Source organism: Eleutherodactylus coqui, chromosome 2 (genome assembly GCF_035609145.1).
Source record: "Eleutherodactylus coqui strain aEleCoq1 chromosome 2, aEleCoq1.hap1, whole genome shotgun sequence".
NCBI classification, from domain to species: domain Eukaryota; kingdom Metazoa; phylum Chordata; class Amphibia; order Anura; family Eleutherodactylidae; genus Eleutherodactylus; species Eleutherodactylus coqui.
Window position 1 is genome coordinate 60,796,279 of NC_089838.1, and position 72,089 is coordinate 60,868,367.

Sequence of the window (72,089 nt, forward strand, 5' to 3'; positions counted from 1 at the left end):
TCAGGTAAGCGCTCCGGTAAGCTTTCTTTAGGTCCCTGCATCGGGGTTGTCTCGCGCCGAACGGGGGGGGGGGGGGGGGGTTGAAAAAAGAAAAACCCGTTTCGGCGCGGGACAACCCCTTTAATGCCTTGCTTGTCTATTTCTCATTGCATATTTTTGAAACATAAATATTTTCTGCTTTACTCAATGTTGCACATCTAATTTTATAGGTATACGTGATTCTTTCTCTATCTAATTACTGTCTAACATTTGGTACTTGAGCACTTAAGCAGACAAAATTCTTGTTAAGATATGTGATGTTTTACCTTTTATATATCTCTAGGCAAATTTGCCTTTTTTTCTATTTAAATTTGTGAGGATCTGACATTATGATATGATATAGTGTTCTACTAGTTTGACTGTTGTGGATACCCTCAAAGTCAACATTGTTAAAATGAAGTACTCCCATGGTTTTCATTTCCAGTGAAGAAAAGGAGACCATTTTGAATTTAAAAAAACATAGATGTATGAAGCAAAAATGAAAACAGATATTAAAGGTGCATTCCGACCACAGACATTTATTGACTGTCCATAGGAGATGTCATAAATGTCTAATAGATGCAGCTTCCACATCTGGACCTCAAACCATCTGGGATCAATAGTCTCATGGCTCTTAGTTGGTATTCCAAAATGTCAGGTATGGACTGAGAAAGGAAAAACAAGAAAAAAGTAAGCAAACCACTCTCTGCAGATGTTTCTTAGGCCTCGTTCAGATAAGTGTGGTTTACACGCTGCTATGGCAGCATGTAAACCACGCTTCTATAGCAACCAATAGGTTGCTATGGAAGTGATCACATGGAGCTTTTTTATCAGCACAGAATCTGCACTGTGAAAAGATAGGACAGCGTGTGCCGACTCGCCTGTCAGCTCCGTGCTGCAGCACTGTCCATGGTGTTGACCACAGGCTCCTATGGGAGCCACGGTAGCATTTTGCTCGCAGCACGGACATGTGAAGGGGCTGCTCCATGGAGCACAGAGTAGCCCCTTCACTTCAGAATTCCTGCATGCCAGCAGAGTGGTTTACAAGCTGCTGTAGCAGCATGTAAACCGCGCTCGTCTGAATGAGGCCTTAGACTCCAACAGACTACAAAGAAGAAAGCCACATGCATACACACTGCTCTCTTTCTTTCCATCCTTCTAGTCTATCGCTGGCCATTGTAAATGGCCAAACAGGGTCAGAGAACCCCCATTGTCCAAATAAGCGTGGTCCTGGATAGTTAAGACGTATCTATATTCTTTTAGATATGTCTATGATCAGAATACCCTTTAAATGAGCTCAGTGTTCCCTTGAACAGATCAGGCTGGTCAATTTGCAATTTTTGTGTTAAGTATCATTCTTCTTAATGGTAAACAGTAGGACATTTTATCATTTCACCATGTACACTTTGAGCGCACATTTATTCCTGCATTGAAGAGTAGAAATAAAATCTGCTCCGAATTCTAAAAAGCAAAATCCTCCAAAACCAAAGTAAATTATGTAAAGAAAGGCTGTTGTGCAATGCCAGATAGTATTACCATGGATAAAAAAGGGATTTGTTTTTGTTACAGAAAGGTACAATGAGGCCTCATTTTGTTCAGCAGCATCTGCTATTTCTCCCTATGGATCTCTTGCAAATAACCAGAGATTGGGAAGGAATATATATTCTGCCTTATGAAAAGGTTCGCAGGTATCCACAAAACTTTATTGCAAGATTCAGTGACATCTCTGCAAATAACTGTCCAGATTTATAGCAATTTACTAAATTTATTGTTTTCAAAATGATATAGTTCATGGATCAAAATAAGGTTATGTCTGAAATGTAAATTATACGCTGCTCTGCTTTTCCAAAATATAACTTTAGAACGCCGTTTCAGAAGTCTGTGTGATGTATTTTTGTAAGCAAAACATGTTCTTTTTCAAAGAAAGGATTAAGTTCCCCCAGATCAAGAAAATATTAATATTCTTGAATTAAATATGTTTATATTTAAAATGGTAAGAGGTGTAACCTACAGAAACAACAGAAGACAACCTCTAGCACTGTAATGTTGCAGAATAAAGCAAGCATTAAAGATATTTTATTATTTACTAAGAAGGAAAAAACGCAGGCTGTTAGAAAATCCCTGCACTTATTCTAGAGGCACAGCGACCAATTCATCTGAAAATTACAGACTGTTGTATGCAATAATAATTGTGTGCCACTGTAAAATATGAGATACTGCAGTGATGGTATAAGACAGTTAACAGGAAATACATTTATTATATAGCTTAAATATTAAGGCAGTTGTTAAAATGACTGTTTGAATTGTAAGTTTGCAACAATTATCAGTAGGCAGTTAGTCCAGAGTGGGCCACGGAAAAGTAGCCTGCCTCTTAACTAGACACCACACTCTTATGAAAGCTATCTAAGAGAAAATCTATCTTAGGCCGCTGTATTTTTGCTGCTTAATCCACAGCGGGCGTCCAAACCGTGTATGTGCAGTAAATACCGTACATAGCATGCTATGGGAAATTGATTCTTCCTGCACATTAGCGGAAAGCAATTGTGGTCAAAAAAGCCATTTTGACCCAACAGGTGTTTCTGGATTGGGTCATGAGAAAGAATAGTTTTACTTTTTACAATAATATCTAGTTTTATTCCAAAATGCTTAATTTTTACGAGGGGTAATAGGAAACAAAACACTCCACAATTTGTTATGAAATATATCTTGAGTATGACAATACCCAGCATGTGGTCATAAAGGGCCATTTGGTCACACAGCAGAGCTCAAAAGGAAACAAACACCATTTGGTTTTTAGAAAGCAGATTTTGCTGGAATGATTTCAGGTGCAATAGGACAACTGGAGAGCACCTGAGGCACCAGTACAGTTGAAATTTTGATGTGTCATAATTTTGAAAACTTCACACTATAAGGTATTTATCTAGGAGTGTAGTATGCATTTTGATTCCACATGTGTTTACTTGAAATTAGTATATAGTATATGTGGCAGAATGAAAATTGCAATTTTTACCAAAGATTTTATTGCCCAATATGCTGTGCTTAGAGTTGCCACCCATGCAGTAAATTATCAGCCCCGCTAGTAATAACATCAAAAGGTCATTTATTGAATTATTTGCAGTTTAACACTGTGAAAGGCTTTGATAAATTTCCCACGCAGAGGGTGGCTAGGAAAACATTGGAGTAAACTAAACATAAAATCCACACACCTTGTCGAAGCATACCATGCGGGTCAAAAACTTTTAATCTTTCTTCTTCCCTCCCCTTCTCCCGGACTTCCCCTCTTCACGCTTGCAATATGTGTTGTGTGCGCTATAACTTCCTTCTCTCTCCTCCCCCCTTGAACCCCACCTACCCGCCAAATCCCCTCCAACTGTTCTTTCTCTGTTTTTTTTTTGTTTTCTTTTCCACCCCATTAAATGTTTGGTGAAATCTAGTGATTATTCCTGGTCTGGCACATCAGGTGCTAAGTCAATTTAGGCCAGGTATATCTAAGTAATCGGCCCATAACTGCCAGGTTTTGAGGAATAATTCCATGTTATCTTCCCTCATGGTCGACAGTTTTTCATACAGCATCATTCTCGATACTCTTGCAATAACTGGGTTAAGTGAGAGAGTGGGTAGCAGCCATTGGGAGGCAATATAGATTCTAGTGGCCATGCAGATATGCTGTGAAAGCTTATGTTGTTGGCTATTAAAGCCCAGGGGTTTGTCCGCTAGAAGACAAGTCGACGGAGAAAGGGGGAATGTTTTACCCAGAACTTTAGATATAAGCCTAGTCACCTGTCTCCAGAGAGACTCCACCAGCGGACACCTCCACCATGTATGGGCCACTGAACCCAAGCTATCACATCCCCTAAAGTAGTTTGGAGAGGTGCCTGGGGAATATTTATGGATTGTTGAAGGGACAAGGTAGGACCTATGTAGAATTTTAAGCGAGGATTCAGCAAGTGTTACTTGATGGCTGCCTTTTGAGATGAATGTACAGCAGTACTGCCAACGAGGTAAGGAGAGAGAGATATTAAGATCTGTCTCCCAACGCTGCATAAATGGAAGATTAGTTCCTGATGGAGGCTGGTACATGCTGGCATATAATAAGGATATCATACCTGTTCGCAGTGGGGACCAGATACAGGTTCTTTTGAATGCTGTAGGGGTGAAGGTGGTGGTAGCGGGGCCCAACAAAGAGTGGAGGAAACTGTAAATTTGCTCCACTTCAAACCAAAGGCTCTTTGGGACAGAATACCTATCTGACAACTGTTGCAATGTGAGGAGTCTGCCATGTGGCATAAAATGGTAGAGAAGGGTAATGTACCTGGTGCGTCACCACGGGAAGCTGTCATGCTGTAGACTCAAAACGAACGCTTGGTTAGGGATAACAGGTAGCAATAGGGGGAGAGGTGACATCATGGAATGCTTAAATCTATTCCTCCTCCAAATCAGAAATAAGTGAATAAGTGGTAGGTTAGTGGTGAGAGATGTTAGATATTTGCTAATTCTAGCTTTCTGTCCCAGAAAACTGTTCCAAGGTCCACCGGAGCTAGGAGAAAGGCCTCTAGATCCACCCACAATGGTCTGCTTGAACCCGCTAATAAAGAGGGAATTTGCGACAGCTGAGCTGCCAGAAAATACTTTCTCAGGTTGGGGATTGATAGTCCTCCGACTCTTTTATGATGATGCATAACTTTTTGTTTGATTCTGGGTTTTTTATTTGCCCACATAAAATGGAAAATAAATTTTTGTATTTCCTTCAGATCACCTGTGGGGACATCAATGGGCAAACATCAGAAAAGATATAGAAGGCGTGGTATGAAAGATCACCTGTGGGGACATCAATGGGCAAACACCCGAAAAGATATAGAAGGCGTGGTAAAATTATCATTTTAACCGAGTTAATACGATCTATCCACGAGAGGGCAGGATGATCCCATTTCCTCATTTCCACCTTTAGGGAAGTGAATAATGGGGGGTAATTCCATTTATATAGCGCGTCTATAGAGGAAGTAAGCTTAATACCCAGGTAGGTAATATATTGTGGACAGGCTTTGAATCCGAAGTTTATCTCTATAAGCTTCTGTGTAGCTGAGAGAATATTGTAGAAGAGGGCTTCCGTTTTGTCCATATTTACTATTAGACCGGAGACTTCAGCGAATGAGTCTAGATTTGCTATTAGATTTGACAGTGAGGTGAGGAGTCTGGTTAGACTAAGGAGAATGCTGTCTGCGAAAAGACTGGCTTTATATTCCTGCCCTCCTACTGTAACACCAGATATGTTTGGATTCTTTCTAATGGTCTGAGCCAGGGGTTCCATTGCAAGTGCAAAAAGGGCCAGGGACAGGGGGCAGCCCTGCCTTGTTCCTCTTTGAATAATTATTTTGTTGGCTGAGGAACAGGGGAGTTTTAATTCTGCTGAAGGGGTGGAGTAAAGTGAGCATAGCGCTGTGACGAAGCCTCCCTGAATGCCCGCCTTTTCTAAAACTGCGAAAAGATAATCCCAGGAGAGGCTGTCCAAAGCCTTCTCAATGTCCAGGTCAGCGGTTATTAGTGGGGTTTTATGTGTTTTTGAGACATGTATAAGGTTGAGGATTTTTCTTATGTTGTCTGGAGCCTGTCGGGAGGGGATAAATCCAACCTGATCTTTATAAATCAGGGAGGGGCGAAAGTTATCCAAACGGTTAGCTAAGATGCTTGTTAGGATTTTGCAGTCTAGGTTTAAAAGCGAAATTGGTCTATAATTTTTGGGCGATCTTTGTTTAACTTGGAGATAACCGTTATGTGGGCATTCAAAAATTCCCCGGGGACAGTTTTTTCCGATAAAATATCATTATAGAGGTGAGTTAAAGGGCAAGAGAGGGACGCAATGAATTTTTTATAATATAAGGCCATCAGTCCATCTGGGCCAGGGGCTTTAAATTGTTTTAGATGCTTAATAGTCTCCTGCACATCCTCCTCTGTGATATGTTGACTTAAGAGTTCGCTTTGTTGTGCCGTGAGCTGTGGGAGAGAGATATCTCTTAAAAAATCTTGGGGGGCAGTGGAGGATCTTTGAGGTTTATATTTGTATAGCTTACTATAAAAATCATAGAAAGTGTGGGCAATTTTGTCCGGATTCGAAGTGCAGGCCCCATTCTCTGCTCTGATGAACATTAATTCTTTCCTTTGTTCTAAGACGAGCAGACAGTAGTTTGTCAGGCTTGTTCGCAAGTTTGAAATAGATGGACTGGGTCCACTGAAGAGCCTTCTCTGCCTGTGAAGTATACAGAAGATCAATCTGTAATTTTGTGTCTTTTATGTTTTTAATCAATGATAAGTTAGGGCGTTGTTGATTAGCTATCTCCAGCAGGCTGAGGCGACTCTCCAGGGCTACCAAAGCTTGAGATTTTTCCTTCTTTTTAATGGAGGCTATCTGGGAGATTTGACCTCTCATGAAGGCCTTGTGCGCCAGCCAGAGCCACATGGGTTGTGTGTCTTCATTATTATTTGTTGCTAAAAATATTACTAATTGTTCCGAAATCTGGGTAAAGGTTGTGGGGTCTTTTAATAGAGATTCGTTAAGTCTCCATCTCCTAGGAGGGGGCTGAGGGGAATGGTCCACGAAATGGGTCAGGACAATATCATGGTCTGACCAGACACAAGGTATATGTCTCACTTGCACAAGAGCGGGAAGTAGCTGAGTGGAAACCAGTGCCCAATCAATACATGAATAGGATTTGTGAGGGGCTGAGACGAAGGTGTACCCCCTTCTTGACCCATGGACCTCCCTCCAGCTATCTGCCAACCCTAGCTCCTTCAATGTAGTGTTTATCGAGGCTCTTTGATTTGGGCTAATTTTGTCTGAGCATTGGGATGAGCGATCCAAGGAGGGTGAAAGGGCCTTATTAAAGTCTCCCATCCAGTAAATGGAGGCCTTGGGCAAAGTCTTGAGCTTGTTGGCAATTTGGGAAAATAGCCTGTATGGATTGTTAACAGGAGCGTAAGAGTTCACCAACACCACCCTTTAGTCATATAAAAAAAAACTGAAGCATAATAAATCTATCATAAGGATCTTTACTGATTGTGAGGGGGAATGAATTATGTAATAGGATGGATACTTCCTGGTGTTTTTTGGCAGCCACAGAGGAATAAATTCGTGAGTATTGGGAATGAAGATATTTGGGGGCAGACGAGGAAGAGAAATTAGTCTCCTGGAGGCAAATAACATCGGGCCTGGTTTTGAGTGGTGAAAGCTTTCTTCCTTTTGAGTGGGGAGTTGAATCCTTTAACATTATGTGATATTATACCGACCATTGTGGAGGGGGAGTGAAAGCTGAGTAAATCTGAATTTCTGCCGGGGGGGATTGTGGGAAGTCAGAGTCCTGAGTTGTGTAATTACTATGTGTGGAAACAGGCATAAACCAAAAAAGTGAAATGTGAAGTAACATGAAAGCAATCATATTGTCAAACAGTATTGGGTCTCGAAACCCAAGAATTCCCAAACTGAGTGCGTCCCTAAATATATAGAAGAGACGCACTCGGAGTCTGGAAGGGAGTGGGCATCAAGTTTCGCCGCCCCGTCCCAGAGCATGACATAAGCATGTAATAACAGAAATGGTTTTTCCAGACAACTTGGTGTTGTAATTATGAGGTTTTGTGCTCAGCTGTGGGAGACTCAATTGATGCCTGTACTGCATCTGCGAATATTCTGTGGGCCCTTGGACATCGTCCAAAAGAGGTCACTTAATGCACACATGGGCTAGGGGTCGGTGGCGGCAATGGTGTCAGGTGTCCCACGGAACCCTGTATAGTGTCCATGTGTAGCTTTTTCCATGGCTGCACAAACTAGCCTCAGCTCCTTCCCTCCTTGGTGCCTCGTGTCCCATAGTTAAAGCAGAAGAGCGAAAAGAAGGCATCTAGGGCCCCCATAGAAGGTAACTGCAAAAACCTCAAACTTTCAGAAGTGTGAAAAAATAGAGTCAAAAGATACATAGTCTCAGACGGTTGGATCTCGGCGTTCTGCTGGCGTCAGGTTGCGGCTCGGATTTCCCACCGGCGTCCAGGAGCGTGTTGGCCGCTGCGATCTGGAAGACCGACCATTTTCTGCTTCAAAGGGGATTCGTTCCTCCTCTAGCATGCGTTTTCCCTCATCCAACGATCTGATAGAAAACGATCTTTGGTTGATGCGGACGAGCAGGGCGAATAGGAAATTCCATCGGTATCTTATGTTTGCTCGCTGCAGTGCCATGGTGATGGGTCTCAGGTTTCGTCATTTTGCTAGAGTGAAGGGAGCGATGTCGGCATATATCTGGACAGATGGGTGCACCCCCGGTAGTGAATCTAAAACTTGGGCGGCAGACAGAATCTGATCTCTCATTTCAGAGTAGTGGAGTTTTAATACCGTATCTCTTGGGAGATCAGGATTGACAGGTTTAGAGAGGGCACGGTGTATTCTGTCTATTCGAAGAGAGTCTTGTGTTACCTGGGGAAGGAGTGCAGAGAACAAGTTAATGGTGGCTTCTTTCAAGTTAAGGATGGTTTCAGGGAGGCCACAGATACGAGTATTTGCTCTTCTGCTCCTGTTCTCGAGATCTTCGCATTTTAATTCAAGGGCCTCCACCCGCCCAGCATAGTCATCCCATTTAGCTAGCTCGTGGTCTAGTGCATCAATGATATCTGTTTTCTGTTCAAGCTCGTTCGTACGTTGGCCTAGATCATTTAGCTGTTTAGAGATATCATGCACAGCAGTCTTAAGTTCCTCTTGAAACATTTTTTTATATGGCTGAGGAGCGTGGCTTCTGAGGCAGATAGATCAGTGTTCTGAGACGCTACAGCAGGCTCAGTGATCTGCCTATTGGTGGGGTGTTCCCCTTCATCAGGGTTATGAGAGGGTAACTCCATTTGTGTGAGGGAGTTGTATTGGTTACGCAAGAAGAGTTCTGGTAAGGTACTCTGGGTAGCTGAGGGTTGCAGTCTGTTTTGTCTGTTGTCTGTTGCTTCTCTTAGATCCTTAGAATACTATAATTGTCTTGTACGTTAGTTTCCCACACAGCTGCCAGGATGTAAAGTGATTCTCACTGTGTGGGGTAGTAGCCCTCCAGCATGCAGTGCTTAACGAGCCATCAGTCCTTATAATGTGCTCAGCTCACAGGGCCTTTGCTTCTTCTTCCTTGTCCCTTGCCTGAGTCCTCAGTGGGGTAGGTCTGTTGTTATAGAAGCTCAGAGGGCCTAGCTGAAGGTCTCCTTATCTCTGGAGAACCCTTGCCTGAGCTTTCCACAGACAGGGGACACTGTGATGGATGATGCAGCTCCCTCCCTTCTTACCCCTTATCATGTGGGGCCTGCAATTGCTGCTGATGGTAGTGAGCTGTCCCAGGGGTGTCACTGCTGTGCAACTTCCTTCTCTGCCGGTTTGCTCTATTTATTTCTAAAATCAATTTCCCCTTTGAGGAAACTGAACTGCACAGCCTTCTGCAGCTGGGGCCGAGTGTCTATTTTTTTGTTTTTTAAACCCCTTTTACTTGATTTTCAGGGAAGGGCTTATATTTAAAGCCCTTCCCTGAAATCAATTGCCGGCAGCAGAATCCTCTACCGCAGCTGTCGTGTGACAGCTGCGGTAGAGAATTGAAGAATTCCTCTGCTGCATCTGTCACAGATGTGGCAGATGTAGCAGCAGGGAACTCTTTATACTAGTGGGGATGAAGGAAACATCTGCTGCATGCGGCAGATGTGTTCTTTATCCCCGCAGGGGACACAGCAGTGCGGGACAGCGGTATTTAAAGGGTTAATAGCCGCGATCGGCCTAACGGCTGATCGCGGCTATTGCCCGCGGGTGTCAGCTGTAATAAACAGCTGACGCCCAAGCTGTATAAAGAGAGGTCGCCCCGCGACCTCTCTTCATACATACCCTGACGCTCCAGGACGTAAATGTACGTCCTGGAGCAGAAAGGAGTTAATCCTTCTATTTATATCAGTCATTTTTGAGGAAACAAAGTCACTTTTATGTTCAAGTGATGTAACGCTTTCAGTCATAGATTACATAAATAAGTTTATTTCTTCCAGAACTTTTGTATGGTTCTCTTTTGTATGAGAGAGTTGATTTTCTAGATTTTATCTTGTTGGTAATTTCTGAGTGATCTGTGTATTATTCAGAGGGAGTGAAAATGAGCTAAATGTACCCTGTGATGTCTATATGGGAACAGTAACATCAGTAATGAAGGACAGGATACTGAGGTGTGATGTAGTAACACTTTGAATAGAGGTTCGCTCTGTGAGCCATATTTTTCTATTCCTTAGGTGACTGTTTCCAGTCTATAAGAGAAAGGCATGTTTGTTCTGTAGTCTGCAGGAGATGCCAAGGTAGCTGTATTATCTGTTTGTGAAGATCTCGCTATCTGGGAAATGAATGGAGATGCTGAGTCATTCGGGACACTAGTCATCATCATGCTTAAGTCTGAGCTCCCACTGGTTTCCTCAGGCTGTGAGCTAAAGAATCATCTAATAGAAGTATTATGCAATGTTCCAATAGATCTCTTATACTTCTTCCATATGGTCACATTTATTTTAGGTAATTTAGGTGAGTTTTCACTTAGTTGAACTGGTATGTGGTCCTGGAGCACAAGGATCTCACCTGCTCACAACACCAGGCTGAGGCTACACCACCCTAGCATTTCCTTAACTGATCCGTTTGACACATAGTCTGCCACAAAAAACATTCTCTGTTTCATGAAGGCAGATTTATGAAAGCTGTCTTTTCTTATACTGCTTAGGTAAAATGAAATCTCTGCTGTGATTAGTTGCTATGGGTAGCAAAGACAGACTTTCTTTTAGACAACTCTCATAAGAGTGTAGTGTCAAGTTCAGTGGCGGGCTACTTTTTCATTGCCAACCCTGTACTAGAAATAGAGCTAAGCCTAAATAATAGAGTACCTAAATACATCCAACGCATCATTTCCATCCCTCTCCCTTTGATGTAGAGTAGTAAAGAAAATAAAACAAAAACAATAGAACAATCCTAGTGGAGTAATGAAGAAAAGAAGTGGAGGCTCGGAACCTGGTTGCAAAACTACAAGGGGAAAAAGTCTAATAAATTTAGAAGGTGCAGCCCACTCTAAAAAGAAGTTATTGAATGCTGTCTGCTCTATTTTTGTACATTTAAGCGCTTTTTATTGTACCTCATCACCCTTACAATGATATGATGGGTTAAAAAATGCTGTTGAACGCTGTAAATGTGTTCAAAAAACGCAGCTCAAAATTCAGGTAAAACGCTGTGTTTTTGAAGATGGCGTTTTGCTAACGCATATATGAGAGAGGCCTAAGAGCGTAAGCTGTAGTTGCGTTCAATTGTCCATGGAAAAAAACGTGTAAATAGCCTGTTTGGTTATTATCGCTCTGTATTCAAATCAATATAGAGTCTACTGGACACACAGACAGCACAACAACATGGATTACACCCCTAATAATTTGCCCTAAGCATTGCTTAAAGGGGTTCTGTCATTAAAAAACAAAAAATTATATACTTACTAGAGATGAGCGAGCATACTCGTCCGAGCTTGATGCTCATTCGAGTATTAGGGTGCTCGAGATGCTCGTTACTCGAGACGAGCACCACGCGGTACTCGTCTCGATTAAACGAGCACCGACGAGCACTGATTTTAAATCCCCACCTGCTGAATACTACAGAAAGCAGTTCAGTAGAACTGCCGGCCAGACGCGGCTGAACTCCGGCTGCAGCGGAAAGGTGAGTATACATTTTTTTTTTTTTACACATTTTAGGATGATTTTCAGGTAAGGGCTTATATTTTTAAGCCCTTCCCGAAAATTCATCCCGCGCTCGCCGGCAGCCCATTGCTTTCAATGGAGCCGGCTGTATTGCCGGCTCCATTGAATTCAATGGGCTAACATCGTTCTTCTCTGCCACAGCTGTTACAGCTGTGGCAGAGGAGAACGATCTTTATGCTGACAGTGCGGGGGGGGGGTTCCTCACTCTTGCCACTATTGTGGCTTAAAGGGGTTGTCCCGCGGCAGCAAGTGGGTCTATACACTTCTGTATGGCCATAATAATGCACTTTGTAATATACATTGTGCATTAATTATGAGCCATACAGAAGTTATAAAAAGTTTTTTACTTACCTGCTCCGTTGCTGGCGTCCTCGTCTCCATGGTGCCGACTAATTTTCGCCCTCCGATGGCCAAATTAGCCGCGCTTGCGCAGTCCGGGTCTTCTGCAGTCTTCTATGGAGCCGCTCGTGCCAGAGAGCGGCTCCGTGTAGCTCCGCCCCGTCACGTGCCGATTCCAGCCAATCAGGAGGCTGGAATCGGCAATGGACCGCACAGAAGAGCTGCGGTCCACAGAGACAGAGGATCCCGGCGGCCATCTTCAGCGGTAAGTATTGAAGTCACCGGAGCGCGGGGATTAAGGTAAGCGCTCCGGTAAGCTTTCTTTACTTCCCTGCATCGGGGTTGTCTCGCGCCGAACGGGGGGGGGGGGTTGGAAAAAAAAAAAACCCGTTTCGGCGCGGGACAACCCCTTTAACCCCTTCATGACATGGCCTATTTTGGCGTTGAGGACCAAGCAATTTTTTGGTATTTTTCCATCTCCATTTTTCAAAAGCCATAACTTTTTTATTTTTCCGTGGACGCGGCCGTATAACGGCTTGTTTTTTGCGTGGCGAACTGTAGTTTTTATCGATGCCAATTTTGGGTACATAGACTATATTGTAAAATTTTTTTTTTTTTTTTAATGATAGCAGAGAGAGAAAACGCATCAATTCTGCCATAGATTTTTTTATTTTTTTTTTACACCGTTAATCATGCAGCATAAATGAGACTTTCCATTTTTTCTGCAGACCGGTACGGTTACAACGATACCAAAATTCTAACATTTTTTTTAGGTTTTCCCACTTTTCTGCAATAAAAACCCATTTTTTTGGAAATCTTTTTTCTATTGTAAATTGCTGCATTCAAAGTCACGTAACTTTTTTATTTTTTGATGTACAGAGCTCTATGAGGGCTTATTTTTTGCGAGACGAGCTGTAGATTTTATTGGTACCATTTTGGCGTACATACGACTTTTTTGATCACTTTTATTGCGTTTTTAGTGAGGCAAAATGCTAAAAATGAGCATTTTGCCTCAGTTTTTTAGCTTTTTTTTTAGCGTTTTTTTCGGTGCACAGTCAAAAGCATGTGCAACTTATTGTACGCATCGTTACGGACGCGACAATACCAAACATGTGGGGTTTTATTTTTTTTTTACCTTTTTTTATGCTAATCTGAGAAAAAGCATAAAAAATGGTTTTTTTACTCTTTTTTTTTTTTACATTTTTTTAATTCATTTTTTAAATCTTTCTTTTTTTTACACTGTTTGTGTCCCTCTGAGGGACTTTAATCACTGCCCTGATGATCGCTGTCATAAGGCATGGCAGAGCTACTGCTCTCCCATGCCTTATCGCTCATACAGCGATCTCAGGCATAGGCAATACAGGACGCCAGTGTCTGGCGTCCTGTTGCCATGGTGACAGGCCGGGCTCTCGCGATGACATCGCGAGTTCCGGCCGGAGACACAGAGGGAGCCGCGCTCCCGCTGTGAACTCTTCCCCTGCCGCGATCTACTTAGATCGCGGCAGGGAAGGGGTTAAAAGTGGCGGCCGCATCTCCGATGTCCCCCCGCTGCTGCAGCCAGACGCCGGCTGTGACTGACAGCCGGCTCCCGCTGCGGGATAGCGCTGGATCATATGTGATCCCGCGCTATCTCCAGGACGTAAGTTTACGCCCTGTTGCGGGAAGTACCCCGCTCCCAGGACGTAAACTTACGCCCTGCAGCGGGAATGGGTTAATAGTGAGACCTCGGAGCCCGAAATGCAGCCCTGCATGTTGCTCCTCGCCTGCCCTATCTATTTCTGTGTTTTTTACATGACTTTGGTGATTTGCTAAGATTTTCACAAATGAAAACCTTAGCGGAGCACCAGTCATATACAAAAATGCTCGAGTCGCCCATTGACTTCAATGGGGTTCGTTACTCGAAACGAACTCTCGAGCATCACTGAAAGTTCGACTCGAGTAACGAGCACTCAAGCATTTTGGTGCTCGCTCATCTCTAATACTTACCTATTGCTCCCCAGGCAGCCTGCTTACCTCTTCTTCTTCTCCCAAATCTTCTCCTGGAGCCGTTTGTCACTTCGGTCATGTGACCTCCAGCCACGCGATTTTCCTCCGTCCGGTCATGTAGCGTACATTGCGCTACCTTCTGCGTCCTTCAGGTCAATGTACGCATACGTCACTAGTGCCTTGTCAGGAAGCGCGGAATGAAGGCAGCCACGCGAGACAACGGCGCGACTGCGCATGTGCGAGGCTGCGGCGCTTGCCAGGGAGCACTTTACATGTGCACGGGCACACTCGCGGCCAATAGAAATGTATCCCTGACATTGTTGTCAGGCAGAATACATTTCTAGATGGAAGCCCTCACTGACTGACTCGCCAAAAATTATCCAACTTCCCGATGTCGTAGAAACATGAAATTTGGCACAAGCATAGAATATGTCCAAAATAGGAAAAGTAAATGGGTCCCAACTCGATTATTCAATTCTAGCGCAAAAGAATTAGTGTCCAAATTTTACGTACGTAATCTAATTCTCTCACTTTCCGATGTCACAGAAACTTGAAATTTGGCACGAGCATTGATTATGTCATAAATAGGAAAAGTTAATTGGTCCCAACTCAATTATTCAATTCTAAGCGCAAAAGATTTAGCGTCTACATTTTACGTACGTAATCTAATACTCTCACTTCCTTATGCCATAGAAGCATGAAATTTGGCACAAGCATTGATTATGTCATAAATAGAAAAAGCTAATGGGTCCCAACTCGATTATTCAATTCTAGCGCAAAAGAATTAGCGTCCAAATTTTACATACGGAATCTAATTCTCTCACTTGAAATTTGGCACGAGCATTGATCATGTCATAAATAGGAAAAGTTAATAGGTCCCAACTCGATTATTCAATTCTAAGCTCAAAAGAATTAGCGGCCAAATTTTACGTACGTAATCTGATTCTCTCACTTCCCAATGTCATAGAAATTTGAAATTTGGCACGGGCATTGATTATGTCATAAATAAGAAAAGTTAATAGGTCCCAAATCGATTATTCAATTCTAAGCGCCAAAGAATTAGCGTCCAAATTTTACATACAGAATCTAATTCTCTCACTTCCCGGTGGCATAGAAACTTGAAATTTGGCACAGGCATTGATTATGTCATATATAGGAAAAGTTAATGGGTCCCAACTCGATTATTCAATTCTAAGCACAAAAGAATTAGCGTCCAAATTTTACGTACATAATCCAATTCTCTCACTTCCCGATATGGTGAACATATTTTTTTCCTCGGTATCTCTAAAGTAACGACGACTTCATATATGTGCATGTGTATATATATATATATATGCGCATGTGCGTATATATATATATATATATATATGCTATCTGTATCTGTCTATCTGTCTGTGTTTATCCGTCTGCGTCTATCCATCTGTATTTATCCTTCTATCCGTCTGTATTTATCTGTCTATACGTCTGTATTTGTCTGTCTATACGTCTGCGTCTACCCGTCTGTGTTTATCCGTCTATCTGTCTGTATTTATCCCTCTATCCATTTGTATTTATCCGTCTATCCGTCTCCGCCTATCTGTCTGCGTCTATTCGTCTGCGTTTATCCGTCTGTATTTATCCATCTATCTATCTGTATTTATCCGTCTGTGTCCATCCATCTGTAATTATCCGTCTATCCGTCAGTGTCTAAATGTCTGTATTTATCCATCTATCCGTCTGTAATTATCCGTCTGTATTTATCCATCTATCTATCTGTATTTATCCGTCTATCCATCCTCTATTTGTGTCTATCCGTCTGCGTCTATCCATCTGTATTTATCCGTCTATCCATCTGCGTCTATCCGTCTGTATTTATCTGTCTATCCGTCTGTGTTTATCCGTCTATCCATCTGTATTTATCCATCTATCCGTCTGTATTTATCTGTCTGTCCGTCTGCATCTATCCGTCTGTGTTTATCCATCTATCCGTCTGCATCTATCCGTCTGTATTTATCTGTCTATCCGTCTGTGTTTATCCATCTATCCGTCTGCATCTATCCTTCTATCCGTCTGTATTTATCCGTCTTTCCGTCTGTATTTATCCATCTTTCCGTCTGCGTCTATCCGTCTGCGTCTATCCGTCTGTATTTATCCATCTCTATTTATCCATCTGCGTCCATCCGTCTGTAATTATCCGTCTATCCGTCTGCGTCTAAACGTCTATATTTATCCATCTGTATTTATCCATCTATCCGTCTGTAATTATCCATCTGTATTTATCCGTCTATCCATCTGTATTTATCTGTCTGCGTCCATCCATCTGTATTTATCCGTCTATCCATCTGTATTTATCCGTCTATCCGTCTGTATTTATCTGTCTCTCCGTCTGCGTCTCTCCGTCTGCGTCTCTCCGTCTGCGTCTCTCCGTCTGCATTTATCCATCTGTGTCTATCCGTCTATCCATCTGTGTCTATCCGTCTGTATTTATCCGTCTGTATTGATCCGTCTATCCGTCTGCGTCTATCCATCTGTATTTATCCATCTATCCGTCTATCCGTCTGTATTTATCAGTCTGTCAGTCTGCGTCTATCTGTCTGTGTTTACCCGTCTATCCGTCTGTTTTTATCCGTCTATCCGTCTGCGTTTATCCGTCTATCTGTCTGTATTTATCAGTCTGTCCGTCTGCGTCTATTCGTCTGCGTCTATCCATCTGTGTTTATCCGTCTATCCGTCTGCGTTTATCTGTCTATCCGTCTATTCGTCTGCGTCTGTCCGTCTGCGTCTATCCGTCTGCGTTTATCCATCTGTGTTTATCCGTCTATCCATCTGCATCTAAACGTCTGTATTTATCCATCTACCCGTCTGTAATTATCCGTCTGTATTTATCCATCTATCCGTCTGTGTTTATCCGTCTGTGTTTATCCGTCTGTTTTTATCCGTCTGTATTTATCAGTCTATCCGTCTGCGGTAATCCGTCTGCGTCTATCCGTCTGCGGTAATCCGTCTGCGTCTATCCGTCTGTGTCTATCCGTCTGTGTCTATCCGTCTGTGTTTATCTGTCTATCCGTCTGCGTCTATCCGTCTGCGTTTATCCGTCTGCGTTTATCCGTCTGTGTTTATCTGTCTGTATTTATCCGTCTATCCATCTGTATTTATCCGTTCTTCCGTCTGTGTCTATCCTTCTTCGTCTATCCGTCTGTATTTACCCGTCTATTCGTCTGCGTCTATCCGTCTGTATTTATCCATCTATCCATCTGTATTCATCTGTCTGCGTCCACCCGTCTGTAATTATCCGTCTATCAGTCTGCGTCTAAACGTCTGTATTTATCTATCTATCCGTCTGTAATTATCCGTCTGTATTTATCGATCTGTATTTATCCATCTATCCATCTGTATTCATCCGTCTGCGTCCACCCGTCTGTAATTATCCGTCTATCAGTCTGCGTCTAAACGTCTGTATTTATCTATCTATCCGTCTGTAATTATCCGTCTGTAATTATCCGTCTGTAATTATCCGTCTGTATTTATCCGTCTATAATTATTGGACTGCATTTATCCGTCTGCATTTATCCGTCTGTGTCTGCCCGATTATCCATCCGCGTCTATTCATCTATATGTTTACGTGTATATACACACCTATCTATCTATCTATCTATGTATCTATCTATCTATCTATCTATCTATCTATCTATCTGTATTTGTCTGTGTGTGTGTTTATGGCGGTTTTAGGCGAATGTAATTTTCTTCCCTTATGCGGCCATGATTGTCATGGCCGTAGATTGGGACAAAACTAAGCCTAAGATTTCTGTGGTTTCGTTTTCACCAGCAGTATTCTCTCCCGTTAATACTTGACCGAGAAAATATAGGACCTCCCCTATGAATACTATATGTGTGAAAGATCGGGCGACCGCCGTATTCCCACCATTTATTTTGTTTCTTACAGTTGCTCCTACAGCGGTGTGTGTGTGTTTGTATATGTATGTGTATATATTTTACACACATACACACATCGCAATGCATTGTTCTTACAAGGCGCACTGCACTGGCAGACACACTCACATATTTGAGATGCGAGATATTGGTCTGAGTTTCTCGGGCTGATATAGTGCTCACTTGTGTAAAATCAGCCACAGAGAATGAATTTAACATCACCAAAGACATAAAGCTATACATTGCCGTCTATTGTCAACATGCTATTATCCTGTCCCCCAAGTGCCAATGCATAATGCATCCCAAGTGGCAGCGTGCCCACCCATATCACGTCTTGTATCCAAGCTAGAGGCGATACAACAGAGTCCTAGAACGTCCATGCCCGGCTGTTTCACATTTTGTATCCAAGCTAGAGGTAGTACAACAGGGTACTAGAATCTCCATGCCCGCCTGTATCACATCTTGTATCCAAGCTAGAGGCGGTACAACAGGGTACTAGAGTCTCCCTGCCTGCCCATATCACATCTTGTATCCAATATAGAGGCGGTACAACAGGGCACTGGAGCCTCCATGCCCACCCGTATCACATCTTGTATCCAAGCTAGAGGCGATACAACAGGGTCCTAGAACGTCCATGCCCGGACGTTTCACATTTTGTATCCAAGCTAGAGGTAGTACAACAGGGTACTAGAATCTTCATGCCCGCCTGTATCACATCTTGTATCCAAGCTAGAGGCGATACAACAGGGTACTAGAGTCTCCCTGCCTGCCCATATCACATCTTGTATCCAATATAGAGGCGGTACAACAGGGCACTGGAGCCTCCATGCCCACCCGTATCACATCTTGTATCCAAGCTAGAGGCGATACAACACGGTCCTAGAACGTCCATGCCCGGACGTTTCACATTTTGTATCCAAGCTAGAGGTAGTACAACAGGGTACTAGAATCTCCATGCCCGCCAGTATCACATCTTGTATCCAAGCTAGAGGCGGTACAACAGGGTACTAGAGTATCCCTGCCTGCCCATATCACATCTTGTATCCAATATAGAGGCGGTACAACAGGGCACTGGAGCCTCCATGCCCACCTGTATCACATCTTGTATCCAAGCTAGAGGCGGTATGACAGGGTACCAGAGCCTTCATACCTGCCTGTATCACATCTTGTATGCAAGCTAAAGGTGGTACAATGGGATACTAGAGCCTTCATGCCTGTCTGTATCACATCTTGTATCCAAGCTAGAGGTGGTACAACGGGATACTAGAGCCTTCATGCCTGCCTGTATCACATCTTGTATCCAAGCTAGAGGTGGGACAACAGGGTACTAGAGCCTCCATGCCTGCCTGTATCACATCTTGTATCCAAGCTAGAGGTGGCGCAACAGGGTACTAGAGCCTCCATGCCTGCCGGTAACACATCTTGTATCCAAGCTAGAAGCGGTACAATGGGGTACTAGTGCCTCCATGCCCCCCGTATCATGTCTTGTATCCAAGCTAGAGGCGGTAAAACAGGGTACTAGAGCCTCCATGCTCCCCGTATCACATCTTGTATCCAAGCTAGAGGTGGTACAGCAGGGTACTAGAGCCTCCATGCTATCTGTATCGCATCTTGTATCCAAGCTAGAGGTGGTATAACAGAACATACATGTATACATACAATAAGACCAGCTTTACACAGATGTAAGTGCAGTTGCACTTTTTTGTCTCTCTGAGGGCAGCCGCACACGGGTGTAAGCACATGTACGCTCACTATCGTGGAACGTACATGTCCTATGCAGTGTGTAGATATATTATTATACATATTATATGTGTGTGTATATGTATATATATATATATATATATATATATATATATATGCATCTTGATACATATACGCATAGATAAATGTATATATACATACACTCATACAATACACTGCATGGGTAATATTCCTGTTTTTACCATGTGCAGTGACTAGTGTGAAGGGCTACCATGAGTGATTTTTATGAGTGACTGCTGTGAGTGGCTACAGTGAGTGGCTACTGTGAGATTGCAAGGAAGATCTGGAGGCCCTTGGGAAACTTTGGGTGTTCAGAGACAGAGGCAGGGAGAGACGCGCAGATTTTGGTAGACTGCAGGCAGGACTGCACAGCTCTATTCACTGCACTGAATGGGCAGAATTGTATCGCCTCTAGCTTGGATGCCAGATTTAATACGGACAGGTATGTAGGCATACAGGTTCCATATAGTATCCTGGGGCATAACACCCCATATTTGCTGTAACTGAGCCTATAGATTGTGCAAACTCGTAGGTTGTCAAAGTTGACGTCCCAGATAAAGCCAGATGTGTCCTGTTGGCAATAAATCTGGCGAACGGCAGTCCATGGGAGCGTGGCAATGTTATGGAGACATTCCTGTGAAACCCTTGTGTGTGCGGCTGAGCATTATCCTGCTGGAAAATGCCTCTTGGAAGCCGCCATGAGAGGCAACACATGTGGCAGCAGTATGTCCTGCAGACCAAATGTCCTTCAGCCAAGTGCCTGGAAATAGTTCAGACAGACACAGGGACCTGTAACGATGGTGTCACCTGTGTCTGTTGGCAGGCAACAAAACAGTTGCAGCCGTTCCTGCTTGTCAGACGACTAAATGATCCTCTCTACTGGTGGTCTTTCCAGGACATCCTGATCCTTTTTGCCTTTTGTGCATGCCCTCAAACATCCACTGGTCCTATCACCTCCTAACATTATGGTCAGATTGGCCCAGGTAGAGGGCAATTAGTCAATATGACCATCCAGCTTCTCGTACTCTAATAACGCGCCCCAACTCAAACTCTATTAACTCGGCAAAATCACTTAGATTGTGTCTTATAGTCATCTAGTGGTCAACAAATTCTACACACGAGTAGCCTCTGAGAGCCTTTTTATAGGCCAAGGGTGGAACCACTTTTAGGGCCTCAGGTGACAAGACCACTCATCTAATCCCACCACAGTTCTAGTCATCTGCATCTGCCTGAGATGTAACTGCATGCTGACTATAAAGAGTAATGACAACTTCTTCTAGGTGCTTGATTATTTTTATTTGACAAAGAGTGTATTTACTAAAACAGCCATATCAGAAAAGCTGACAGGCCCTCTTGAAGTACGAAAGAAGGGAAGTGCACTGTTCAGTGTATTTTATGTTCACTTATTTTGTCAGTCTTCCATTCAAGTTTATTTTTAGTGAAGAGAAAGCTTCATGTATAAAATATTGTTGTGTATTATAGTTGATCGTATTATCTGTGATTTTGTGCTGCATTTTTACAGCTCATGTCCGCTGAAATGCAGAATCACTATTTTAATCACTATTTTAGAGAGAGCTTGAGGGATATCATAGATTAAATGAATATGGAGAATATAATATTGCACATCCTTGTTCTCAGCATCAGTGGGTTTCAGCCAAAATAATTAAACTTGGAAAAGGCGTGTTAGGAATAGGGAGACAAATTTCCCTTCACCTGTGGCTTCATTCCTTGGCTATTTGATATGCTTTGAATCCCTTGTGTGATTAACAAAGAAAACATTATTACAAGAGTCTTTTTTTGAGATATTAAGATTAGTTTCTTTTATCTAGATACAATCCTTCTGAAAAGTGAAGGAATCATTCCTCTTACCGTTTACACTATCTGTTTTCAGAGAGCACACCTTCTCATCTCAAAAGCTTTCGGATGTTAATATCATATAGTGTTATGTGACCTTTTTTCAACATACTTATTTGCATATTTAAAAGGTTTTTCCAGGCAGCGTCAGCTGTCAGTGCCGAGCTACACCTGGGTTGGAGTGGTAGCCGGTGCTCCAGTTTGGTACCATATGCAAGAGGCAATAAACCCTAAAGTGGGACCTTAAAATATAACTTTTACTATTATATACTGAAAATGATCACACTATTATAAATTTTAAAATAGCATGGGGGCTATTATCACTACATAAGAGAACACTGCATGGGGGTTATTATCATTATGCAAGGGGGCATTATATGGGAGCTATTATCGCTTCATAAAGGAACGCTGCATGGGGACTGTTATCACTATATAAGGGGGCATTATATGGGGGCTATTATCACTATATAATAGAACACGACTTGTGGGCTATTATCACTATATAAGGGGGGCATTATATGGGAGCTATTATTACTACATAAGAGAACACTGCATGGGGGTTATTATCACTATATAAGGGGGCATTATATGGGGGCTATTAATGCTTCATAAAGGAACACTGCATGGGGACTGTTATCACTATATAAGGGGGCATTATATGGCGCCAATTATCACTACATAAAGGAACACTGCATGGGAGCTATTATCACTACATAAGAGAACACTGCTTGGGGGTTATTATCACTATATAAGGGATCACTGCATGAGGGTTATTATCACTATATAAGGGGGCACTGCTTGGGGGTTATTATCACTATATAAGGGGGCACTGCTTGGGGGTTATTATCACTATATAAGGGGGAACTGCATGGGGGTTATTATCACTATATAAGTGGGAACTACTTGGGGGTAACTATCACTATATAAGGGAGAACTGCAGATAACTAGTACTATATAAGGAGGCACTATAGGGGGATATTACTATATAAGGGGCCACTGCAAGGGGGTTATTGTCAAATCTGAGTTGAGCGTAATGCACATCCCACCCAGGACAAATTCAAATAGAAGGGAAATGCCCACAAACAGACACCAAAACAGACCGAACAGTAAATGAGACTTGCAAGCAGACATCCGGCAATGACTGACAAACACCAAAACACCTACCTAAGATACTTAGGCTCATGAGCCCACCAGAAGGGTCCTCGTTGTCTTGTGAGTCCCTACTCTAACAAGACAACTCAAACCCCAGGGAGCGGGACACTCGTACTAGTAGGGATCGCTCTACGCTGGAACATAGGGGACTGGCTAACCATAAATGATAAACAGCATACAAGCTGAACTGGACACTGTTCACATCAACAGACTAGGGAATCCAATCCAGAACACCATACATGCAGCAACACCAAACAAAACATGCATGACTCCATACATCAGGATACTGAGAGGGAATGAGAAGAAGGACAAATGTCAAACATCTTCTAACAAAAGGGGTTAGTATTTATGTGCTGCAGACCGGTGGTGATTGGCTGATCATCCCACACCTGTGGAAGTGTACGCCTGGAACCCATAGAGCTACAGGTCCCAGAAGCGCAACGTGACAATAAGGGAGAACTGCATCGGGCTTTTATTGCTTTATAAGGGGGTACTGCAGGAGGCTATCATCACTCCATTGGGGGGGTATTATTACTGTATAAGGGTGCACTGCATAGGGAACTATTATCACTATATAAGGGAGAACTGCAGAGGGCTATTATCACTATATAAGAAGCCACTGCAGGAGGCTATCATCACTCTGTAATGGGACACTATAGGGGGGATATTATTACTATGTACGTGGTACTGTAATAGTCTATTATTACTATATAAGGGGGAACTCCAATGGTTATTACTATATAAGGGGACACTTACCGTGGGAATAATTATCCTAAAAAGGCACACAGAGAATATTATTAATGTCTATTGGGAAAAAGAGGGCACTATTTATAGGAGACACACAGGGCCATTATTGCTTTTAAGAGAGCCATAGTGTCAGTATTACTACTATTGATGGGGATAAAATGGAGATTATTACTGTGTAGGAGCACAAACAAAGCAGTATTATTGTGTAGGCTACTAAGCATTGCACTACTACTGTTTGGGGCACAAAAGGTGGCACTTTTATTGTGTGGTCTTTAATGATATCTGTGGCACAATATGGGGCGCTATCTAGCACTGTTGATTTGTGGGGTACTATGTGGATCAATTTTCTGGGAGTAATTCTAGTTAGGAGGCTATCACTTCTAAAGTATAGCGTTTGTGGGTACCAAGCCACAAAGCAGGTAGAGTATTGTAGAGTAGGGAAATGAAATGTACATAATTGGGAGTAGCAGTAGGTTAAAGGCATTTGAGGTGCTGAAAAAGTGAGGAGCCAAATATGTCTGTGTTGCAAACTTTGGAGAAACAGTCATCATTATGCTCTGTTCTACATAGAAAAGATAGAAAAAGTGAAGGACTTGAGTCAGAATGGACGTCACCTGTGATCACTGGTTGTAATACTACTGTAATTACTTATGTACCTATGTAGAGCTGCTATCTACAACTATATGATCACTGTATGGGGTGAATATAAATCTTTACACAGTGGTTTTTATACAGCTACAGTATGAAAATAATATTCACTCACTATGTAGTGGTCATGGTGTTACGGTATTATTTGAGCCTTGTGTAATAGTAACATTGGTGTTTGTATAGTGTGTTCTGTTATGTAACAGTATGTTATTTAGTTAATGTATAGCGGTAACATTGTTATATGATAACTATATATGCATGTCATTTTTTTTTGGGGGGGGGGGTGTTTAACATATATCTTTTACGACCCTAGCAGCACCCCTGAACTATGGTACAAAACTATTCCTTGCCTTTTAACAACTTTTCAATGGCCTTTACTCTGTTAATGCAACATAGCCAGATGAGAACATTGTTCTTTCGCTTTACAAGTCACTGTTTAGACCACACATGGAATATTGTGTACAGTTTTGGTCACTAGTACTCAAGGAGAACATATCGGGACATATCAGAGATTGAGCGGGTTCAAAGTTCATAAATGGCAACCTAATAACGATGTATAAATATATCAGGGGACAATAGAGAGATCTCTCCCATCATCTATTTATTCCCAGGACTGTGACTGTAACAAGGGGGCAACCTCTACGTCTAGAGGAAAGAAGTTTTTTTATACCAATATAGGGGGGGAGTTCTTTACTGTAAGAGCAGTAAGACTATGGAACTCTCTGCCTGAGGACATAGTGATGACAAACTCGCTAAAAGGGTTAAAGAGGCCTGGGTGCAACAAATTTACATGTTATAGTCACTAAATTACTTCAGAAGGATCGTTCTTCCAGGGATTTAATCTGACTGCATTATTTAGAGTTGTGGAAGATTTTTTTCCCCCCTAAAACAAGAAAAATTGGTTTCTACTAGAGATGAGCGAGCACCAAAATGCTCGGGTGCTCGTTGCTCGAGTCGAACTTTTCGTAATGCTCTAGAGTTCGCCTCGAGTAACGAACCCCATTGAAGTCAATGGGGGACTTGAGCATTTTTGTATATGACCGATTCTCCGGATAGGTTTTCACTTGTGAAAAACCAGAAAACATCCGAAATCCATGGAAACACCACATAAACGGATTGGGCAGGGGCAGCATGCAGGGCTGCATCTCAGGCTCCCAGGTCCCACTATTAAGCCACAGTAGGGGCAAGAGTCTGCCCCCCCCCTAACAATTTTTACTTTGGACAAACCGTCATTAGCAAGGCACACTTTAGCAAAGCACCACACTACCTGCAACCAAGCACAATCACTGCCTGGGGGTCACACCGCAGCCTCTTCTCTTGGGTTACATGCTGCCCAACCCCCCCGCATGGCCCTGCGTCCACAGTGCACGCAAAAGTTTCCCTGCCCAGCCTTCAGCTGCCCTCATGCCACACGCTGGCTTCATAGCTACACCACCCTCATGTCTATTTCCAAGTGCGTCTGCGATGAGGAGGAACCGGCAGCACACACTGCAGAGGGTTGGCAGGGCCAGGCAGCGACCCTCTTTGAAAGTGTGGGCGATAGCCCACAATGCTGTTGAGAATTGATGAGAAATTGACGTTCGATCTTCACGTGAGCAGGCCCAGGGTCAAGCTCGTTCCCAGCCTCCATCTTGTGTGACCCAAGGTGCCGCGAGTTACATAGCAATGGGGAATCCATGTGCCCACACACGATTCATTCTGTGTTGGTGTCGGATAGCTCAATCGACACCGCAAGGGGAAAGCCATCTGCACTCTGCCCCGTATCCAAGTCAGTCAGTGTCTTTGTGCCAGACATGTAAATCACCGCAATGGGAAGTCTGTGTGCACTCACAGCATAGGTGGGTCCAAGGAACCCAAAGACATTAAACATGAAGAAATCAGAGTGCCCCAGCAAGGCAGACTTTCACTGCGCCGAGGACATAGGCCTCAGCCCACACTCTCAGCAATCGCGGGCATGAAGCGGACTTCGATGCTAGTTCAGCTGCGAAGGTCTCAGTAAATCAGTTACGTTTTCTTTCACCACTCCAATGACTGGATTAGCCAGGAAAAAGTTCCACAGGCCCAACCTGGCGCAGTTGCAGTTCCCCCGGGACATAGGCCTCAGCCCACACCCTCAGCAATCGTGGGCATGAAACGGACTTTGATGCTAGTATAGAATTGAACGTCTCATTAATGCAGTAATGCTCCTCTTCTTTGGCCCAAACCAGTGTATCAGATAACTGTGGTAACACGAGAGAAAATACATGATGCCCAGTGCTGACCCCCTGACCGCAAGCAGGAGGAGGAGGTGGCCTCACAAGGCCAAGAAACCATGACCAGGACCCACTGTAGCCTGTGTGGGAAGTATGTGAGCAAGCCCTTGGTCCAGCTCGGTCCCAGCAAACACACTGTGGTACCCAAGGTGCCGCGAGTTACATAGCAATGGGCAATCCGGGTCCCCTCACACTATTCATTCTGTGTTGGTGTCGGATAGCTCAATCGACACGCAAGGGTAAAGCCATCTGCACTCTGCACCCTACCCAAGTCAGTCAGTGACTTTGTGCCAGACAGGTAAAACACTGCTATGGGAAGTCTGTGTGCACCCACAGCATAGGTGGGTCCTAGGCAACCCAGGACATGAACCATGAAGAAATCAGAGTGCCCAAACAGGGCAGACTTTCACTGCGCCGAGGACATAGGCCTCTGCACAAACCCTCAGCAATCGTGGGCATAGAGCGGAATCCGATGCTAGTACAGCTGTGAACGTCTCATTAAGGCAGTAATGCTCCTCTTGTGTGGCCCAAACGAGCTTCTCAGATAACTGTGGTAACACGAGAGAAAATACATATTGGCCTCGGCCCACAATTCATGCCCTCGTCAGTGAGTGTTTTTGGGCCAGATAGGTAAAACACCGCGATGGGAAGTCTGTGTGCACCCATACTATAAACAGACCCCTGTAACATTCCAGAAGAAAAAGTATAAGCAGACCCCAGTACCATTTCTGTAGTAGAAGTATAGGCAGACCCCTGTAACATTTTGGTAGCAGGAGTATAGGCAGACCCCTGTTACATTTTGGTAGCAGGAGTATAGGCAGACCTCTGTAACATTTTGGTAGCAGAAGTATAGGCAGACCCCAGTACCATTTCTGTAGAAGTATAGGCAGACCCCTGTAACATGTATGTAGCAGCAGTATAGGCAGACCCCTGTAACATTTATGTAGCAGCAGTATAGGCAGACCCCAGTATCATTTCTGTAGCAGCAGTATAGGCAGACCCCAGCACCATTTCTGTAGTAGAAGCATAGGCAGACACCAATAATATTTATGCAGCAGTAGTATAGGCATACCCCAGTATCATTTCTGTAGCTGCAGTATAGGCAGACCCCAGCACCATTTCTGTAGTAGAAGTATAGGCAGATCCCAGTAACATTTCTGTAGTAGAGGTATAGGCAGACCCCAGTAACATTTATGTGGCAGTAGAATAGGCAGACCCTTGTAACATTTATGGAGCAGCAATATAGGCAGACCCCTGTAACATTTACGTGGCAGAAGTATAGGCAGACCCCTATAACATTTACAGAGCAGCAGTATAGGCAGACCCCTGTAACATTCACGTGGCAGAAGTATAGGCAGACCCCAGTAACATTCTTGTAGCAGAAGTATAGGCAGACCCTTGTAACATTTAAGTGGCAGCAATATCGGCAGACCCCTGTAACATTTATGTAGCAGCAGTATAGGCAGACTCCTGTAACATTTACGTGGCAGAAGTATAGGCAAACCCCTGTAACATTTATGGAGCAGCAGTATAGGCAGACCCCTGTAACATTTACGTGGCAGAAGTATAGGCAGACCCTAGTAACAGTTATGTAGCAGCAGTATATGCAGACCCCAGCACCATTTCTGTAGTAGAAGTATAGGCAGACCCCAGTAACATTTCTGTAGTAGAAGTATAGGCAGACCCCTGTAACATTTTTGTAGCAACAGTATAGGCAGACCCCTGTAACATTTAGGTGGCAGAAGTATTGGCAGACCCCAGTAACATTCTTGTAGCAGAAGTATAGGCAGACCCCTGTAACATTTAAGTGGCAGCAGTATAGGCAGACCCCTGTAACATTTTTGTAGCAGCAGTATAGGCAGACCCCTGTAACATTTACGTGGCAGAAGTATAGGCAGACCCCAGTAACATTCTTGTAGCAGAAGTATAGGCAGACCCCTGTAACATTTAAGTGGCAGCAGTATCGACAGACCCCTGTAACATTTATGTAGCAGCAGTATAGGCAGACTCCTGTAACATTTACGTGGCAGAAGTATATGCACACCCCAGCACCATTTCTGTAGTAGAAGTATAGGCAGACCCCAGTAACATTTCTGTAGTAGTATAGGCAGACCCCTGTAACATTTATGTAGCAGCAGTATAGGCAGACTCCTGTAACATTTACGTGGCAGAAGTATAGGCAAACCCCTGTAACATTTATGGAGCAGCAGTATAGGCAGACCCCTGTAACATTTACGTGGCAGAAGTATAGGCAGACCCTAGTAACAGTTATGTAGCAGCAGTATAAGCAGACCCCAGCACCATTTCTGTAGTAGAAGTATAGGCAGACCCCAGTAACATTTCTGTAGTAGAAGTATAGGCAGACCCCTGTAACATTTTTGTAGCAACAGTATAGGCAGACCCCTGTAACATTTAGGTGGCAGAAGTATTGGCAGACCCCACTAACATTCTTGTAGCAGAAGTATAGGCAGACCCCTGTAACATTTAAGTGGCAGCAGTATAGGCAGACCCCTGTAACATTTTTGTAGCAGCAGTATAGGCAGACCCCTGTAACATTTACGTGGCAGAAGTATAGGCAGGCAGTAAAATTTCTGTAACAAGAGTATAGGCCAACCTCTGAAACATTGGGGTACCATGAGTGTAGGCGAAGGCCGAAAAAATTAGTTGGATAAGAGTGTAGGCGTAGGCCCGAAAAATTAGTGTACCAAGAGTACAAGTTTACCTCTGAAAAATTGCTCAACTGAGAGGGCAGGTGAAACCCATAAATAGTTTTTGAAAGATACAGCTCGCTGTTGCTTAATTTGTAACAGAGCCTGGAGGCAGCCTTGTTAAAAAAATTTGCTCATATTAAAGTATCAATACTCTTGAAACTTTGAAAAATTGTAAAAAAAATTGTTAGATGAGCCTTTTGGGCCGCAGAAAAATTGGCAGTTCAGCGTGATGACATGTTGTTTCTGGAGGAGGAGTAGCAGGAGGAGGACTAATATCGGAGACAGATTGACAAAGCTAAATGCCCCGTTTTTCCGAGAAATCCAGGCTTTGTTCATCTTTACGAGTGTATGTTGGCACTGGCAGTTGACAGGCGGGTACTCGTATCCGTGATGATTCCCCCAGCTGCACTAAACACCCTTTCTGACAAGACGCTAGCGGAAGGGCAAGCCAGCACCTCCAGGGCATACAGCGCAAGTTCGTGCCACGTGTCCAGCTTTGACACCCAATAGTTGTATGGAGCAGAGACATCACGAAGGACGATGGTACGATCGGCTACGTCCTCCCTCACCATCTTTTTACAGTGCTCCCTCTGACTCATCCTTGACTGGGGAGTGGTGACGCAGTCTTGCTGGGGAGCCATAAAGCTGGCAAAGGCCTTGGAGAGTGTTTCCCTGCCTGCGCTGAACATGCTGCCTGATCTCCGCGCCTCCCCTGCTACTTGGCCCTCGGAACTGCGCCTTCTGCCGCCAGCGCTGTCAGATGGGAAGTTTAGCATCACTTTGTCCACCAGGGCCCTGTGGTATTGCATCACTCTCGTACCCCTTTCCTCTTCGGGAATGAGAGTGGAAAGGTTCTCCTTGTACCGTGCGTCGAGAAGGGTGTGCACCCAGTAATCCATGTTGGCCAGAATGCGTCTAACGTGAGGGTCACGAGAAAGGCATCCTAACATGAAGTCAGCCATGTGTGCCAGGGTGCCAGTACACAAGACATGGCTGTCCTCGCTAGGAAGATGACTTTCAGGATCCTCCTCCTCCTCCTCTTCCCCAGCCCATACACGCTGAACAGATGAGAGGCAAGCAGCATGGGTACCCTCTGCAGTGTGCCCAGCTGTCTCTTCCCCCTCCTCCTGCTCCTCCTCCTGCTCCTCCCCCTCCTCCTCCTCCAAAACGCGCTGAGATATAGACATGAGGGTAGTCTGGCTATCAAGCGATATACTGTCATCCCCCATCTCCTGTTCCAACCGCAAAGCGTCGGCCTTTATGCCTTGCAGCGAACTTCTCAGCAGGCATAGAAGCAGGATGGTAATGCTAATGATTGCAGCTTCGCCGCTCACCATCTCGGTAGACTCCTCAAAGTTTCTGAGGACCTGGCAGATGTCTGCCATTCAGGCCCACTCCTCGGTAAAGAATTGGGGAGGCTGACTACCACTACGCCGCCCATGTTGGAGTTGGTATTCCACTATTGCTCTACGCTGCTCATAGAGCCTGGCCAACATGTGCAGCGTAGAATTCCACCGTGTGGGCACGTTGCACAGCAGTCGGTGCTGTGGCAGATTAAACCGATGTTGCAGGGTCCTCAGGGTGGCAGCGTCCGTGGTGGACTTGCGGAAATGTGCGCAGATGCGTCGCACCTTGCCGAGCAGGTCAGATAAGTGCGGGTAGTTTTTGAGAAACCGCTGAACCACCAGATTGAAGACGTTGGCCAGGCATGGCATGTGTGTGAGGCTGCTAAGCTGCAGAGCCGCCACCAGGTTACGGCTGTTGTCATACAGGACCATGGCCCGTTAGAGGCTCAGCGGCAAAAGCCAGAGGTCGGTCTGCTCTGTCAGACCCTGCAACAGTTCGGGGGCCATGTGCCTCTTGTCACCTAGGCTGAGTAGTTTCAACACGGCCTGCTGACGCTTGCCCACCGCTGTGCTGCCGCGCCACGTCACTCCGACTGCTGGCGACGTGCTGCTCACATTTCTTAATTGAGTAAAATCACAGAGGTGAGGGAAAAAAAAACAAAGACATTATTCACTACGGCGATTGTGCCGGTGGCGATTGTGCCTGCCTTATGGCGATCGTGCCTATGGCGACCGTATCTGTATTGCAGACCTTCAGGTATTGTATTTTTGGCTTTTTCTGTGAATAATGTCTTTGTTTTTTTTCCCTCACCTCTCTGATTTTATGTAATTTATAGTGAGTTAGCGTAGGTACTGACGGAAGTGGTGTGGCCTCGGCGCGGCCCGTCAGCCTATGCGTTTTGGCCAAAATGCAGTACCAACACCCGCATTTTATTAGTATGCATTAGTACTTTTGTATGTAGTTTGCTAGTTGGTGGGGGAGCCCAAGATGTCAGCCAGTGTGGCCCACTTTAGAGATACAGGGCAACCCGCTGTTATATCAGCCAGGGTTGATATCCTGTATGGTGGGTCACCATCCATCTATGGCTGGCATCTTTGATATCGTTCACATGTGCAGGCTATTAGTATATGCAGTCACTCCTCCCCAATCTGGGCTGGGTTGAGTGGGTGACTGCATATTAGCCTGCCAAGAACAAGCTGCTCCTCCACATTATTGTCTGGCTGACTGCATACCTCCAGGGCTTACGGCCATTGCGCCTGCCCTACGGCAATTGTGCCTGCCTTATGGCGATCGTGCCTATAGCGACCGTGTCTGCATTGCAGACCTTCAGGTATTGTATTTTTGGCTTTTTCTGTGAATCATTTCTTAATTGAGAGGTAGAGATTGCGTAGGAGGAGGGGGAGGGTTTAGAGGAGGTGGCATAGACCGCCGCAGATACCAACACCGAGGTAGGACCTGCTATTCTTGGTGTGGGTAGGACGTGTGCGGTCCCAGGCTCTGACTCGGTCCCAGCCTCCACCAAATTCACCCAATGTGCCGTCAGGGAGATATAGTGGCCCTGCCCACCAGTAGTTGTCCAGGTGTCCATGGTTAAGTGCACCTTCCCAGTAACCACGTTGGTGAGGGCACGATTGATGTTGCGGGAGACGTGCTCGTGTAGGGCTGGGATGGCACACCGGGAAAAATAGTGGCGACTGGGGACCGAGTAGCGTGGGACCGCCGCCGCCATCATGTTTTTGAAAGCCTCCGTTTCCACAAGCCTGTACGGCAACATCTCCAGGCTGATTAATTTGGCAATGTGCACGTTTAAAGCTTGAGCGTGCGGGTGCGTGGCGGTGTATTTGCTCTTTTGCTCCAACACTTGCGCTAGCGACAGCTGAACTCTGCGCTGAGAAACATTGCTGGATAGGGTCGAGGACAGCGGAGGTGAAAGTGTGGGTGCAGGACAGGAGGTGCTCGTGCCTGTGTCCTGAGAGGGGGGTTGGATCTGAGTGGCAGGTTGGGGCACAGGGGAAGAGGCAGTGGTGTGAACCAGAGGCGATGAACGGCCTTCGTCCCACCTTGTGGGGTGCTTGGCCATCATATGCCTGCGCATACTGGTGGTGGTGAGGCTGGTAGTGGTGGTTCCCCGGCTGATCTTGGTGCGACACAGGTTGCACACCACTGTTTGTCGGTCGTCCGCGCTCTCACTGAAAAACCTCCACACCTTTGAACACCTAGGCCTCTGCAGGGTGGCTTGGCACAATGGGGTGCTTTGGGAAACAGTTGGGGGATTCTTCGCTCTGGCCCTGCCTCTACCCCGTGGCCACCCCACTGCCTCTTCCAACCCGTCCTGCTGCTGCACTTGCCTCCCTCTCTGAAGACCTGGCCCCATCGTCCAGCTGCTCTTCCTCCGAATCCTCTGTGCGCTCCTCCCTCGCATTTACTGCCCATACTACTACCTCACTGATAGACAACTGTGTCTCATCATCATCGTCCTCCTCACCCACTGAAAGCTCTTGAGACAGTTGCCGGAAGTCCCCAGCCTCATCACCCGGACCCCGGGAACTTTCCAAAGGTTGGGCATCGGTCACGACAAACTCCTATGGTGAGAGAGAAACCATTTTTCCCAATCAAGGCAGGGACCCGAGAACAGTTACTGGGAGTCTGCCTGCTCATCAGAAAATGTCATTTTCATGGAGTGAGAAGGGTGGGAGGAAGGAGGAGCAGCAGCCAGAGGATTCAGAGTTGCAGCAGTGGACTGCGTAGAAGACTGGGTGGTCGATACATTGCTGGATGCATTTTCTGCCATCCATGACCGGACCTGCTCACAGTGCTCTGTTTGTAATAAAGGTCTACCACGTGGACCCATAAATTGTGATATGAAGCTGGGGACCCCAGAAATTTGCCTCTCCCAATCCCGCAGCAGCCGGCTGTGATTCACCTGGACCAGAAACTCGGCCTGTGCCCACACCCTTACTTGGACTTTTGCGTCCTCCCCCGCGTCCACGTCCTCTAGCCCTACCCCTACCCCTCAGCATGGTGGATTACGAATATAGAGCAGACACAGAGTGGTGTAAATAATTATGGAATTATTTGCGTACACTTTCACGCTGAGAGCGGTATTGTAGCGCTAACTCCAGGCAGAAACAAAGAATACGGAAGGCTGCAAACAGGCCTAGCTGTGCAATAGTGATGCACTAAAACTCCCACCAGACACCCAGTAAAATGCAGACGGTCAGAGGTAGCTTAACGAATGAGCTTTTTTTTTTTTTTGGAAAAAGAATACAGGCTATATAGTGTGTATATGACTTTCCCTCTATCAGTGGCTGTTGCCGTACACTGTGCGTCAAATTCACTGCAGACACAGACCGGTTTAAGTAATTATGGAATTATTTGCGTACACTTTGTCGCTGAGAGCGGTGTTGTAACGCAAACTCCAGGCAGAAATATAAATTGTAAGGAAGGCCGCACACAGGCCTAGCTGGGCAATAGTGATGCACTACAACTCCCTCCAGACACCCTGTAAAATTCAGACGGTCAGAGGTAGCCGAACGAAGGGGTTTTTGAAATTTTTGAAATTCTTTTTGAAAAAGAATACAGGCTATATAGTTTGTATATCACTTTCCCTCTATCAGTGGCTGTGGCCATACGCTGTGCGTTAAATTCACTGCAGACACAGACCGGTGTAAAAAATTATGGAATTATTGGCGTACTCTTTCACGCTGAGAGCGGTATTGTAACACAAACTCCAGGCAGAAAAAAAATATACGGATTGCTGCAAACAGGCCTAGCTGTGCAATAGTGATGCACTAAAACTCCCACCAGACACCCAGTAAAATGCAGACCGTCAGAGGTAGCCCAACGAATGAGCTTTTTTTTTTTTTGGAAAAAGAATACAGGCTGTATAGTGTGTATATGACTTTCCCTCTATCAGTGGCTGTGGCCGTACGCTGTGTGTCAAATTCACTGCAGACACAGACCGGTTTAAGTAATTATGGAATTATTTTCGCACACTTTCACGCTGAGAACGGTATTGTAACACAAACTCCAGGCAGAAAAAAATTATACGGTAGGCTGCAAACAGGCCTAGCTGTGCAATAGTGATGCACTACAACTCCCACCAGACACCCTGTAAAATGCAGACGGTCAGAGGTAGCCCTAAGAAGGACCGTTGGGGTTCCTGTAGACAGGATCCTACACTACCACTTTTCCTTTCTCAGCACCACTTCCCCTATACGCTGTATTACAGACTGCAGACTTAGAACACTATAGCTGTAATAGCCTGCACAGCCCGAGATAAGAAAAAAAAAATTGTGCAAAACTGCTCCCAGCCAGTCACACAGTTATGCACACGGTCAGATATGGCCCTAAGAAGGACCGTTAGGGTTCTTGTAGACAGGATCCTACACTATCACTTTCCCTATCTCATCAGCAGCACTTTCCCTATACTCTCCCAGCGTGTGTTTGAGGCGAGCCGCGGGCGGGAGCGCTTTAAGTACTTGGCGGTCACTTGATCTCACCAGCCACTCACTGCAGGGGGGTGGGATAGGGCTGGAACGTCAAGGAGGAAGTGGTAATGCCTTCCCTGCATGTCTATTGGCTAGAAAATGGCGCTAAACATGCAGGGAAGGAAATGGAATTGACTCGATTACCGCGTGGTGCTAGTCTCGAGTAACGAGCATCTCTAACACCCTAATGCTCGAACGAGCATAAAGCTCGGACGAGTGTGCTCGCTCATCTCTAGTTTCTACCTCATGTTTTTTTTTTTTTACCTTCATCTGAATCAACATTGCAAGATAATAGGCTGAACTGGATGGATGGATGTATTTTTCACCCTTCCACACTATGTTACTGTGTGCTTTTTAAATATTTTTTATTTTTTCCATAGTTAAGCATTTTATAAGGCAATTTTTCTGTACTTTGGATTTAACAGTAATAAATTACACCAAGTGCCCATCAACTCACCCTAACATATACACAGTCACCAAAGAAATTTAGCCAAAGAAATCTATACAAATGTCAAAATGTACTCACTACTCTAACAAGAGACCTAGAAGCCATGATAACCACAAGAAACAACTGTAAGTGCAGTATTGGCCAGGTCCAACAGATTAAAAGGTCCTCTTTGTTAGCAGCTTTCCTCTCTGGTTCATAGGGGAGGGGTCCTAAGGAAGAAACCCCCTCCATGATATCCATATGTATGACTAGTAATATAAGCAAAGAAAAAAGGGCTTCATATGTAGGATTGTTCCATATACTTATAGTGAGCAGTGCAATGTCTACTCCAACTGCATAGACAACTGTCACCAAACGAGTTGGGCTGCTGCCAGTGGTGGTCCCTGTCATTCTGGGATAGATCCTTCCCGCAGATTCCTAGAGTCTAGTAGAGATGGAGCCACTCTAGAGGTCAGCTCATGAAGGATGAAAACATGAATAAGGCACGTGGAAAGGGATTTTTAAGATGAAATAAACATTGAAACTTGAGTCAGCCAACTGTTGTTGCCCGTTATGACTCCATTTACACCATAGTCTACTATAGATAACGATATTCACACTTTAAAGAGAATAAACCTATTCCCTGCCTAACGACTATAATTCCTGAATAGCTGAGGAGACACAGATTTCAGATATGTGGTTATCATCTCTGAACTCCGTAGTACAATGGACTCATAGATGCTTCATTAGTATACAGAGCTTGGGCCCTTTGCAGCAACACTGTACATAAGTGAAAGTAAGTTTAAAGATAATGACATATTTGGGAGAGGGTGTCTTCAGTTACCAGTTATAGTAGTTTTTTTTACTATAATTATTTTTATTATTATTTTATCTTATATATGAATATTCTCTCCATTTTCAGCTCTGTTTTAGGTGAAATATATAAAATCATGAGTAAAGTTTTTAAGGATTTAGTATAAATGCAATTGACAGTATAATTCTGTTGGATTATTCTTTACTCTATTTGACTAAATCTATAAATTTATGCTTAGCATCACTTGTAATTTCTAGAAAAAAAATACAATTATAAAAGTAATTTATTTTGATCAATTTCACTTTGATTCTGGCATAGTTTTTAAAACCGAGCAATATAGAAATATATAATAAATTGTTATATTATTGTTAAATGTTTTTCCGCGTAATAGGATTTAACTATTTGCATAAACTTATGTTGAACTTACATGTAAAGTTATTCAGTGCAGTGAAAATGGGAAAGTATAGGGACAGTGTAAAAATATATAGATACAGTGCTTAGGACGCAGGAAACCCTTTAGCATGGATGCTGTGGCATAAATGCAGTGTTAGTGGGGGTGTGAACTGTGGTTACATACAACCTGTGACACACCAACATGGACATGCAACTGTGTTTGCTGTTTATATATATTATATTATTGCCCATTGTTAACCAGCCAGGGAAAAGTAAGTGTTTTTAAACAAAGAGTTTTGTTTGGTATACACTGTATAATTTTAGGACACATTAACCCCTTAGTGACTGTCCTGTTTTGCATCTTAACGACCAGGCAATTTTTTTCACTTCTTTATTCTCGTATTCTAAAAGCCGTAACATTTTATTGTTTTGTCGACAAATGTAGCAGCAAACTGGATGAAATCTCCCCCACATGTTGTGTAAGAAATCTGCAGCATAAAACAATTTACAGTGTGGATTTGAAATCTGCAGCATGTCAATTTATGCTGCAAATTGCTGGCAGATTTAATGTAGTTTTACCCCTTTTTGTCTAATGGGAAAGTCGAAATCCAAGTTGCTTTGGATTTTACTGCTGATTTCCCATGGATTCACAGCAAAAAACCACAGATAGAGATCAAGTAAAAAAAAATAAAAAGGTAATTAAAAAAAAAGCATTTGCTTACCTTCTCCCTGTTTTCCGCAGAGTCTTGCCTGCTTACCCACTAGTTCTGCATTCAGTGATAGGCTAGAATGGTTACATGGGACGAATCATCATCGCTGGAGGGCAGGAGAATGGTGGGGGAGCAAGCAACACTCTGTAGGGGAGCAGCGAGAAGGTGAGTAAATGTTTTTTTAATTCTTTAATTAAAACTGTTTGTAGCTGTAAACCTTCAAGCGAGTCTACAAGAAAGTGGTGTGGATTTGCCAAAGAAAATTCTACAGATTTGCTGCAGTAAATTTATATCCTAAGGGCTTATTCACACAGGCGAGAATCTCATGCGAGCTTTGAGCATTGCAAGATGCATGAATATTAACTTCATTCTTTTGAATGGACTTAGGAAAAAACATTGCAGCATGGTCTATCTTTTGGCGTTTCCTTGCAACATTTCACCCATTGTTTTCAATGAAACCTTAAAACACTTGCATGCTGTGAGATGTAATGTTTCCCATTGAAATTAATGGGATACACTTGTGATCCTCTAAAGCACGTGAAACACAAGCCTGAGGTTTGCAATTTTACAGAAGCGATGCAAGGCATTTTTGAATGAAAAGCACCTCCAATCGGCATGCAAAACACATGTTGGAAAGTTCGATATCAGGCCAAGAGTCTCGGCCCGATTTCACTCTCATCTAAGTGATATTAGCCTTAATGTCACTTTCACTGGGTAATGATGATGATGATGATACCATACTGGGTGATGCAAAAGTCTGGCTACACCCATTTAACTGGGGGAATAATGCAAAAATTTACTTCCAATGTGTGAAAGTATTAATTTGGAGGAATGTATTATTGCATATTTCAAGTAGAATAGAATGACTGCCAAAATTGCCGAACTTAAAGCCTTTGGACTTTCATCTCTGGGGGCATTTAAAATCATAGTAACATAGTATGTTAGGTTGAATGAAGACAATGTCCATCTAGTTCAGGTTGTTTCAACTCACCCACCCCTGTTGGTCCAGAGAAAGGCACAAAAAAAAAGAACCCAAGCAGCCATTTAGCTCATTTGGAGGAAAAAAATTCCTTCTTGACTCCATAATGGCAGCCAGAGTATTATTTAAACGAGCAGCACAACATACTACCATGCATAATCTAGTGTGAGGAACAATTCTTTGCTCAAATTGTTGAGTTGGTCCTATCCACACCTAATACGTCTTATGCATAGTAGAAAACATATTGGCACGTCCATAAACTCTATATTAAAAGAGCATTGCGGAGACTATTATTGTCCTAAATAGGACTTACAGTTTAACATCTTTTCATCTGCCTTGGACAACAGAAGGCATAAGTCTAGATAGATCCTTGAGTGGACTCATAATAAAAAAATTTTTTGCTCCAATATCCTGATGAATCAACTGCGATTGATAAGCAGTTGAGGAAACGCGTCGATGTTTGGAGATTGACATGTGAATGTAAAAATCGCAGAACAATTACAACTGTACACTACAATCAGTCCACAAGTTGTACATATAAATGAGAAAAGTTACATCTTTTTATTTCTCAAGGAAACCAATTTGACATAGAAACTCGTAGCAAAAACACGGTCACATCCAATAACGTATGTGACCGAACTTTTGTTATCTGCCGTGACCGATCATTCTTGGGTACTCTAATAATCTACACCCTTGTAAAGAAAGGAGTTCAAGCGCATATACATGATAAGAAAACTCCTTTGGAGATTAAGAATGTATCTTTTTAGACTACAAATATGAAAAGGGAATCTCTAATCCAAGAATACTCCCAAGTGCTGTAGGAATAAAGTATAGCGTTGATCATACATAATCGTAATGATTTGAAGTGGAGTGGATGTGACACTCGTTTGAGTAAAAAATTGGATTTGTGATTACCCCTTCTGAGTGGATTATCCTCAGTTGGATTGTATTGATTCATAATCCTGATTAGATGTATCTCCCTCAGTCCACCAAGCTGGGATTTTGAATCACGGGGCATTCATATCCCCAAGAAAAATCTTTTCTGTAGTCTATTGTTTGATAATCTAAAAGTGTATGAGAACTGTAGAGATAGCCCAATTTTTGTCTATTTGTGTTGTTGTGTTTAAAAGTGGGCTCTATATTTTAATAATTCCTAATAAAGTTTAATTTTTAATATATCAATATAAAACAATTAGAGATGAGCGAACGCGTTCGTCCGAGCTTGATATTCGTGCGAATATTAGGGTGTTCGGGATGTTCGTTATTCGTAACGAACACCATGCGGTGTTCTGGTTACTTTCACTTACTTCCCTGAGACGTTTGCGCGCTTTTCTGGCCAATTGAAAGACAGGGAAGGCATTACAACTTCCCCCTGTGACGTTCAAGCCCTATACCACCCCCCTGCTGTGAGTGGCTGGGAAGATCAGGTGTTCGCCTAATATAAAAGTCGGCCCCTCCCGCGGCTCGCCTCAGATGCGGTGTGAGTTAGATGAGGGACAGTGCTGTTTATACCGGAGCTGCTGTAGGGAAAGAATTGGTAGTTAGTGTAGGCTTCAAGACCCCCCAAAGGTCCTTATTAGGGCCACTGATAGCTGTGTGTTGGCTGCTGTTAGCAGTGGCATTTTTTTTTCTCTCAAAATCGCCTCTGCAGACCGTTGCACCTGGCATTAGGGACAGAAGTGCTGCATAGGCAGGGAGAGTGTTAGGAGTGAGTGTAGCCTTCAAGAACCTCAACGGTCCTTTCTAGGGCCATATTTATCCGTGTGCAGTACTGTCCAGGCTGCTGTTGGCTGTGCTGCATTTTTTTTGGGCTTCTCAAAATCGCCTCTGCAGAGCATTCCACCCTCCATTGATACTGCAGGGAAAGAATTGTATAGGCAGGGCCACAACACAGTTATTATTCATTGAATATACGCAGTGCTGCCTTTTGGTGGGAAAAAACTGAAAACAAATCTATTTGTCCAGCCTCTGTCCGTCCTTACGGGCGGTGGAGACGTGTGAGCTGCGTGAAGAACAGTGCTAAATCATACGCACCCAGCTACGCTTTACTGCTGGCTTCGCCATTTGCTTTCCTTAATTGGGAAAAAAAATACCTGCTCTGCCAGAGTTATAATAACTCTGCTACCCTCACGTTCTGTGACACATAAGCAGGGACACAGCACAGTTATTAAACTTCTCATGTTCATTGAATATACGCAGTGCTGCCTTTTGGTGGGAAAAAACTGAAAACAAATCTATTTGTCCAGCCTCTGTCCGTCCTTACGGGCGGTGGAGACGTGTGAGCTGCGTGAAGAACAGTGCTAAATCATACGCACCCAGCTACGCTTTACTGCTGGCTTCGCCATTTGCTTTCCTTAATTGGGAAAAAAAATACCTGCTCTGCCAGAGTTATAATAACTCTGCTACCCTCACGTTCTGTGACACATAAGCAGGGACACAGCACAGTTATTAAACTTAGATTATTCATTCACTAAAGGCAGTGGGGCCGTTCGTTTTCCAAAAAGTGCAAAAATAATATTTGGCCTGCAGTCTTGCGCCAATTTATTTCCTGCCTGTGAAATCAAATCACTGGTAATACAGCATGCTGAGGGGTAGGGGTAGGCCTAGAGGACGTGGACGCGGCCGAGGACGCGGAGGGCCAAGTCAGGGTGTGGGCACAGGCCGAGCTCCGGATCCCGGTGTGTCGCAGCCGACTGCTGCGCGATTAGGAGAGAGGCACGTTTCTGGCGTCCCCACATTCATCGCCCAATTAATGGGTCCACGCGGGAGACGGTTATTAGAAAATGAGCAGTGTGAGCAGGTCCTGTCCTGGATGGCAGAAAGTGCTTCGAGCAACCTATCGTCAACACGCAGTTCTGCGCCGTCCACTGCTGCAAATCCGAATCCTCTGTCTGCTGCTCCTCCTTCCTCCCAGCCTCCTCACTCCACTACAATGACACCTGCTCAGGAGCGGGAACACTCCCAGGAACTGTTCTCGGGCCCCTGCTCAGATTGGGCAGCAGCGGTTCCTCTCCCACCAGAGGAGTTTATAGTCACTGATGCCCAACCATTCGAAAGTTCCCGGGGTCCGGGGGATGAGGCTGGGGACTTCCGCCAACTGTCTCAACAACTTTCTGTGGGTGAGGAGGACGATGACGATCAGACACAGTTGTCTTGCAGTGAGGTAGTAGTAAGGGCAGTAAGTCCGAGGGAGCAGCGCACAGAGGATTCGGAGGAAGAGCAGCAGGACGATGAGGTGACTGACCCCACCTGGTGTGCAACGCTTACTCAGGAGGACAGGTCTTCAGAGGGGGAGTCAAGGGCATCAGCAGGGCAGGTTGCAAGAGGCAGTGCGGTGGCCAGGGGTAGAGGCAGGGCCAGACCGAATAATCCACCAAGTGTTTCCCAAAGCGCCCCCTCGCGCCATGCCACCCTGCAGAGGCCGAGGTGCTCTAAGGTCTGGCAGTTTTTCACAGAGACGCCTGACGACCGACGAACTGTGGTGTGCAACCTTTGTCGCGCAAAGCTCAGCCGGGGAGCCAACACCAACAGCCTCACCACCACCACCATGCGCAGGCATATGATGGCCAAGCACCCCACAAGGTGGGACGAAGGCCGTTCACCGCCTCCGGTTTGCACCCCTGCCTCTCCCCCTGTGCCCCAACCTGCCACTGAGATGCAACCCCCCTCTCAGGACACAGGCACGACCATCTCATGGCCTGCACCCACACCCTCACCTCCGCTGTCCTCGGCCCCATCCTCCAATGTCTCGCACCGCACAGTCCAGCCGTCGCTAGCGCAACTGTTGGAGCGCAAGCGCAAGTACGCCGCCACGCACCCACACGCTCAAACGTTAACCGTCCGCATCGCAAAATTCATCAGCCTTGAGATGCTGCCGTATAGGGTTGTGGAAACGGAGTCCTTCAAAAGTATCATGGAGGCGGCGGCCCCGCGCTACTCAGTTCCCAGTCGCCACTACTTTTCCCGATGTGCCGTCCCAGCCCTGCACGACCACGTCTCCCGCAACATTGTACGCGCCCTCACCAACGCGGTTACTGCCACGGTCCACTTAACTACGGACACGTGGACAAGCACAGGCGGGCAGGGCCACTACATCTCCCTGACGGCACATTGGGTGAATTTAGTGGAGGCTGGGACAGAGTCAGAGCCTGGGACAGCTCACGTCCTACCCACCCCCAGAATTGCGGGCCCCAGCTCGGTGCTGGTATCTGCGGAGGTGTATGCTTCCTCCACTAAAGCACCCTCCTCCTCCTCCTCCTCCTCCTCTGTCTCGCAATCAAGATGTGTTAGCAGCAGCATGTCGCCAGCAGTCGGTGTCGCGCGGTGTGGCAGCACAGCGGTGGGCAAGCGTCAGCAGGCCGTGCTGAAACTACTCAGCTTAGGCGATAAGAGGCACACGGCCCACGAACTGCTGCAGGGTCTGACACAGCAGACCGACCGCTGGCTTGCGCCGCTGAGCCTCCAACCGGGCATGGTCGTGTGTGACAACGGCCGTAACCTGGTGGCGGCTCTGCAGCTCGGCAGCCTCACGCACGTGCCATGCCTGGCCCACGTCTTTAATTTGGTGGTTCAGCGCTTTCTGAAAAGCTACCCACGCTTGTCAGACCTGCTCGTAAAGGCGCGCCGGCTCTGCGCACATTTCCGCAAGTCCCACACGGACGCTGCCACCCTGCGCACCCTGCAACATCACTTTAAGCTGCCAGTGCACCGACTGCTGTGCGACGTGCCCACACGGTGGAACTCTACGCTCCACATGTTGGCCAGGCTCTATGAACAACGGAGAGCTATAGTGGAATACCAACTCCAACATGGGCGGCGCAGTGGGAGTCAGCCTCCTCAATTCCTTTCAGAAGAGTGGGCCTGGTTGGCAGACATCTGCCATGTCCTTGGTAATTTTGAGGAGTCTACCCAGGTGGTGAGCGGCGATGCTACAATCATTAGCGTCACCATTCCTCTGCTATGCATCTTGAGAAATTCCCTGCAAACCATAAAGGCAGCTGCTTTGCGCTCGGAAACGGGGGCGGGGGAAGACAGTATGCCGCTGGATAGTCAGGGCACCCTCCTGTCTATTTCTCAGCGCGTACAGGAGGAGGAGGAGGAGCATGAGGAGGATGAGGAGGAGGGGGAAGAGACAGCTTGGCCCACTGCTGACCGTACCCATGCTGCTTGCCTGTCATCCTTTCAGCGTGTATGGCCTGAGGAGGAGGAGGAGGAGGAGGAGGAGGAGGATCCTGAAAGTGATCTTCCTAGTGAGGACAGCCATGTGTTGCGTACTGGTACCCTGGCACACATGGCTGACTTCATGTTAGGATGCCTTTCTCGTGACCCTCGCGTTGCACGCATTCTGGCCACGACGGATTACTGGGTGTACACACTGCTCGATCCACGGTATAAGGAGAACCTGCCCACTCTGATTCCCGAAGAGGAAAGGGGTTCGAGAGTGTTGCTATACCACAGGACCCTTGCGGACAAGCTGATGGTAAAATTCCCAGCCGACAGCGCTAGTGGCAGAAGGCGCAGTACCGAGGGCAAGGTAGCAGGGGATGTGCGTAGATCGAGCAGCATGTACATCCCAGGCAGTGCAACAGTCTTTAAGGGCCTGGCCAGCTTTATGGCTCCCCACCAAGACTGTGTCACCGCTCCCCAGTCACGGCTGAGTCGGCGGGAGCACTGTAAAAGGATGGTGAGGGAGTACGTAGCGGATCGCACGACCATCCTTGGTGACGCCTCTGCCCCCTACAACTACTGGGTGTCGAAGCTGGACACGTGGCCTGAACTCGCGCTGTATGCCCTGGAGGTGCTTGCTTGTCCTGCGGCTAGCGTCTTGTCGGAAAGGGTGTTTAGTGCGGCTGGGGGAATCATCACAGATAAGCGTAGCCGCTTGTCAACCGACAGTGCCGACAGGCTAACACTCATCAAGATGAACAAAGGCTGGATTTCCCCAGACTTCTGTTCTCCACCAGCGGACAGCAGCGATACGTAAGCAATACGTAGGCTGCACCCGCGGATGGAAGCTACGTTCTCTCTCACCATCCAAAACGGGGACATTTCTGCTTCATCAATCTGTGTCTAATATTCCTCCTCCTCCTCCTCCTGCTCCTCCTCCTGAAACCTCACGTAATCACGCTGAACGGGCAATTTTTCTTAGGGCCACAAGGCTCAGTCAAATAATTTTTCAGAACAATTTTTAAAAGTTTCAATGCGCTTAAAAGCATTGGAACTTTAACTTGAACCAATTTTTCGTTACACTGGGCTGCCTCCAGGCCTAGTTACCACTTAAGCCACATTAACCAAAGCGATTAATGGGTTTCACCTGCCCTCTTGGCTGGCCATGGCCAATTTTTGGGATGTACATTAGTACTGTTGATACAGCAATTTTTGTGGGCCCTCGCCTACAGTGTAATCAAATTAATTTTTAGCCCACCTGCATTACAGCTGACGTAACCTCAGCTGTGTTGGGCAATGCAATGGGATATTTTTATGTACCGCCGGTGGGTTCCAGGGAGCCACCCATGCTGTAGGTGCACACGGAGTTTTTAATACATCTGTACACTTCTAAAGAACCCCAGTCTGACTGGGGCATGCAGTGTGGGCCGAAGCCCACCTGTATTACGCACAACATTACTACCTCAGCTGTGTTGGGCAATGCAATGGGATATTTCTATGTACCGCCGGTGGCTTCCTGGCACCCACCCAGGCAGTGGGTCCACAGGGAGTTTAACCTACATGTGTCCACTTGTAAAGAACCCCAGTCTGACTGGGGCATGCAGTGTGGGCCGAAGCCCACCTGCATTAAGCACGACATTACTACCTCAGCTGTGTTGGGCAATGCAATGGGATATTTTTGTGTACCGCCGGTGGGTTCCAGGGAGCCACCCATGCTGTAGGTGCACACGGAGTTTTTAATACATCTGTACACTTCTAAAGAACCCCAGTCTGACTGGGGCATGCAGTGTGGGCCGAAGCCCACCTGTATTACGCACAACATTACTACCTCAGCTGTGTTGGGCAATGCAATGGGATATTTCTATGTACCGCCGTTGGCTTCCTGGCACCCACCCAGGCAGTGGGTCCACAGGGAATTATAAATGCATCTGTTTCCACTTATAAAGAACCCCAGTCTGACTGGGGCATGCAGTGTGGGCCGAAGCCCACCTGTATTACGCACAACATTACTACCTCAGCTGTGTTGGGCAATGCAATGGGATATTTCTATGTACCGCCGGTGGCTTCCTGGCACCCACCCAGGCAGTGGGTCCACAGGGAGTTTAACCTACATGTGTCCACTTGTAAAGAACCCCAGTCTGACTGGGGCATGCAGTGTGGGCCGAAGCCCACCTGCATTAAGCACGACATTACTACCTCAGCTGTGTTGGGCAATGCAATGGGATATTTCTGTGTACCGCCGGTGGGTTCCAGGGAGCCACCCATGCTGTGGGTCGACAGGGACTTCACAATAGGGAGTTGTACCTGCCTGTGTCTATGAATTAAAAAGCCCGGTCTGACTGGGGCATGCAGACACCTTGACAGAATGAATAGTGTGTGGCACATAGGTTCCCCATTGCTATGCCCACGTGTGCAGCTCCTGATGGCGGTGGCACAGGATTCTATTTCTCATTGCTTCTGTACAGCATTGTGGGCTATCGCTCCGCCACTTTTAAAGAGGGTCGCTGCCTAGCCGTGCCAACCTCTGCAGTGTGTGCCTGCGGTCCCTCGTCATGGCTGACGCAATTCTAAATAGACATGAGCGTGGTGTGGCATGAGGGCAGCTGAAGGCTGCCCAGGGACACTTTGGTGTGCGCTGTGGGGGGGAGGGGGGGCGGTTGGTCAGCATGTAACCCAGGAGAAGTGTCAGTGGAGTGTCATGCAGGCAGTGATTGTGCTTTGTTGGAGGTAGTGTGGTGCTTAGCAAAGGTATGCCATGCTAATGAGGGCTTTTCAGAAGTAAAAGTTGTTGGGAGGGGGGGGGGCCCACTCTTGCCGGTATTGTGGCTTAATAGTGGGACCTGTGAACTTGAGATGCAGCCCAACATGTAGCCCCTCGCCTGCCCTATCCGTCACTGTGTCATTCCCATCACTTTCCTGAATTGCCCAGATTTTCACACATGAAAACCTTAGCGAGCATCGGCGAAATACAAAAATGTTCTGGTCGCCCATTGACTTCAATGGGGTTCGTTGTTCGAAACGAACCCTCGAGCATCACGGGAAGTTCGTTACGAATAACGAACACCCGAACATTTTGGTGTTCGCTCATCTCTAAAAACAATTCTTTAGTGGGTCCTTTTCAGTGAACCACTGGTCACCTAATGTCTATAGCCTGTAATTTCATAGTGTTCTAGGAAGACATCTAGTCCCTTTTCTTAAATTCCTCTATCAATTTTGCCATTACCACGTCCTCAGTCAAAGAGTTCCACAGTCTCACTGCTCTTACAGTAAAGAACACCCTTCTATGTTGGTGATGAAACCTGCTTTCATCTAGATGTAGCTGATACCCTCTTGTTACTGTCGCAGTCCTTTGTGTTTGCAGAAAAAAATGCAATATGGTTCAACTGAGATGGCGAATCCTACAGTGCTATAAACAAATATCACCTGCAGTTCTTCAGCATATTCACAAACGCTGGATTAAACATTTAACCATGTGCATCTGACAGAATGGTGGACACATCATGTAAAGTACTAGGTGAAACTTTGCCCTCACTTAATTCCTAAAGAAGTAAAGATAAAGCAAAACTGACACTTCTAGTATGTATCTGAACCAATTCTAGCAAAGATTGATATATTACATGACCCCCTTCTCATTTGTAAAACTTTACCTGAATTCAATATGATAGATTTCAAAATGGCCACCCAAAACACCTCCCCCTCCAAAATGCAGCCTCTCTCCCAATTAATACTTTTACACATTAGAAGTCAATTTTCTCATTACTGCACCAGTTAAATGGGTATGTCCAGACATTTGTCTAACCCTGTACCAATGATTATTTATGTTGTAAATATTGTATATTTTATACATTTCATTGGAGTGTTTTAAAGCGTACAGTATATGCAAAATTAACAATACCCTTGTTAAATATATTTGCATCAGATATAGTGTAAATCATTGGCAATTAATGATTCTTAAAGAAATACTAGCCTACAAATTTAGTGATAACTGTAAACAAAAGATCATATATTGTTTGTCAGTATGCTGGATTTTCTTCCCACTGTTGAACCAAAATGTCTTTTAGAAATCATGTGTTGTAGAAATCTTGCAGAATACACAGGACATAGCTTCATCTGGGGCATATTCATCATTAGTGAATATGCATGAAATAGGTCCGGCTGTTGCTCACCTCAACTTGTCAACAGGAGAAGAAACTATTGTTCAGCCATGTCTAGGCATGACCAAGAACAGCCAACCGGTTTGAAACGTGTTGGCTAAGTTAAAGTTTTTATGCCATTAAAGCTGCTTTTAATATGAAGAAATAGAGTTGAAGATGTTATCCATCCATGTCCAAGTGCCAGGACTGTTCCTACCAATAATGAATATGTCCCTGGCTCAATTCCTGGCAGCTGGCTAAGGGTTGGGACTTCCACAACCTGGTGTGGTATAGCACTGTTTTTTGCCTATTTTAGACCATTTTGATTGCATTGAAACAGAATAAAATTAAAGGGAGAAGAGATTAATTGTGGAATTGCTGTATTATTACTTTTTTCTACATTCTATATTTATTACATCTTTAAATTAATTAGCAAAATTGTCAAATTGTTTGTCATCCTTTTTTTTTCTTTGAAACCAAGTGTATAACATTAATCCAAATAAAAGCAGATAATTTTTTTCAACACCCAGCCTTGTAATAATCATTGTAGTTATACATTGGTTTTTGTCTGCCTTCCAGCAGTTGCAAACAAATCATGAAAAGAATAAGCTAAGTCATAAACTGTAGCATATGCATTTTTAATGACCAGAGGTTCAGTTTACTTCTCTAAACCTGCAGCCTGCTTGCTTCCAGGCAAAATATTTTTCCAAAATTACTCTTCTATCAGAAAAACAAGTGAGTTTTATTTTACTCTTCATTTGAAATTGACCACCTTCAACATAAAAGAAGAAATGTTTTTGTGGGCTGTTTTTATATCCAACCCAAGAATTCATTTTATGCCATTTAGTGCAGGAGAGCGGAGTACTGAAGAAGAACTGCATAGATGCTTATTCCTACTCAGCTTTGACAGTAATCAGGCTGGGCAGATGTCTCTGACAGCTGCAGTTAATGGGCTGCCATACTGTGAAGGGACCAGACCTGTAAATTCTTTATGCTCCAAAGCAAATGTCCTGACCTGTGTGTGCAGCAAAATGAAATGCTTTATGCTCCCAGCACTATTATCAGATTGCCGTTTTACTACTCTATAAACATACAAGTCCCCAGTAAACCCTAACGAATATTCGTCCACACCAGGCTCTCTCATTTCTTGTAGCTACACACTCAAAATATTGTCAATAAGGTCCAAAGAAAACTTTTCCTATGTAACTTATCCCATTGACATAACTATTTATAATTAACACTAAGCAAAAGGGCACGTTAGAGCATATTTTGAGTCCTACTTCATAAATATCCATGAGGACTTTTTTTACACTATCACAAAAACTATGCAAAGGTGACTAATGTAAGTTTCAATGAAAGAACAGCATTCTTAGAACATTTAAGTAATTCTTAATTCTTTGCGATTCACATTTTTGAAACTGTAAAATCCAGCAATGGATTATTTGGTTGGTTGATTATTATGCCATTCAACAAGACTAACCACTTCCTAAATACATGACACTCTACCTAGAATTGTCAGCGTCACTGCAATCCTGTTATTAAAATATCCTCCTAAAGAAGCCATAGTGGCTATACCTCTGAGATTGCACATTCTCTAACTTTTTCTCAAATATTTGCTTTCTTAACAAAATACCATCTTTTTGCTTTACAGGCATATATGTCTATGAATAGCGGAATCTGCTTCATATGTACTTGTGTGGGTGTTTGACCCTATGATTATTCTATTCTAGCGGATACACTGGTTTCTAAGCGGTCTGTATTATTATATTGAATACACTGGTTCACTTTATACTGATGAGTATATATCATGCAATGGTTTATATGGTATATCTATTATTAAATACAAGAAGGTGTCAATATGACTGCCTTTATGGTGTATGGAGTAGAAAGAGGATTTAGGTTTCAGGAAGGTATGAATGAGTTCTAGCATAGAGGCGTTGGTAAAAAAAAAGGTGAACTATCTACATTGGTATTAATATTATGATTAGTATGGGCAAAAGGACCTTCTCTAGTGCTGAAGCCTTGAGGGATAGAAAAATGAGGAGTTAGGGCTCCTGCACAGTTGCGTTTTTCTTGCGCGTTTTTTTCACGCGACATCGCTGCGTCTTTTTCACGCGATTGTCAATGGGACTTTCTAATGTTAAAAACACATCGCACAAAAATTGCAAAGCACCAACTTGCGATGCCTTTTTAACATTAGAAAGTCCCATCGACAATCGCGTGAAAAAAACGCAGCGATATTGCATGAAAAAAACACACAAGAAAAACCCAAGTGTGCAGGAACCCTTAGTGTTTATAAGACATATCTTCTCTGCCCCCTTCCATCTTCCTATTCTTCTGGTGTCCCCAACCCTGGATTCTCCCGCCACTAATAAGTAATAATTATACCAATTCATTTTATTATTTATTTTGTTTTTCTTTTCCTCCTTTGCTTTTTACGCAGTCTCTCCATTGACTTCCTTTTCCAGGGATCACCAGCACTTTTGGGATTCATATTTACCCAGTAAGCTTTCTCATCATTCCCATCTTTCCTATGTCCAGACCTATGCGTCTTACATCATTCATTTTCTAATCACATACATGTGTGTATACGTTGACTTGTGCGCCTGTAGTGCACATGCATTGCATGTTTACAGCTGTCCTGCTTGCTCACATTAGCACAAAATATTCCCCCCCCCTTACATTTAAGTAATAATTTATGTGCATGTACTTATATGTACATGTGGTTACACATGGATTTCATTTTTTATTCTATCTTTAATTTTTATTCATAACCGTAGTCTTCCACCGTCCATCCATCCGTTTATAAATTCTTGCCCAAGTACACAATTAATTTCCCATTTGTTTCTATATATACTCTACATGCTCCATATATTTTTTATGCTTATTCTGTTTCTTATGCATTTTAGTGAATTGCCATATTACAATATTGTTTTAGTTTATTTTTACGATTTTTATTCAGGCATTAATTCTTAACCACATTATGATATGTCAATTAATGTCTGCTACGAAGATACTTTTACTCTGTTTGTAATTTGAATGGAAGATTATTTGCCATTTTTATTAAATTGATCATCCATTCTTTACTTGATAAGATGTGCTTTTTTATAAATTATTCATTATTTATTTATTTATTTATTTATTTATCAGCTTATACAACTATTGATTCCTTGGTTTATTAATTGTAAAAAAACATTTGTATTTCTTTCCTGCCTTTACTCTTGCAATACCTGCATTGTATGTTAGAACTACTTTCATTACTATAGATCTCTTGTGTATTTGTTCTACCCAGCTTGACTGATGAAGGGGTTCACCCCCAAACACGTATCTTATGTTGGTTTTTAATCTATTTAAAGGGAAGTTGGATATTACATCCTACTATCCTATCCACCAGTTTCTTTCCTTTTGTTCCTCACAAATCTGGCATGCCCCAGTTAGTGGGTTCTTCTGGTTTGTAGCACCTCCATTGTTCATCTAATTTTTTCAATACTCTTTGGGGCTTTTTGTCTTTGAGATTTTCATCTGTGATCCAAGCCTCTAGTATCATTGGCTTTGCTCCACCCCTCTTCCTTCTCACTCCATCCTATGTTGTTCTTTTGAAGCTGCAGGAGGGTATTGTTGGAAGCACAGGAGAAGGGTTCCACAGAGTTCCTGCTTCTGCTGTGAGTCAAGTAGTCATAAATCTCTTATTCCTCCAAGGATGTGTCACATGGCGCAGTGCCAGGGTGCAAAGGTTATAAGACAGATTGTCCAATGTGTGCATTGCTCGTCAAAGAGGTAGCGGAGGGAAGGTGTTCTCAGGGCACAGTGTTCTGAGTGCTGATTGAGAGAGAACCAATCCCTTTGAGCTTAGTGATGCAGCATTCTTCCTCAGCTCCCTGCTGCTGTGGCTGGTAGGTTTCTTGTGCTTACTAAGTGTTACAGCAAAAGTCATAGGAACATTCCCCTTCACCTATCAGTCTACAACTGAGGGAGTTCTTAACCTGACTGAGCGGGGAGAGCACAAGAGCTGCAATGCCGCTTGCACAAGCGTCGACCACACATATCAAAGGAAGAAGAACCTGAGGAAAGATAGCAGCACAGCACCACATGGATTATTTTTTCAAGTAAATTGCGCCCATTCCTGAGAGCCTGTCCTAGGAAGCTGCCTACTCCTGCCTACTTCCTGCTCTGGTTTTGCATAAAAGCCTGCCTGGAGTTTGCCAAAAAGCACCTAAAGGACACTCAGATGGTGAGATTCCCTGGTCTGATGAAACAAAGATTGAAATTTTTGGCCACAATTCAAAGTGTTATGTCTGGAGGAAACCAGGACTGCTCATCACCTCCCCAATAATATCCCTACAATGAAGTAGAATGGAGGCAGCATCATGCTGTGGTCATGCTTTTCAGTGGCTGGTATAGGGAAACTGGTCAGGGTGAGGGAAAACTGACTGAGGCAAAGTACAAAGATATTCTTAATGAAAACCTAATCCAGAGCACAAGGAACCTTAGAGAAGACAGAGGTTCACCTTCCAACAAGACAATGTCACTAAGCACATTGCCATGACAACACAGGAGGGGCTTAGGGACAACTCTGTGAATGTCTTTGAGAGGCCCAGTCATAGCCCTGACTTGAATCTAATCGAACATCTCTGGAGAGACCTGAAAATGGCTGTCCACAGACGGCCCCCATCCAACCTGACAGAGCTTGAGAGAATCTTGAGGAGAATGGCAAAAAATCCCCAGATCCAGGTGTGCAAACCTTGTGGCATCATACCCAAGAATACTGGAGGCTGTAATCACTGCCAAAGGAGCTTCAACTAAGTACTATGTACAGGATCTAGGTACTTATGTCAATGCATAATGTTAGCTTTCCATAAAAAAAAAATACAAAGCTTTCTAACATTCTATTTTCACTTTGTTACTATGGGGTATTGAGTGCAGAATGATAGGCACAAGCTTGATTTTTTTTACCATGCACATACAATTGGTCTTAGGTGATGTTTGATCTTTAATTAAGATAAAAGGCCAGGCCAGTTCCAACATTTCTGAATTTGTAATGTATCTTTGCAGTTTTGAATTTCTAATTTATTATTTGCCAGCACCCCCGGAATGCATTCTATACACTGTATGTTCGAAACCTTATTAACAACATAGCATACATCCCCAGTTCCAACTTGCAGCTGCCGGACCCCAATGCAAAATGGGTAACCAAGCACTCTACTGACCATATACCCATTGTAATAATATCAGAGGGACAATTGGGCTCCCTCAGGCAGCAGAGCATGAGCACTACTACTGTCTATGCACCCCCTATAGTTATGTCCCTGCATACTGTACATGCAAATAAATCTGGCTATACACTTTAATGAAGTGTTAGTTGCACCTCTGGAAAGAATCAGACAGGGTCGGTGTGCTTACAAGCAAAGCATGCCTCTGTCTATAGGTGTCTTGGGGGAAAATGTGCCTCCTGCAGGGAACATTGACATATGAATACACTGAGGAGTGTGCTATATGTATATTATATAAGTATTGTGGCAGGGTAGTAAACAAAATGGCCTGCAGAGTGCTGTAAAACAGCCATTCTATGTGTTAATCAGCAGGGACAGCTGTATGAGTGTGTCTGGAGGACACACTCTAGAATCATAGATCATAGAATGGTAGAGTTGGAAGGGACCTCCAGGGTCATCGGGTCCAACCCCCTGCTCAGTGCAGGATTTACTAAATCATCCCAGACAGATATTTGTCAAGCCTTTGTTTGAACACTTCCATTGAAGGAGAACTCGCCACCTCCCATGGTAACCTGTTCCACTCGTTGATCACCCTCACTGTCAGAAAGTTTTTTCTAATATCTAATTTGTGTCTCCTCCCTTTCAGTTTCATCCCAAGTCTCTACTTGTGCAGATGAGATTAGGGCTGATCCCTCTGCACTGTGACAACCCTTCAGATATTTGTAGACAGCTATTAAGTCTCCTCTCATCCTTCTTTTTTGCTAGCTAAACATTCCCAGATCCTTTAACCGTTCTTCATAGGACTTGATTTGCAGACCACTGTGCACTGTGGCTGCTGCTAGGCAACTTGATAGTGGCTGGAATCCAAAATTCTGACAAGGGTTGATGGCCCCTAGGATGGCACCCTGCTTCGGTAACAAATGCGATGGACTTTCTGGTTTGGAGGCACTGGGCCTGATATAGCTAGTGCGAGATAACCAGTGTAATTTAGTGACCAGGGATGTTTATCATAAATGTGTGTACTGTGACTATAACAACTGTGCAAAGATTATGTTACTTTTCATGTCTGTTACGTTACCAAAATAAGTGGACTTCCTGAGTCTTACCTTATATTCTGGCCTGAACTGAGGTGCGACCACTCATCTCGATGGAGGACGGATGGCATTCCCAAGAGCATAATAGTTATATGGTAAGAGTATTTAACTCTATGACGGGCAACCATGAAGGGAAAAGGCGAAAATTATGGAAGGTGCTATATATTGAGAGATACTCACCACAATGTTCTGCTTTGTTCTACGAGAGAAGGTATCATTTTTAGGTTTTGAACACACATAATGGAATAAATTTGCATTTTCGTTGTAGTGAATGAATTATGTAGTGAGAATCCACCATATTTCTGCAATAAAGAGAGCATGCGGCAGATTTGAGAATGTGCATGACGAATCTCTTCTGCTACAGATTTTTTCTGCTGTAAAGTGAATGAGTTTTGCTAAAACCCCACTCACTAACATTGTGCTGTACATTGCTGTGGCATAAAGCGGAATTGCTGTGGAATTTAGGTTAACTCACCCTTAGGCCTTAGTCAGACGGGCGTTTTTTCGCGCGATTTGCGGATCGCATGACGGATGCGCATCCGCAAATCGCGTGACCGGTGCGCGCAAGTCGCCCGCAAATCGCCCGAAAATCTGGTCCTAGCCGCGTTTCATTAGAAACGGGCCGGAGCTGTCCAGCGCATTGCATTCAATGGAGACGGCAATAGAGCCGGCTCCATTTAAAGCAATGCGCTGCGGGCGAGCCCGGGATGAATTGTCGGGAAGGGCTTAAATATATAAGCCCTTCCCTGCAATTCATCCTAAAATGTGTAAAAATAAAAAATATATATGTACTCACCTTCTCCCGGCAGCCGGAGCTCCGTGCGGCCGTCCTGCAGTGGGTGTGAAGGGGGTGTGAGTCAGACCTGCCCCCTGATTGGCTCAGCGCTGAGCCAATCAGAGGCATGTCTCACTCACACCCATTCATGAATTCATGAATGGATGTGAGTCAGACCTGCCCCTGATTGGCTCAGCGCTGAGAGGCAGCAGTCACTCACCCATTCATGAATTCATGAATGGGTGTGTGAGTGAAACCTGCCTCTGATTGTTCAGGGCTGTGACCAATCAGAGGCAGATCATTCAGCAGGTGGGGATTTTAAAGCCCCGCCGGCTGAATAGTGCCGAGAAGCAGTTCAGGAGAACTGACAGCGGCCGCGGCTGAACTCCGGCTGCAGCGGAAAGGCGAGTATACAATTTTTTTTTTATTTTAACACATTTTAGGATGAATTGCAGGGAAGGGCTTATATATTTAAGCCCTTCCCGACAATTCACCTCGCGCACGCCGGCAGACCATTGCTTTCAATGGAGCGGCTGTATTGCCGGCTCCATTGAATTCAATGGGCAAACATCGTTCTTCTCTGTCACAGCTGTTACAGTTGTGGCAGAGAAGAATGATTTGTCTTCTATATGTTCTCAATGGGGTCGGCGCTGCTGCCGCCGGCCCCATTGAGCGCATATAGAGAAGAGAACAGGAATCGCAGATCGCAGATAGGTGCGATCTGCGATTTTTTTGTTCTATAATTTATGGGACGAGCGCATAAAAAGCGCTCATGTGTCCGATACCATTGCAAAGCAATGGTTTTATAAAATCGCCGGACGCATGCGCAAATCGCGGCTAAAAACGCCCGTCTGACTAAGGCCTTAAGCAGTACACAACTTAGGTGTGGCCCACTTGACTGGTGGCCCTTGTACACACAACGATGCTCAAAATTCATCCAAACAAGCGAAAGTGAGCGATAATTGTTCAGTGTGAAAGCTGAACTATCGCTAACTTGTCATTAGCGGTTGTTTAAGCTGACTTTTCTGTTAGCTTAAACAACATTGTTAGCATTAGCTGGATCGCTGGCTTTTCATGCAGTGTGAAAGCTCCCTGCACAGTGCTTCCCATAAGAAGCAGATGAAACCGATGAGTAGCCTGCGAGTGGCCAGCAAGACTTTCAGTTTGCAAGCACTGCATGAGCACTAACGACCTTAGCGGTGACGTCAGCACTTCTGCAGTGGCTGAAAAGACTGTCGGTCTGTGTAAAAGGGCCTTATTTCTCTAGATTATCTGTTTTTACCTTAGACTGTAGTGCTGTAGCAGGGTGTCAAATACCTCCTGCTCCTGTTGATACTTCTCAGAGACTGCAGTATGATGTTTGGACACCAGAGGGAACTGCAACTTACAGAAGAGACTTTCTTCAATAGGAGTGAATAAGTAATGTTAGTCTATGGTCTGAGAAAGAGGAACCTGCTGGAAGCTTCTGGTAGATTGCCTGTGAAGATATAAAAGAGGCATGGGTGCGGATCTGGGTGGCTCCTGCTGCCGACTTATGGGACAGCTCTGCTGTGTTGCTGGACAAGCTGAGGTGCTGTCGTTTTGCAGCTTATTCTTGCTACTATGATATGCTATTTGCTCAGGAGCCACAGCTGAGAACTGCTTACACTGGAAATCTATTTCTGCTACTTAGGGGAGGCATCTGTTATACATCTGGGAGTTCCTGATGACTGCCCCAAAGAGTAAAGTGTAGGTCGAGCTTCCCAACAGCTTGAGTTTGAGAAGGATTTGCGCAAATCTCTCCTTCTATCAACAGTACAATTTTCAGAAACTAAGAGAGACCAGTCTCCAGCAATCATTGTCTGCAAACATTCTACAGGAGGAGCAGTGGAATCATGGACCACATCATGAGGTTTCATCCACCTGTATGGAGAGTATCTAAAAGGGGCAAAAGGGTACTAAGACATTTTGGAAACTTGTGTAATTTTGTATTTATTATGTTACATATAATACTGAAAATCTGGTGTTCATTGTTTACAAAGAGTGTATTTGATAAATAGTTCATACGTTGTAGTCAGTAGCTGGTTATTATTATGTATATAGTCTTTTTTTGGTGTATCACAAAGTTTCTTTTCTTACCGCTAGACTCAGCCTTATAATGAAATAGAACTGTATTTTTGTAAACATGTCTCCTAAGGCCCCCTGCACACTGCAGAGCCGGATTCTGCATGCGGAATCCCGCAGCAGAATCTGGCTCTGCCAGCAGCGGCGTCTGCACGCACCTGGTCTGGTGCTTGGTAATCTGTACTGGGGATGCACCTGGCGGCTCACTGTTGGGCATGCGCAGTACAGATTTTTCTTTACTGTGCCGTCGCTAGACGACATGCGGAATCAGCAACCTGTTTACAATGTTCATTGTGGATGAGCGCAGATTGGATGGCTTCCATTGACTTTAATGGAAGCCGTACAAGTGGAATCCGCTAGAAAATAGAGCATGCTGTGATTTTTCCTATGCTCGTGGAAACCGCTATTGGTTTCTTCAAGTGTGGAAGACAAATCAATTTCCCATAGAATGCTATGGGCGCTATTTGCTGCAGATCCTCGATGCGGATGCCTGCTATGGATTCCGCAGCAAATATCTGACCATTGGCAGGAGCCCTTATTTGGGATCGTATCCAACTTTCTTGGACACCTTGCTGCATTCTGGTATACAGTAGATACAACAGCAAATCAAAATTCTCAGAAAGAACAAAACTGTGTAATGGCTCTCTTTTAGAGATGAGCGAGCACCAAAATGCTCGGGTGCTCGTTACTCGGGACGAAATTTTCGCGATGCTCGAGGGTTCGTTTCGAGTAACAAACCCCATTGAAGTCAATGGGCGACTCGAGCATTTTTGTATATCGCCGATGCTCGCTAAGGTTTCCATTTGTGAAAATCGGGGCAATTCAAGAAAGTGATGGGAACGACACAGCAACGGATAGGGCAGGCGAGGGGCTACATGTTGGGCTGCATCTCAAGTTCCCAGGTCCCACTATTAAGCCACAATAGCGGCAAGAGTGCCCCCCCCCTCCCAACAACTTTTACTTCTGAAAAGCCCTCATTAGCAATGCATACCTTAGCTAAGCACCACACTACCTCCAACAAAGCACAATCACTGCCTGCATGACACTCCGCTGCCACTTCTCCTGGGTTACATGCTGCCCAACCCACCCCCACCACGCACGACGCAGTGTCCACAGCGCACACCAAAGTTTCCCTGCGCAGCCTTCAGCTGCACTCATGCCACACCACCCTCATGTCTATTTATAAGTGCGTCTGCCAGGGTACTGCAGGCACACACTGCAGAGGGTTGGCACGGCTAGGCAGCGACCCTCTTTAAAAGGGGCGGGGCGATAGCCCACAATGCTGTACAGAAGCAATGAGAGATATAATCCTGTGCCACCGCCATCAGGAGCTGCACACGTGGGCATAGCAATGTGCCACACACTATTCATTCTGTCAAGGTGTCTGCATTCCCCAGTCAGACCGCGGTTTTTTATAAATAGTCACAGGCAGGTACAACTCCGCAATGGGAATTCCGTGTGCACCCACAGCATGGGTGGCTCCCTGGAACCCACCGGCTGTACATAAATGTATCCCATTGCAGTGCCCATCACAGCTGAGGTAACGTCCGATTAAATGCAGGTGGGCTTCGGCCCACACTGCATGCCCCAGTCAGACTGGGGTTCTTTAGAAGTGTACACATGGAGTTACAACTCCGTGTGGACCGACAGCATGGGTGGGTGCCAGGAAGCTACCGGCGGTACATAAATATATCCCATTGCATTGCCCATCACAGCTGATGTAACGTCAGCTTTAATGCAGGTGGGCAAAAAATTAATTGGATTACACTGTAGGCGAGGGCCCCCAAAAATTGGTGTACCAACAGTACTAATGTACGTCAGAAAAATTGCCCATGCCCAACCAAGAGGGCAGGTGAAACCCATTAATCGCTTTGGTTAATGTGGCTTAATTGGTAACTAGGCCTGGAGGCAGCCCAGTTAAAATAAAAATTGGTTCAGGTGCAAGTTTCAACGCTTTAATGAGCATTGAAACATATAAAAATTGTTTACAGAAATTATATGACTGAGCCTTGTGGGCCTAAGAAAAATTGCCCGTTCGGCGTGATTAAGTGAGGTTTCAGGAGGAGGAGCAGGAGGAGGAGGATGAATAGAATACACAGATTGATGAAGCAAAAACGTCCCCGTTTTTGATGGTGATAGAGAACGATGCTTCCATCCGCGGGTGCAGCCTACGTATTGCTTAGGTATCGCTGCTGTCCGCTGGTGGAGAAGAGAAGTCTGGGGAAATCCAGGCTTTGTTCATCTTGATGAGTGTTAGCCTGTCGGCACTGTCGGTTGACAGGCGGGTACGCTTATCCGTGATGATTCCCCCAGCCGCACTAAACACCCTCTCTGACAAGACGCTAGCCGCAGCACAAGCAAGCACCTCCAGGGCATACAGCGCGAGTTCAGGCCGCGTGTCCAGCTTCGACACCCAGTAGTTGTAGGGGGCAGAGGCGTCACCGAGGACGGTCGTGCGATCGGCTACGTACTCCCTCACCATCCTTTTACAGTGCCCCCGCCAACTCAGCCTTGACTGGGGAGCGGTGACACAGTCTTGCTGGGGAGCCATAAAGCTGGCAAAGGCCTTGGAGAATGTTCCCCTGTCTGCGCTGTACATGCTGCCTGATCTCTGCGCCTCCCCTGCTACCTGGCCCTTGGAACTGCACCTTCTGCCACTAGCGCTGTCGGATGGGAATGTTACCATCAGTTTGTCCGCCAGGGTCCTGTGGTATAGCATCACTCTCGAACCCCTTTCCTTTTCGGGTATAAGAGTGGAAAGGTTCTCCTTATACCGTGGGTCGAGCAGTGTGTACACCCAGTAATCCGTAGTGGCCAGAATGCGTGTAATGCGAGGGTCTCGAGAAAGGCATCCTAACATGAAGTCAGCCATGTGTGCCAGGGTACTTGTACGCAACACATGGCTGTCCTCACTAGGAAGATCACTTTCAGGATCCTCCTCCGGCCATACACGCTGAAAGGATGACAGGCAAGCAGCATGGGTACCCTCAGCAGTGGGCCAAGCTGTCTCTTCCCCCTCCTCCTCATGCTCCTCCCCCTCCTCCTCAACGCGCTGAGATATAGACATGAGGGTGCTCTGACTATCCAGCGACATACTGTCTTCCCCCGCCTCCGTTTCCAAGCGCAAAGCGTCTGCCTTTATGCTTTGCAGGGAACTTCTCAAGAGGCATAGCAGAGGAATGGTGACGCTAATGATTGCAGCATCCCCGCTTACCATCTCGGTAGACTCCTCAAAGTTTCCAAGGACCTGGCAGATGGCTGCCAACCAGGCCCACTCTTCTGTAAAGAATTGAGGAGGCTGACTCCCACTACGCCGCCCATGTTGGAGTTGGTATTCCACTATAGCTCTACGCTGCTCATAGAGTCTGGCCAACATGTGGAGCGTAGAGTTCCACCGTGTGGGCATGTCGCACAGCAGTCGGTGCACTGGCAGATTAAACCGATGTTGCAGGGTCCGCAGGGTGGCAGCGTCCGTCTTGGACTTGCGGAAATGTGCGCTGACCCGGCGCACCTTTCCGAGCAGGTATGACAAGTGTGGGTAGCTTTTCAGAAAGTGCTGAACCACCAAATTAAAGACATGGGCCAGGCATGGCACGTGCGTGAGGCTGCCGAGCTGCAGAGCCGCCACCAGGTTACGGCCGTTGTCACACACGACCATGCCCGGTTGGAGACTCAGCGGCGCAAGCCAGTGGTCGGTCTGCTCTGTCAGACCCTGCAGCAGTTCGTGGGCCGTGTGCCTCTTCTCTCCTAAGCTGAGTAGTTTCAGCACGGCCTGCTGACGCTTGCCCACCGCTGTGCTGCCACGCCACGTGACACCGACTGCTGGCGACGTGCTGCTGCTGCTGACACATCTTGATTGCGAGACAGAGGTTGCGTTGGAGGAGGAGGAGGAGGAGGGTGGTTTAGTGGAGGAAGCATACACTGCCGCAGATACCAGCACCGAGCTGGGGCCCGCAATTCTGGGGGTGGGTAGGACGTGAGCGGTCCCAGGCTCTGACTCGGTCCCAGCCTCCACTAAATTCACCCAATGTGCCGTCAGGGAGATATAGTGACCCTGCCCGCCTGTGCTTGTCCACGTGTCCGTTGTTAAGTGGACCTTGGCAGTAACCGCGTTGGTGAGGGCGCGTACAATGTTGCGGGAGACGTGGTCGTGCAGGGCTGGGACGGCACATCGGGAAAAGTAGTGGCGACTGGGAACCGAGTAGCGCGGGGCCGCCGCCGCCATCATGCTTTTGAAAGCCTCCGTTTCCACAAGCCTATACGGCAGCATCTCCAGACTGATCAATTTGGCTATGTGCACGTTTAACGCTTGAGCGTGCGGGTGCATGGCGGCGTACTTGCGCTTGCACTCAAACAGTTGCGCTAGCGACGTCTGGACGCTGCGCTGAGAGACTGCTGTAACACTTAGCTGGCTGCGTATGAATTAGGACAACTACCCCCAGCAGAGATCCAGTACACTTGTGGACAGGAATACAGCGGTGATGTAAGAGGCAACACAGAGGCAGAAAAGAATTTTGCGCAAGCCTGCTGTAACACTTAGCTGGCTGCGTATGAATTAGGACAACTACCCCCAGCAGAGACCCAGTACACTGAGGACAGTCACAGGCAGCCCAAATAGATTTTTTTTCCCAAATGTTTTTGGAAAGGCCCACTGCCCATATACACTAAATATGTCTTCTGTCCCTGCCTCACCACTACTGGCCCTGGACAATGTAAAATTACTGCAGGACGCAATGCTCTGCACGGCCGATATACAAAAAAAAAAAAAAGTGCAACACTGCAAAAAGCAGCCTCCACACTACTGCACACGGTTAGATGTGGCCCTATAAAGGACCGTTGGGGTTCTTGAAGCCTAAAATAACTCCTAACGCTCTCCCTATAGCAGCTCCGGCACCAGCAGCACTGTCCCTGATCTCTGTCAGAATGCATCTGTGGCGAGCCGCGGGAGGGGCCGATTTATATACTCGGGTGACACCTGATCTCGCCAGCCACTCACTGCAGGGAGGTGGTATAGGGCTTGAACGTCGCAGGGGGAAGTTGTAATGCCTTCCCTGTCTTTCAATTGGCCAAAAAAAGCGCGCTAACGTCTCAGAGATGAAAGTGAAAGTAACTCGAACATCGCGTGGTACTCGTCTCGAGTAACGAGCATCTCGAACACGCTAATACTCGAACGAGTATCAAGCTCGGACGAGTACGTTCGCTCATCTCTACTCTCTTTCTCTAGTCCAGCCAAATTCATGTTAATAATCTTGTTTTAGAAGCTTCATATTTAGAATGACATTCTATATGACCCACAACACAAGTTTTGCCTCCCTGGTAATAACCTTCAACCTCATTTACTCATTAGATTTTTCTCACGCCTTCAGTCTTTTTTGTATTCCGCAATGCATTTATTTTTTTATAAATATTAATTTACTACGTTATTTTCAATTTTAGCTGCATGTAGGGCTATAATTCTGTTTCTTATATTCTCTAATCTATTTCTCAGCTTCTTTTCAAACTACATAATAAAAAAATAAAATACTGTACACACCAAATAACTATAGAGGATATAACACTGTTGTTACATCCATTTATTCAGAAAATTGTGTTGTTTAATCCAACAGTTTTATCGGCATGACAAAGTATGGTGCATATTAGGGTCCTTCTAGATTCCAAGAGTGAGTTATCCAACCAACATTCAGCACAGTCACTTCCACAAACTTTTTAATGCATTTTTCTGAAAATACATGTACCAGAGATAAGCAGTAGTTCATACAATTTTTTCTTTTTGAACTACCTGCATATGGAAATTAGGAACTTCCATGTCTCCTTTATTGCTGTTTTGAATGGTAAATAAGGCTACTTTATACAGATATACCAAGGAACTGTATCTGTAGGCAATCATGGTACAGAAATGGTAAAGAGTGAATCAAATTATACGTTGCAGCCCATTCTGAAATAAGCGGGGACCAGAGGCAGATTGGGATCCCTAGTAATCCTGAGAAAAATGGAAGTGGCCTCATTGTTGTAATTGGGCCCAAACCAGCAGCAAGTGGGTCAGGGCTAAAGATCACTGAATCGCCAGCCACAGCTATGTTGGTGGTAGGAAGGTAGAAGCCTATGCAATTTGCATAGCTTACCATAGCACATTTTCTATGAAACACATAACATGTTTTAACTGGAGGTATACTTTATGGTTTCATCTGTTTTTAATTTGAACATCATAGTCTGGCTTGCCTTAAGCCAGATATATTTATCAAAGGCCCTGTGCCTGCATGATCCCCACAGGAGCGTTCTATTGACTCTGACAGCCAGCGTCTTGCTGCAATCGTCAAGATCAGAGAAAACTCTGATCTCAGTCATTTAATGACTTAGATATCTTAGTCAAAAATAACAATGGCATCTAATTTGTTAGATAGAGGGAGGGGGTTCCCTCTGTCCCTATCTGCCCCCTGCATATGCAATCGCAAGATATCAATGGGTAGCCATGGCAGCCAAAGGTCTAGGAAAGGCCTCCAGCCTTGACATAGTTATATGTCTTTTAGGTTGTCTGTTCAGTACAGTCTAATAGATTGCTTTGTAGTTTTAGAATCACAGGAAATAATTATTCGCTGTACTGAATATATCAAAGCATTATAAAAGCAATCAAACAATCACATTATGACATTTCAAGTAAGGCTAAATAAATAATAAAGTTTTGGTTTTATTTTGTAAAAGTAAAAAAAACACATATACGAAGAGGTGCGGATAAGTATTAAAACCTTACCCAGAAAGAATTGAGCTAGGAAGCTGTAAATTGCAGGGTGCACTTGTCTTTTTATCTATATTCAACGGTGCAAAAATTAACTACCTATGATCTTAACTTATCATTTTTTTTCTGTCCAAAGTGAATATGGCAGCATCCCCAAAGACGTTCAGTGTGGAAGAGCATAGGACCATAATCAAGTTCCTGTTTCTCCAAGGGAAAGGTGCAAAGCAGATCCACTATGAAATGTCACAAACTTTGGGTGACGGTGGCCCTTTATATGCAACAGTTAAATGTTGGATAGTAACTTTTAAAACTGGCCATTTCGGCATTGAAGGTGTCTTTGCCTCCTTGCCTGCGAATGTGAAAGCCATCCATGACATTATCATGGAGGACCACCAAATGTCAGCCAAAAGTATTGCTGAATATCTGGGGATATCACATGAGAGAGTTGATGCCATTATCCACAATAACTTGGGAACTAGAAAACTTACAGCCAAGTGGATTCTGAAACTTTTGGCAACCGAACAGAAGAGGAGACGGGTGGAGACATTGGTGGCTGTTTTGGAGCATTTTGCAAGAAATGAGTCAGATTTCCTGGAAAAACTGGTAACTGGTAATGAGACCTGGATCTTCTCTTGTTCCTTGGTCCAGAGACAAAGGAACAGTCTAAGGAATAGAGGCACAGTGGTTCCCGCAGGCCAAAGAAGTTCTGTGGGCAAAGGTCAGTGCAGAAGCAAATGGCAACCATTTTTTGGGATAGGAAGGGAGTTCTGCTCGTGGACGACCTCCCAAAGGATTCAACCATCAACGCAACAGATTACTAATTGTTATTGACAAAGCTGAGGCAAAAGATTAAGGAAAAACATTAGGAAAAGCTCTCCAAAGGTGTCTCCTGTTGCATAACAATGCCACGTCACACACTGCAGGTGCCAGTATTGCAAGAATGTGACCTCCTTGGGCTTTCAACTGATGCCCTATCCACTCTATTTGCCTGACTACCATCTGTACCCTAATCTCAAAAAACACCTAAAGGGACAACAGTTTGGGAGTGTTTTGGAGTCAACTAGCTGCAAATGAGTGGTTTGACCAGCAGTTGGAAGAATTCTATTTGCAGGGACTTAAAAAGCTGTAGGAGAGATGTTGCAAGTGCATTAATATACTGGGGGAATATTTAGAATAGTGTGGCAGTTTTAACTTCGTAGCTCATTTTTTTCTGGGTAACGACTTTTACCCACTAGCGTTTCTTTAACACTGCGATATCGCTGCGTTTTTTTCAATGGGACTTTCTAATGTTAAAATTGCATTGCACAAAAATCGCGAGTTTCTGCTTTTGTGATGTTTGTGCGATTTTAACATTAGAAAGTCCCATTTAAAAAAACACAGTGATATCGCAGCGTTAAAAAAAAAACACTAGTAGGTAAAAGCCCTAAGACTCAATACTTTTACTGAAGTTATTATGACACATATAATTACCTCCATACTATTGCTGTACAAAATTCTGTATGCCAAGATCAACATTCCCAATGATAAGGGCAGGAAGAAGACAGACGAACTTCAGGACGGACGTCTCTTTGCAGCGCCGAGAGTCGTCCGTCCTGAAGTGCGGCCATCTTCTTCCTGCAGTAAGGGTTCAGTTACACGGGCGCCCGTGTACGGGTGCCGATGCGCCCATGTGACTAAGCCCTAAAACTACATCAAGGCAAAATATTGCTGCCACACCATGATCACATATTAGTATAAAATAGAGAATAATACCACCACACTGTATAAAGACCACAACAAAGATCAATATTAGCAATAATAACACTATACGAGGGTCAAATCATAACCACATAATACCACTATAGTGTTACTGAAAAAGATACTATAGAAAGACCCATATTATCACCATACAATGACCATAATGCACCATAATTCAAACAGATCCAGCACCAGACTTTGATGAACTTTATAAAGAATTTTATTCCAGTTCAATAAAATAACCCACACAGAGATCAGTCAGTCAGTTTATGTACTTTGGCGTATAGCCTTATTCAAAAATCGAATTATCGTGTAAGCCGACTGGGTATTCTCTGTATGGGTTACTTTATTGAATTGGAATTTATTTGTGTTTTATATCAACTCACAGCGTTCTTATAGTTTATACATTGTAGCTATGTTTGTCTCTCCTAGAGGTTAATACATTGACTGGGGATATTGTTCTGTTTAAAAATACATATAGTTTTGTGGCGTGTTCAACCTCCAGTGCCTTGCGCAGGTAATTGATTAAGGGAGGGGTTGCCTAGTTAAGGTGTGATAAATTGCATCTTGTAAACTTGTGTCGTTTTTGAACAGAGGATTCATTGGATTAGTCACTGCTGTTGAGAGCTATTTAAAGCAAACAAAAAAAAGTGAGTGAGGGAACTTTCGAGGGTGGTTGATTTAAAGTGCAGTTTTTTAAGTGTGTGCTACTTAAAATGGATGACTTTAGATTCAGGGACTTTAGAAGGGAGTCATTTATATTTATTTTTACTGTTATTTTTCACTTTTATCAATTACTTGATTTTTATTTGTAACCATCCCCATTTAGAATGCTCTCCATGATTGACAATGCCAACCAGTGTACATCATGTGCCATGTATGCAGTCATTGAACAGCTGTTTTAGGGCGCCTACCCACTTGCGTTGCCGATTTTAGCGCGTGAAAAACGCGGCGTTTTGCGCGTTTTCCGCGGCATTTTTTGCGCGTTTTTCGCTGCGTTTTTTGCAGCCCTCCATTGACAATCATGGGTGCATTAAGAGAAAAATAAGGAGACATATGCAACTGACAGTTCCTATGTGAAAAAAACCCACGAAACGGAAATAAACCCCAGATGGACAAGAACACATTCTATACTAATTGCTCTTGAGAAAAAACGCAAAACATCACAGGAAAAAAAATCGCAAGTGGGTAGGCGCCCTAAGGGTGCATACTGCTGCAAGAAATGTGAGTGTGTTTTACATTTGGAAGACCAAATCCTAAAATTATATGAGTCCCACTGAGATTCACTGACACAATGGACAGCAATTTTCTGTTCCCTGATCAGATATTCGTTGGAGCGTATGTAGCTGGTAGCATTGGAATGAAGGATGATCAGGTAGCTAGCTGGGTGACAAAAGGAGTTGCAAAGTTGGCAGATGAGGGGAATATCATTACAAGAATAGCACTGCTGCAGCATAACATGTCCTCTTGTGATATGAGGACTTATAAATGATTTTTTCTGTTATCAGCCCGAAGGCTGAAGCATATTATATATTGTTCTGTTTATTATATGTAGACTCATAAGTATCTAATCTTCTCCTGTATGATACTGGCTGCCAAGCAATAGCTGATATACACCTTGTAATTCGATACTAAGAAGATTTTAGCTGTGATCCACCACTGACGCCCCTCTCTCTTTGGCCGCCTGCAGACGGGCGGATATTCCGTGGCGGGATTTCTGCCGCTGGAAGCCTGCATAGGATTGCGTTAACATCTCAGCAAGGCGACACTATAAAATGTGTGATGTTTAGAACCCTTCTTGTATTACCTGATGCTTGGCAGCCTTTCACAAACCCTACTTGGTGTTCCCTGATTAATGATGGCAAAATCGGTGCCAATCTAGAGACTAATATATGGTAGATGGTAAATAAGTGGAGCCCCTACCTAATCACGTTGTAAAAACCTGGTAAATACTTATCTACATGTACCTGCATTTAATTGTTATCATTCACCTAATGTGCAATTGGTCTTGACTAGAGATGAGCGAGCCTCGCTCTTCTCGAGTAACTGCATTCTTGTCCGAGCATGCTCGGGGTGGGGGCGGTGGGGGGCAGTCAAGTAACTGACTTATCTGAGCGTGCTCGCTCATCTCTAGTCTTGACTGATATGTGATATGCTGTGATTGTATAACTCTGTAGATGAAATATGACTTCTCAACTTGTTGCATCTTGTTGCATCTTGTTTTTAAATTGAAAAATATAATAAAAAAAACATTAAAACAAAAAACAGAAAATGGGAGGGATGTCTTTATGTAAAGTCCTGTTTCATTCCCTTGCTATACGAAGATATATGTGTAAGAGATGAACAAATGGATTTTCAATGGTAGAAATACATGGAGAGAAAACAATAATAAAATACTTATAAGGGTTTTTTTTATAGACCATCAAATATAACAGGAGTCACTGAAAATCTATTATTACGGGAAATTGATGAAGCAGCCACTCACAATGAGGTAATTATTATGGGGACTAACTATCTGTATATAAACTACAAAGCTAAAACTTGCAGATCTCATAAAGGAACTGAGTTTCTATCCGTAGCTAAAGATAATTACTAGAGATGAGCGAACGTACTCGTCCGAGCTTGATACTCGTTCGAGTATTAGCGTGTTCGGGATGCTCGTTACTCGTAACGAGTACCACGCGATGTTCGGGTTACTTTCACTTTCATCTCTGAGACGTTAGCGCGCTTTTCTGGCCAATTGAAAGACAGGGAAGGCATTACAACTTCCCCCTGCGACGTTCAAGCCCTATACCACCCCCCTGAGTGGCTGGGGAGATCAGGTGTCACCCGAGTATAAAAATCGGCCCCTCCCGCGGCTCGCCTCAGATGCGTTGTGAGATAGCTGAGGGACAGTGCTGTTGGTGCCGGAGCTGCTATAGGGAGAGTGTTAGGAGTTAGTGTAGGCTTCAAGAACCCCAACGGTCCTTCTTAGGGCCACATCTAACCGTGTGCAGTAGTGTGGAGGCTGCTTTTAGCAGTGTTGCACATTTTTTTTTTTTTTTGGTATATCGGCCTTGCAGAGCATTGCGCCCTGCAGTAATAGTACAGGGACAGAAGTGTGGAGGCAGGGAGAGCGTTAGGAGTTAGTGTAGGCTTCAAGAACCCCAACGGTCCTTCTTAGGGCCACATCTAAACGTGTGCAGTAGTGTGGAGGCTGCTTTTAGCAGTGTTGCACTTTTTTTTTTTTTTGGTATATCGGCCGTGCAGAGCATTGCGCCCTGCAGTAATACTCCAGGGACAGAATTGTGTAGGCAGGGCCAGAAGACATATATTATAGATTGAATATACGCAGTGGTCCTTTTGAAAAAAATCTTGAAAAAAAATCTATTTGGCCTGCCTGTCACTGTGCTCAGTGTTCTGGGTCCGTGTCTGCTGGGGGTAGTAGTTCTCCAAATAAATACGCAGCCAGCTAAGTGTTACAGCAGGCTTGCACCAAATTATTTCCTGGCTCTGAAATCACCGGTCTGTTGCAGTTAATAACAGTGCAACACTGCAGTTCTGTGACACAGTCCAGGGACAGAATTGTGTAGGCAGGGACAGAAGACATATATTATTGATTGAATATACGCAGTGGTCCTTTTGAAAAAAATCTTGAAAAAAAATCTATTTGGCCTGCCTGTCACTGTGCTCAGTGTTCTGGGTCCGTGTCTGCTGGGGGTAGTAGTTCTCCAAATAAATACGCAGCCAGCTAAGTGTTACAGCAGGCTTGCGCCAAATTATTTCCTGGCTTTGAAATCACCGGTCTGTTGCAGTTAATAACAGTGCAACACTGCAGTTCCGTGACACAGTCCAGGGACAGAATTGTGTAGGCAGGGAGAGAAGACATATATTATTGATTGAATATACGCAGTGGTCCTTTTGAAAAAAATCTTGAAAAAAAATCTATTTGGCCTGCCTGTCACTGTGCTCAGTGTTCTGGGTCCGTGTCTGCTGGGGGTAGTAGTTCTCCAAATAAATACGCAGCCAGCTAAGTGTTACAGCAGGCTTGCGCCAAAATATTTCCTGGGGTTCCGTAAACGAAGTCAGCCTCCAACCACAGGCCACTAAGCGGCACATTTAATTACAGCGTTCTGTTTCTGCACTACTGCTAATACACCATGCTGAGGGGTAGGGGTAGGCCTATAGGACGTGGACGCGGGCGAGGACGCGGAGGCCCAAGTCAGGGTGTGGGCACAGGCCGAGCCAGTGCGGTGGCCAGGGGTAGAGGCAGGGCCAGACCGAATAATCCACCAACTGGTTCCCAAAGCGCCCCCTCGCGCCATGCCACCCTGCAGAGGTCAAGGTGCTCTACGGTGTGGCAGTTTTTCACAGAGACGCCTGACAACCGACGAACAGTGGTGTGCAACCTTTGTCGCGCCAAGATCAGCTGGGGAGGCACCACCACCAGCATGCGCAGGCATATGATGGCCAAGCACCCCACAAGGTGGGACGATGCCCGTTCACCGCCTCCGGTTTGCACCACTGCCTCTCCCCCTGTGCCCCAACCTGCCACTGAGATCCAACCCCCCTCTCAGGACACAGGCAGTACCGTCTCCTGGCCTGCACCCACACCCTCACCTCCGCTGTCCTCGGCCCCATCCAGCAATGTCTCTCAGCGTAGCGTCCAGACGTCGCTAGCGCCACAGTTTGAGCGCAAGCGCAAGTACGACGCCACGCACCCGCACGCTCAAGCGTTAAACGTGCACATTACCAAATTGAGCAGCCTAGAGATGCTGCCGTATAGGCTTGTGGAAACGGAGGCTTTCAAAAGCATGATGGCGGCGGCCCCGCGCTACTCGGTTCCCAGTCGCCACTACTTTTCCCGATGTGCCGTCCCAGGCCTGCACAACCACGTCTCCCGCAACATTGTACGCGCCCTCACCAACGCGGTTACTGCCAAGGTCCACTTAACAACAGACACGTGGACAAGCACAGGCGGGCAGGGCCACTATATCTCCCTGACGGTACATTGGGTGAATTTAGTGGAGGCTGGGACAGAGTCAGAGCCTGGGACCGCTCACGTCCTACCCACCCCCCGAATTGCGTGCCCCAGCTCGGTGGTGGTATCTGCGGGGGTGTATGCTTCCTCCACTAAACCCTCCTCCTCCTCCTCCTCCTACGCAACCTCTGTCTCGCAATCAAGATGTGTCAGCAGCAGCACGTCGCCAGCAGTCGGTGTCACGCGGCGTGGCAGCACAGCGGTGGGCAAGCGTCAGCAGGCCGTGCTGAAACTACTCAGCTTAGGAGAGAAAAGCCACACGGCCCACGAACTGCTGCAGGGTCTGACAGAGCAGACCGACCGCTGGCCTGCGCCGCTGAGCCTCCAACCAGGCATGGTCGTGTGTGACAACGGCCGTAACCTGGTGGCGGCTCTGCAGCTCGGCAGCCTCACGCACGTGCCATGCCTGGCCCATGTCTTTAATTTGGTGGTTCAGAGCTTTCTGAAAAGCTACCCCCACTTGTCATACCTGCTCGGAAAGGAGCGCCAGCTCTGCGCACATTTCCGCAAATCCCACACAAATCCCGCAAATCCCACACGCACGCTGCCACCCTGCGGACCCTGCAACATCGGTTTAATCTGCCAGTGCACCGACTGCTGTGCGACGTGCCCACACAGTGGAACTCTACGCTCCACATGTTGGCCAGACTCTATGAGCAGCGTAGAGCTATAGTGGAATACCAACTCCAACTTGCGCGGCGCAGTGGGAGTCAGCCTCCTCAATTATTTACAAAAGAGTGGGCCTGGTTGGCAGCCATCTGCCAGGTCCTTGGAAAATTTGAGGAGTCTACCCAGATGGTGAGCGGGGATGCTGCAATCATTAGCGTCACCATTCCTCTGCTATGCCTCTTGAGAAGTTCCCTGCAAAGCATAAAGGCAGACGCTTTGGAATCAGAAACGGAGGCGGGGGAAGACAGTATGTCGCTGGATAGTCAGAGCAACCTCATGTCTATATCTCAGCGCGTTGAGGAGGAGGGGAAGGAGCATGAGGAGGAGGGGGAAGAGACAGCTTGGCCCACTGCTGAGGGGACAGATGCTGCTTGCCTGTCATCCTTTCAGCGTGTATGGCCAGAGGAGGAGGAGGAGGAGGAGGAGGAGGAGGGGGAGGAGCATGAGGAGGAGGGGGAAGAGACAGCTTGGCCCACTGCTGAGGGTACAGATGCAGCTTGCCTGTCATCCTTTCAGCGTGTATGGCCAGAGGAGGAGGAGGAGGAGGATCCTGAAAGTGATCTTCCAAGTGAGGACAGCCATGTGTTGCGTACAGGTACCCTGGCACACATGGCTGACTTCATGTTAGGATGCCTTTCTCGTGACCCTCGCGTTACACGCATTCTGGCCACTATGGATTACTGGGTGTACACACTTCTCGATCCACGGTATAAGGAGAGCCTTTGCACTCTCATTCCCGAAGAGGAAAGGGGTTCGAGAATGATGCTATACCACAGGGTGCTGGTGGACAAACTGATGGTAAACTTCCCATCCGACAGCGCTAGTGGCCGAAGGCGCATTTCCGCGGCCTAGGTAGCAGGGGAGGCGCAGAGATCAGGCAGCATGTACAGCGCAGGCAGGGGAACACTCTCTAAGGCTTTTGACAGCTTTATGGCTCCCCAGCAAGACTGTGTCACCGGTCCCCAGTCAAGGCTGAGTTGGCGGGAGCACTGTAAAAGGATGGTGAGGGAGTACGTAGCCGATTGCAGCACCGTCCTCGGTGACGCCTCTGCCCCCTACAACTACTGGGTGTCGAAGCTGGACACGTGGCCTGAACTCGCGCTGTATGCCCTGGAGGTGCTTGCTTGTCCTGCGGATAGCGTCTTGTCAGAGAGGGTGTTT